This window comes from Anabrus simplex, chromosome 6, assembly GCF_040414725.1.
Source record: "Anabrus simplex isolate iqAnaSimp1 chromosome 6, ASM4041472v1, whole genome shotgun sequence".
NCBI classification, from domain to species: Eukaryota; Metazoa; Arthropoda; class Insecta; order Orthoptera; family Tettigoniidae; genus Anabrus; species Anabrus simplex.
This window is the reverse complement of record NC_090270.1, coordinates 149,175,622-149,247,710: the sequence shown is the minus strand read 5'-3', so window position 1 is coordinate 149,247,710 and position 72,089 is coordinate 149,175,622.

Below are 72,089 nucleotides of genomic sequence, written 5' to 3'. Positions count from 1 at the left end.
TGTGAGCTGTATAGTCTTTGGCTGTTCCGAGCTGAGAGTCGAAGACTTCAGGAAACTGCGCTAGGAGAGCGGTAACGTCAGAAGTAGGATGCAATGTAGATACGACGTTAATGTTGTCATGTATCTGGAAACCAAATAAGTTAAATAGATCCATGCCCATAATGTTTGATGCAGTGTAGTTGTTAACTACGAGAAGAGGAATGGCCTTCTGAATTCCTTTATAACTAGCCTGAAGCTTGATTTGACCTTTGATGTCAATTTTCTTCTTGTTAAATGTCACGAGCTGGATGTCAGCTGGAGAGCATGAAGGTGAACCTAAGTCGTGGAAGGTAGTCAGGTTTATAATAGAGACAGGTGATCCAGTATCTAATTGAAAATCGACAGATCGATCAGAGAATGAGAGAGGAATGATGATTGTGTGAGAATCCTTTGTGGGAAGAATAAGATTGATTTGATCAACTTCCATGTCTTGGCGGGGCTGTATATGCTTCCGGCGTGCTGCAGTAGGCTTAGCAGGGCGGAGCGAACTTTGACAGACAGTCTTAATGTGTCCAAGTTTATTACATCGTTCACAAGTAGCTTTGAAAAAACGACAGTCACGACGTTCATGATACTTGAAACAACCTCGGCAGGAAGGCAGGAGTTTCGAGGTGCTTTTAGAATTGGGCTTCCGTGTAGCATTACGAGAGGGAACCTGGCGAGAATGCTTGGTGGAGAGCGCCTTATCCGTACGGTTCACTGTAGCAGAGGACTTGCGGGCCTGAGGCGAGACTTGTGCAACTTCGTGTGGAGAAGCTATGGCTGCGGCAGTCTTGGTAGTAAGCTCATAAACCGTAGCAATACGCTGGACGTCTTCTAAAGAAGGGTTACTCTGCTTGACAGCGTCAAAACGTATTTTGTCTTCAGGAGTATGTAAAATTATCATGTCCCGAATGAGAGAATCAGTGTAGGAGGAACCACAACCGTCCTTGGAGCAGATGAACTGGCAGGGTTTAGCTAGACCACGCAATTCAGTTATCCATTCAGTATGTGTCTGATGGGGTTGCTTTCTACTCTGAAAAAATTTATAGCGAGCAGCCACTATGTGAGGAGCTTTGGCATAGTGTTCCGTGAGACGGGCCAAGAGCTGCGTGAAGGGTACCTCAGCTAAGTGTTCTTCCGGACTTAAGTTACGTAGTAATTCACACGTAGCATTGCCAACCGAACTAAGAAATAGTGCGCGGCGGCGTTGATCATCTGTGACAGAATGGCAGATGAAATGCTGTTGTAAACGGGCTAAATAAACTGACCATTCTTCCTTAGCCGGATCAAAAGCAGAGAACGGAGGAATAGCTGATGGCTGTGTAGAGACAGAAATAGCTTGAATAGCCTGAATTAATGCTGCCTGTTGTTGTTGCATAAACTGTTGTTGTTGCTGCTGTAATGCTTGGAAGACCGTAGCGAGTTGTTCCGCAGTAGCCATTGCGAGATGCGTGCAAGAAAGAGTAAGGTAAGCTGTGTGTCAGAACTGGTTGGAGTGTCGTTGGTGTTTAGCACGTCGCCGTAGAGTTGACAACTGGGCCTGTTGAATTGTAGTGTCGTGTTTACCTCGTTGCTATAGAGTTGGCGAATGGGGCTGATGACGTATAGTTTGTTGCTTTTTTACCTCGTTGCTATAGAGTTGGCAACTGGGGGTCGAAGAATGGTAGGTTGGTGCTTTTTTACCTCGTCGCCATAGAGTTGTGTTGTAACCAAGGTTGAAATTTACAGAACACAACTTTTATTTGCTTCACTTTATAATATTTACACAAATAACTGAAATTTATTTTGAAGCAAAAAGGAATATTGAATCTTGAGAAAAGTCTGTCTTTATACAATATGTACAGGTTTACAGTCTTTATATACACTTCTATCTTGAAAAGATAGTCTTTGTGAATTGACACGTTGATAGTCGAGAACTATCTGGCACACTAACATGAATGTCTTTGAGAGTCCTTGTTTGTTGAAGTGCCTGAATTCCTAAAAAGCAAGTTCAATTGATTGAAGAAATTCCACCTAGCGAAACTAAGGGAGCTTGCGTAAATTAGGGAATGACAATGGCTTGGAAAGAATTACGGAACATAGGCAGCGGAAATAGGTAAGGGAGCGGTGACCAGAGGTGAAACCTCGTACTGCCAGAAATTCAGTCCACCTGGTCGAAGCACATTTTCAAGAGGAGTAGCCTCCGTGCTCGACGTAGGGTGTATTCTGGAGCTGGACACCGGGGCGAGTGGGCGATTGAGCAGGCAGGGAGCTCCTATTTATAGTACACTCGATGGTCAGGCACGCGCACTGAGGGCTGCGCGTCGAAGCTAGCAGAATGATACACAGGCGCGCGTGCAGCTGGCTGGAGGAGCGAGAAAGGGAGCGCCGGACATACAACAGGTGGTACCAAAATATGAGTGGAATGGAATTGGATTAAAATTTTTGAAGTACTGAAGTAGAGTTGATGAATAAGATGAAAGGGAATTGTAATAAAGATGAAGTAATGTGTTTAGAAGGATTTGAAATCTATGAGTCATGAGGTTGATATTTTATAGTCGAGGGTGATAGAGGTTGTGAACAATATTTGGTCCGAAGAGTTTATTGTTTGTATAGAAGTATATTTGCTTTGCCAAAGTTTAGCCTTTTCAATAAATTTTGCATTCGTAAATGTTCTCATTCGGATTTTTATTTAATTATTTTATTTCTTCTCTTTATCCTTCCCGCTTGATTAATTTAAGGTTAGTTTATAATATCTGAAGATATCTCTGAGGGTAGTACCCAGTCAGCGACCCTGGGATGTCTCGAGCCGGCGCCACATTTCAAAGGCAGGAAGGGTAGAGGGTTGAGTACATTGTCATTAAAATAAGATGCGCCAAATTATTCAAGTACCTTATTTAGGGATGAAGTAACATTTACAAATTATGGCCAAGTAAATGACCAAAACATGCACTATTGGTCCGTAAACAATCCCAATTAACTTCGCCAGTTGGAATGTTAGCGTTCATAGAGTTTAACTGTTTGGAGTGGAATAGTAAACTTATTACTGCTACCTGCGCTGAAAAGTCTGCTGAAATGTTTGCACCAATGTTTCCATGGCAGACTGGAAGCTTGTACTGAAGCTAACGGTGGTCATGTTGAACTCAACCTTTTAAGGGTAATTGTTTTCATCCTTCAGAATCCAAATAATTTGTTTATTCACTTTTTCGTTAAGTTAGTGCTGATAGATTGTTCAGGCAAACGCTCCCTTCCCATTCCTTCACCTTACCTATCCCTTCGTCGCCATAAGACCATAAAAATGAATAAGGGGCCTATGACCTTCGATGTTAGGCCCCTTAAAACAACAAGCATCATCATCATCATCATCACCAAAATCAATCTCCGTCTATCTCCTACAAAATGCCTCCAAGTAAGCTCCAAACACTTTTTTATGAAATCCAGAAATACGTCATCTCTTCAGAAGCAGTATGTTTACACATCACAACCACCTTTCACTCATTGTTTTTAACACTAGCAGGATTTTAACAGAAGGAATTACCCTATTGAACCGGTTACGTCTCAAAACTCACGAGTTTCAAAACACACGGGCTAAAATTAGTTACAAATAGTATCAAAACTCACGATTACAAACTGGTAGCTAAAGTAAATATACTAACGAGTCTCAAAATTCACGACTCCAGACAGCAGGTGCTTGCCATGATCGCAGGAAGGATGAGGTGCCCGGAGACCCACGCTTCCCTTACGACAGGCAGGGGATGCTATGGATGTGATTCTGCCACCCCAACCCACAGGGGAAGAATAATTATTATATTAATTGTATTATTATTATTATTATTATTATTATTATTATTATTATTATTATTATTAATATTATTATTATTATTATTATTGTTCCGGGGTATCCGTGGAAAGCAGAGGTGAAAAAGGTGTTGGGGTGAATGGGTCTAACTACAATATCAAAATTAATTAAAACTCAAACTGAAGGTTATATTTTCAGTACTTCAAACTTAACAATTTTTCAGAACAATGAAACATCTTAAAACACATCAAAGAACAGACAAGATAAGTGATCTTAACAGATCCTGGGCTTTAAGCACTCGCTTTACATTTCCTGAGCTCCTAGCTCAAATTTACAAAAGAGCACAAATTATTCAGGGGCAGAAATCCCCTAATTCAAGAGCACTTGCTCTCCACAATCTAAATACCAAGCCTTCCAGAGGCACTCTTTACGATTACAAAACTTGTAAAAGAGCTAACAAGCTCTCAGTTTCTCAAGCTTACTCAAGGCGATATTGCATAAAAATCTGACAATCTCTGGCCTAACAAGGCAGTATTTACAAATATAAATATTATTACACAGAGGTATCTAGTACCCAACCTACAGGGCCTTAGTGAAGAAGAACGTGTTAAATAAGCGGCCCGAGTACAATTTGAATGGAGGCGACGACTGTGCTCCAAAAAAAAATGTAAAACCTGTAAGGCACTAGGCCGATGAAACAGCGCCTAATCCCAAACTACTGAGGTAGCACGGATGGATATAACTTTAATACATAGCAGAAACGAAAGGTTACAAAAACGTACGCACCTCAAACCAAGATGAAAGGGAGCTCGAGAGGGTACTTCACTCTCTATCCCCGATTTACAGTTAAAGATTTTATGAAGTTTTTACATTAGCCTGCAGAAAGTTATATTTTTAGAAAAGTAGCTTACATAGCTAACGATTCGAACCTTTCCCTCGGGTTAAACTGTGGATTTAGCAAGAAAGAAAGATGTTAAGTGGCCATTACCCTACCGACGAAAGAGGCCTCCCGCCTCCTGCTAAGCGCACACACTGTCAGATGGACGTTGATCAATTGGCCAAGAAACGAGAAAATCCGGAGTTTTTTGCTATTGTTTTACGTCGCACCGACACAGATGGGTCTTATGGCGACGATGGGAAAGGAAAAGTCTAGACTGGGAATGAAGCGGCCGTGGCCTTAATTGAGGTACAGCCCCAGCATTTTCATGGTGTGAAAATGGGAAACCACGGAAAACCATCTTCAGGGCTGCCGACAGCGGGGTTCGAACCCACTATCTCGCGAATACTGGATACTGGCCGCACTTTAGCGACTGCAGCTATCGAGCTCGGTAGCCGCAGTTTATAAACCCTCAGGGAAGGTTCGAGATCATTCACGATTAATCAACACACACCCTCTGAATGTTATTGGTAGATTTCAAAAGTAACACTCAGAATCGGAAAAGAAGCCTGTGATAGGTGGAAAATTAATGACAGAAATTAGTGATTGGTTGGATTCAAAACTGGCGGAAAGAAAAAGTAAATATTGCCAACCCAAAAATAAGTGAACATCACTTAGTTAAAAAAACCTAGAAATGCAAAACTTCTTTAAATTATAGGTTCTTTCACTTCGCACCAGGGTGCATGATCATAGTTTTTAGTGGTGTCATCTGTGGAAGAATGTCCAAGCTTCTTGATGAATGTCAAACAAAACAAGTAGAAATTCACTCAGGTTAGGAAACTGCACAATAACAAAATTACTCAATATTTAGGTGGAGACATCTTCTGATTAAAGTTCCAAGTTGGTGTAGATTCAGTTTCAGTGTTTCAGCAACAGAGGAGTTCATTTAGGCGCTACCTTTGAATGCGCGGCGTTGAGGTGTACCTCAGGGTACAATTATTATTATTATTATTATTATTATTATTATTATTATTATTATTATTATTATTATTATTATTATTATTATTATTATTATTATTAAAATATTTTGCTGTTGTCTTAAAGCTAATATAATGTATTCTTTACCTTTCACATAAATTTACAATAATGACGTGTGGCCTCTGTGGAGTTCTGATGCAGGTCTTTAGAGTTGACGCCGTATAGGTGACCTGCATGTCTGTGAGGATGAGGCCCTACCTAAGATGAAGTCTATTGCTGAAGACGGCACGAACACGCAGTTCCTGACCCATAGGAATTAACTAATGAAATTTAAGTCTCCGACCCGATCGGAAACAAAACTCGGGACCCCCTGGATCCCTTGGATCAAAGGCCAGGATGCTAAACATTAATGCATGCAGCAGTACGACATAAAATGAAATTAGGTACCGGTATATTGCCCGCTGCTAGTTAAAAGAAACTGTCAGTTGATAGTACTGGGTCTTAGTTCCATTATGCGGCCAGAAGGTGGCATTTACTTCTTTAAGGAATTTTATATAGAGATTTTAAAGATCAAGACAGTTAATTCACTTATTTACTTTCAAAACTTGGAGATTCATATGGACAAAAGGCGTATTTCTATTTTTTGTAAGAGTTCATCTATTCGCTCATTTCTTTAGATTGTCTACTACACACACTTAAACCGAAAAAAAAAAATATTCATGACGCGTCCGATTATACTGTGCGATTTATTTATATCTAAAAACTCATTCGATTATTTAAACTGATTATTCATTCAGTTATTTAAATAATCGGATGAAAGTTATTCGATTATTAAAAGTATTCCATTTTCCCATCACTAATAGGGTGGACATTTATCAATTCGCAGAAGAACTGGCCCTGCTCGTGAGTTTTGAGACGACACGATTGAACCTACCAGGCTACTGAACATTACTGGTTTATATGTTGAAATATTATATACACTGACTGACAGAGCAAATGCAACACCAAGGAGGAAAGGTTCGAAAGGGATGAAAGTTGGGGAAAAAACAGAGACGGCACGGACGAATAATTGATGTTTATTTCTAACCGATATGCAGGTTACACAATGCGCACGGCATCGACTCAGTAGGATGTAGGACCACCGCGAGCGGCGTTGCACGCAGAAACACGTCGAGGTACAGAGTCAATAAGAGTGCGGATGGTGTCCTAAGGGATGGTTCTCCATTCTCTGTCAAGCATTTGCCACAGTTGGTCGTCCGTACGAGGCTGGGGCAGAGTTTGCAAACGGCGTCCAATGAGATCCCACACGTGTTCGATTGGTGAGAGATCTGGAGAGTACGCTGGCCACGGAAGCATCTGTACACCTCGTAGAGCCTGTTGGGAGATGCGAGCAGTGTGTGGGCGGGCATTATCCTGCTGAAACAGAGCATTGGGCAGCCCCTGAAGGTACGGGAGTGCCACCGGCCGCAGCACATGCTGTACGTAGCGGTGGGCATTTAACGTGCCTTGAATACGCACTAGAGGTGACGTGGAATCATACGCAATAGCGCCCCAAACCATGATACCGCGTTGTCTAGCGGTAGGGTGCTCCACAGTTACTGCCGGATTTGACCTTTCTCCACGCCGACGCCACACTCGTCTGCGGTGACTATCACTGACAGAACAGAAGCGTGACTCATCGGAGAACACGACGTTCCGCCATTCCCTCATCCAAGTCGCTCTAGCCCCCGGCACCATACCAGGCGTGCACGTCTATGCTGTGGAGTCAATGGTAGTCTTCTGAGCGGACGCCGGGAGTGCAGGCCTCCTTCAACCAATCGACGGGAAATTGTTCTGGTCGATATTGGAACAGCCAGGGTGTCTTGCACATGCTGAAGAATGGCGGTTGACGTGGCGTGCGGGGCTGCCACCGCTTGGCGGCGGATGCGCCGATCCTCGCGTGCTGACGTCACTCGGGCTGCGCCTGGACCCCTCGCACGTGCCACATGTCCCTGCGCCAACCATCTTCGCCACAGGCGCTGCACCGTGGACACATCCCTATGGGTATCGGCTGCGATTTGACGAAGCGACCAACCTGCCCTTCTCAGCCCGATCACCATACCCCTCGTAAAGTCGTCTGTCTGCTGGAAATGCCTCCGTTGACGGCGGCCTGGCATTCTTAGCTATACACGTGTCCTGTGGCACACGACAACACGTTCTACAATGACTGTCGGCTGAGAAATCACGGTACGAAGTGGGCCATTCGCCAACGCCGTGTCCCATTTATCGTTCGCTACGTGCGCAGCACAGCGGCGCATTTCACATCATGAGCATACCTCAGTGACGTCAGTCTACCCTGCAATTGGCATAACGTTCTGACCACTCCTTCTTGGTGTTGTATTTGCTCTGTCAGTCAGTGTATAAACTATACATGATACACGTTATTAACACATACAGGATATCGGGTGACTGCAAAATTAGAACAACTCCTCTTGGAAGGAATACATAGTTCATTACTTACGTTAATCTTGTCATCAAAGTGATAATTATAAGCGGTCCATGATTCGATTGCAATTTCGACAGAAACAAAAACAAGGGAATATACAGGGTGTTAGGTGTATACCTGCAGATATTTCTTCTAGCAATAGAGAACGATGTGACGAACCACTATATATCAAACTTTTAGTAATTCTCGGAAGTTATTTTCGAGAGCAAAGAGATACGATGTTTTTAGAATAGGTAGTATGCCTTGTTCTTGTGAATGAATAGCTTCCCTTTGAGAACAGGCGAGTCACGCGCCATGCGTGCCAAACTGGTTTCTGTTTATGTTTACGTACAACAGCTGAACGCTACCACGAGATGTTACGTAACATCCTTGTCAAACTGGTTTTATGTTTAAGAGCAACTGAGCTACGATAACAGCTGAAGGTGGCTACTACAGTAGCGTATGCCTTGTTACGTTACATTCTCGCCAGACTGTTTCGTAGTTGTCAGTATTCAGTTTCCGTCTTAGGGGCTTCAGACAACCCTGGTCATCGGTTTCGGACCCTGGATGTACCGAATTCTCAGTGTTAATACTGGTTCATTTGCTGTTATGTCCTTTAAGGGATTGGGATACGTGTGGTCATCAGCCCCGTGGTCTAGTGAGTATGGAAATAACCTGAAAACCTGAATCGGTGAGGGACCTGTACGAGCGTGTGATATAATTATTGGTTGGTATAGGCGCGCCGGGACGTGAAATACAGTAGATCCCCGTTGTGCATTGCGTAAAGGTACAAGAAAGATGGCAGGTCCTTACGCCAACGAAAGCAGTTATGGGATGCCCAAATGAGTAGGATCGGAATTGAATTATCGAAACACATCGAACGTTTAGTTTCAAAGGAATATTGGACATGTTATACAACTACAGTAAATAAATTAAACGTACCTACATTTCGTGCCTCCTTCCGGGCTGAGTTGCTCAGACGGTTGAGGTGCAGGCCTTTTGATTCCAACTTTACAGGTTCGGACCTGGCCCAGTCCGGTAGTATTTGAAGGTGCTCAAATACTGTAGGTCAGCCTCGTGTCGGCAGATTTTCTGGTACATAAAAAGAACTCGTGCGGGACTAAATTCGGGCACCTCAGCGTCTCAGAAAACCGTAGAAGTAGTTAGTGGGACGTAAAGCACTTAACGTTATTATTATTATTATTATTATTATTATTATTATTATTATTATTATTAGGTCATTAAAAGCTTAAATACGTGGAAGAAAATAGTAAAATATGCGTGGTTTAAGAGGAAACAAGATGAAATGTATGTCACGTGAGTTAGCATCGTTCGCAGTAGTTACCTACAGATTACTATGCGTAAAACGAGAACCAGGTCAAGCTCGTGGGGATGAGTCAGCTGTAATCTCGTATTGTGTATAAACATCAAACATACACATCAATAAATATAAGAAACATAAACAAGGTTACACGTTAGAGACATGTAGCTATTAACCTGAACGCCAGGCCGACGGTCGCTTTCATGAGTACAGATGAGTTATCAAATTATACACAATCTACAGATGTCGAACTTATCTAAGAAGATTCCGCCACAACTATATTACATTTTACTATGATGGTGCTAATAACAAATCGCAGTAGCTATTGGCTTTACGTCGCACCTACACAGATAGGCCTTATGGCGACGATGGGACTGGAACGGGCTAGGACAGGGAAGGAAGTGGCCGTGGCCTTAATTAAGGTACAGCACCAGCATTTGCCTGATGTGAGAATGGGAAACCACGGAAAAACATCTTTTGGGCTGCCGAGAGTGGGGTTCGAACCCACTATCTCCCGAATAATGGATACTGGCCACACTGAAATGAAATGTCGTATGGCTTTTAGTGCCGGGAGTGTCCGAGGATAAGTTCGGCTCGCCAGATGCAGGTCTTTTGATTTGAGTCCCGTAGGCGACCTGCGCGTCGTGATGAGGATGAAATGATGATGAAGATGGCACATACACCCAGTTCCCGTGCCAGGAAATTTAACCAAATAAGGTTAAATTTCCGACCCTCCCGGGAATCGAACACGGTACCCCTGTGACCAAAGGCCAGCACGCTAACCATTTAGCCATGGAGCCGGACTTAAGCGACTGCAGCTATCGAGCTCGGTAAATCGCAGCAGATTACGCTCCAGCGTGTTGAGATGATGTCGGTAGAATACAATATACCTGTTAAGACATAAGGCTGCAGTAGAAGAAGAGGAAGAAGAAGGTAACGAGAGCCACATAGTCAAGCAGCACACAGCTGAACAAAGTGCACATTAGTGACACAGACATAAGAGTGGCGTGGTCGCGGGAACTACAGTCGCATTCGTAACACTCTGTTGTAGAAAAATAATGAACTAATATACAGTACGGGCTCCGTAATTCCAGGTGGACGGTAACAAGACTATCTCGAATAGAAAAGTACGGATTTACGAACGTACACGAAAACGCCTGTGAACAACATAATGTACCTATGTTAAACATTACAGTACAACAGTTTAAAAAACAAAAACATACAGATTGCATTAAAAGAAATGTTAAACTTTCTTTTGTAAATTAACAAAACACTCTAGGCAATCTTCTTAAGTTAAATGTTAACTTATAGTTCCTATTTCAGTAATGATGAATATAAAACGATTATTTTATTGAATATTTATACGTGACGACGACGACGATGATGATGATGATGATGATTGCTGCCTTAATGTCATCGGCCCTTAAAACGCAAAGTGTCCTCTGTTTTAACTCGTAGGGAATAAGAAATATAATATAAATTGCTGGAAGCCTTTCCCGATAGATTCATGAAGGGCGACCCGTGTTCTGTTCTGCCACACGATACACTAGCAACATATAATGGTATTCGTGGTATTCATACACTGGCATTATTCAAATACTACTACTGATGCTACTTCTACGAAGTAACTCGCGTACTAGTGCGGACGATAATTCGCATCTCTGACAGCTGTTATTCAGGTCAAGGTCAGACAGACCGGTTTCATGTAGGGGTGGGGAACCCGTCCAGCGACATCTCCGTCGCTAAGAACAGCAGACAACCGGCATGTGACAGGTCTAGTGCTTTTGTCGAACTGCTTACGTGGAATATTCTCCCACAGTGCGATTTCAATATCATGGTCTTTTGGGAGTCCAACTCGCCGTATGCAGAAACAACCCGTGTTGACGTGTACGTAAATAAAGTTTATTACGTCAACGAAAGAATGCATGGGATAGAATTTCAAAGTGAGTAGTATCGGAATTGAAATGTCAAAACACATCGAACGTTTTACTTCATAAAGTAAGGGACATGTTATAAACATAAATTAATTAAACGTACCTTCCTTTCGTGCTTCTAACCGAAGAGAACATGTTTAAATGTAAATGAGAACCTTCTAGCTTACTGCTGATTTTGCAGTGCCTATTCAACGTATCAAAATAAACGTTGCCAGGCTGAGTGGCTCAGACGGTTCAAGCACTGGTTTCATGAACTTAGCAGGCTCGATCCTGGCTCAGTCCGCTGGTATTTGAAGGTGCTCAAATACGACCGCTTCTGATCGGTAGATTTACGGGCACGTTAAAGAATACCAGTGGGCAAAATTCCGACACCGCGCGTCTCCATTGGCACGTGAAGATTTTTGATTATTATTATTATTATTATTATTATTATTATTATTATTATTATTATTATTATTGGGCGAGTTGGCCGTGCGATTAGCTTGCATCCGTCGAAAAGCAACTAACAATATTATTATACAAACTGTGTTAGTCTATTATTACTGACTATTATGAAAATAAAAGTTAATCGCCCCAGTCAAACTTCGTAGCTCGTAATCTGTCAGAAAACACTAAAGAAAATTGTGAACTTTTAACAGGTCCGAATTATTATTAATAATATAATTGCAGACATGTCTCAGAAATTACCGAAGCATGTACTTACAAATTGTTTTACGTCGCACCGACACAAATAGGTCTTACGGCGACAGTGGGAGAGAAAAGGGATACAAGTGGGAAGGAAGCGTTCGAAGTCTAATAAAGGTACAGTTCCAGCATTTCCCTGATGTGAAAATGGGAAACTACGGAAAACCATCTTCCCGGGTACCGACAGTGGAGTTCGAACCCACTATCACCAGAATACAAGCTCACAGCTGCGCGCCCCTAACCGCACGATCAACTTACTCTAAGCCCCATTGCCGGTCTGCGTAGCTCGGACGATAGAGCGCTGGTCTTCTGATCCCACCTTGGCAGGTTCGAAGGCGGCTCAGTTCGGTGGTATTTGAAGGTGCTGAAATACGCCAGTCTCGTGTCTGTGGATTTACTTGCATTTAAAAAAGTACTGCTTTACAAAATTCTGGCACTTCAACGTCTTCGAAAACCGTGAAAATTAGTTAGTGGAACGTAAAGATAGTAGTAGTAGTAGTAGTAGTAGTAGTAGTAGTAGTAGTAGTAGTAGTAGTAGGAACATTATTATTACGGACGTTTTAATTAAACGGGTCCGTTACATTACCTATCGGCACTTACTGTCCGGTAATTAGCCTTCTGTCCACCTCTGTGGTATAGTGGTTAGTGTGATTAGCTGCCAACCCCCGTAGGCCCGTGTTCCATTCCCAGCTCCGCCACGAAATTTGAAAAGTGGTACGAGGGCTGGAACGGGGTCCACTAAGCCTCGGGAGGTCAAATGGGTAGAGATGGTTCGATTCCCACCTCAGCCATCCTGAAAGTGGTTTCCCGTGGTTTCGTACTTCTCCAGGCAAATGCCGGGATGGTACCTAACTTAAGGCCACGGCCGCTTCCTTCCCTCTTCCTTGTCTATCCCTTCCAATCTCCCCATTCCCCCGCAAGGCCTACACAAGACCCCTGTTCAGCATAGAAGGTGAGGCCGCCTGGGCGTGGTACTGGTCATTCACCCCAGTTGTATCCCCCGACCCAATGTCTCACGCTCCAGGACACTGCCCTTCAGGCGGTAGAGGTGGGATCCCTCGCTGAGTCCGAGGGAAAACCAACCCTGGAAGGTAAACAGATTAGGAAAAAGAAGAATAAGCCTTCTATTAGAAATGCCCGGCGGCAATTCCATAGTAGACCGATCTCGATAGCTGCAGTTGCTTAACTGCGGCCAGTATCCAGTATTCGGGAGATAGCAGGTTCGAACCCCACTGTCGGCGGCCCTGAAGATGATTTTCCGTGTTTTCCCATTTTCACACCAGGCAAATGCTGGGGCTGTACCTTAATTAAGGCCGCGGCCGCTTCCTTACCACTCCTAGCCCTTTCCTGTCCCATCGTCGCCATAAGACCTATTTGTGTCGGTGCGACGTAAAGCATCTAGCAAAAGAAATCCACAGTAGCTATTGTTCCTTCGAGCAATGTTCACGCATGGTTGCAAGTACGGTTTTTGAAATCTGTCTCATTAATAACAATATGACTGAATACTTACAGCCTTTTCTTTCAGTGTCCACCGTCCTTTCATTGACCTGAAAAGTTTATGAATAAGCATAGACAACTCGCATTGTCTATTGTCAGAAATTCATCGTAGACTGTCGCAATACGCTCATTTTTCATTTACTTATTAACTATTTCCTTTCATTTTGTCAGGTTGGATCACTGAGTAATGCCATTGACGTCTTATAAATCACACACAACTACACAATACTTTATTCGCACGTATGTGCTGGTGCGTATCTTCGAGGTCACTGTAAGGATCCTGTGTACATTTCACACAGAGTACCCTAGACCGGTTTTCGAGTACAGCAAGTGGCCTGGCACGTGAGTCATCCTCGCCTACTTGCCAAGCCTTTAGGGGAAGTGCACAACAACATGTGTTGGCCTGCGATAAGAAACAGGTTCAACAAGCCCTAGACTCTGCTACTGTACTTCCACTACGCGTGGACAGAATGACGTAACCGGTATATCCTGCTACGGCCGTTCAAAACACATTAGGTCCTGAAATATTTGGCTCAGTTATGGGCAAACTAATAGGACAAGATAAAAAGTACATAGCATATATTGTGAGATGTCTTTCTCTTTGTCGACTAGCTTAATATCTGCACGTATACACCTAACAGCCTGTATATATATATATATATATATATATATATACACGGAATGTCCCAGGAATAATGGTCAATATTCAGGAATATGACAGGAAAGTGGATTTGAAGCAAAAAACTTAATATGGACATATGCGCTATTCCGAATGGTGAACGAGATAGAACACATTTAATGTACCTTTGTTTTCGGGCTAGTGGTGTGAACTTGTGTGTCTTACCCACCCAACCTCTTTTACGTTTTAAATGGGAACAGGTTTTCAGCATATAATACACGTGTTTGTGGGACACTGATACGTGCAGAAAGGCGCCGTGTGCTGTTAGTAGGACTACGCTGCACCATTTCAACAATGTGTTGCTGTTCCTGCACTGGTTATTGAACTAAAAATGGGAACTTGGAAGAATACCTTTTTCACGCAATGTGCTGAATACTCTGGTAAACACTCAACGGTAAGAAATTCGACGTGTCGAAAAGCGCCGACGGTATTTTCCTTGACAGCAGCAGGAACACTACCATCGCAGAAGCCGTAAACATACGTACACCATATCTGCATATTGTGTATTATTGTAGATGTATGGCATTTTATCCAACATGTGTACAAAATAGTTAACCGATGACTCTAATACACTCTCAATCCCTCGCACTACTTCACTCAACACACCATGGGCAAATGCTTGTTCAACGGATTAGTTTAATTCTGTTATGACAACTGTTAGATTGTGTAATTTAATGTTGTATTATTTCTATGCTATATTGGAATTCTAACATTGTGTTTAATTCTTTATTTATAATGGCCATTACCGGGCGAATTGGCCGTGCGGTTAGGGGAGATAGTGGGTTCGAACCCCACTGTCGGCAGCCCTGAAGTAGGATTTCCGTGGTTTCCCATTTTCACACCAGGCAAATATTCGGGCTGTACCCTAATTAATGCCATGGCCGCATCCTTCCCATTCCGAGACCTTTCCTGTCCCATCGTCGTCATAAGATCTATCTGTGTCGGTGCGGCGTAAAGCAAGTAGGGAAAAAATATAATGGCAAGAAATGTTTCATTCATTAATGGCATGAAGACATCCCGAGCCAAAAGGTTGAAAGCAAACACGTAGGTTGGGCTAGAATAAAATGTCAAAGAGGTTGGGTGGGTAAGACACTTACGTGCGCGCCACTATCTTAAAAACAAAATAGTGTACATGAGATGTCTATCTTGGAAACCATTCGGAAAAGGGCATATGTCCATATGTTCTGCTTGAAATGATCGCCCCTGTCATATCCCTGAATATTGACATAATGTTCAAAGGTTCAAAACAGGAATTGTTTATCAAAGCGATTTGAAAGAAAATATTTCCTCGCCTGTTCACATAGTTCACGAGAATCGTCGCCTCTGGTTTGCTGCAATTGTGGAGGTGTTAACGTCAATATCTGTTGGTCAGTTAGTGATGTGTACCGTTGTTCAATGCTGAATGATTTACCAAGGAGCAAAACATTGCAGTCAGGCAACGTGATTGGCCACCGACACGTCACTTTTTCTGTGCTCAGCGAGTTGTGTTGTGCAGTATAGTACAATAATGTTCGACCCATTCATCACCTCTGACGCTCCGTGACGAGATACCAACCACTGGTATTTGTTATCCCGTCTCATAACTCAGTGTGTCAGCGAGTGGGACATCTTTCACACCAGATATACTAGCGTACAGTCCTACTGCCGGAGAAATTTGAAACCAATTTATGTTGAAATAAAACGGGATTTTGATTGTTAACTGCAGAAGTAATCAATAAGACGCTATAAAATCAGACCCGTAGCTTCCTGATAAACGGAAGTCGAAATGTAGTGATGACATTCGGTTCACAGGGCCCAAGGTTCAATTCCGTGCTAGGCTTGCGATGTAGCGGCATCTAATTAGTTTCCCTGGCTCAGGTTTTTGTGTTTGCCTTAATATACTTCTTCATTTACATGGAGCACACTAGCAACCACCACAGAAACGCGTCATAGTATATATTTCTCTCCAGCCACAGTTGGCGTCAGGAAAGGCATCCAGGCATACATTTGGACTCAATAAGCATTTAGTGCCCTCCTCAATTATTGGCACCGGGCTGAGTGGCTCAGACGGTTGAGGCGCTGGCCTTCTGAGCCTAACTTTGCAGGTTCAATCCTGGTTGAGTCGGGTGATATTTGACGGTGCTCAAATACGTCAGCGTCGTGTCGGTAGATTCACTGGCACGTAAAGGAACTCTTGTGTGAGTAAATTTCGGCACCACGGCATCTTCGAAAACCGTAAAAGTAGTTAGTAGGACGTAAAGCCAAAAACAGTATATTATCGTGCTGATGATGATGATGATGTTTGTTGTTTTAAGTGGTCTAACATCGAAGGTCATCGGCCCAAGTATATTATCAAGTATTGGGATAAATCCATAAATATTATTATTATTATCTATATATTAAAAAATGTTGATGAAAACTAAAGTCAATCAGTCCGGTCATTCTATCCGGTCGATTTCCTTCATTATTTTTTTAACTGAAAGGTAATCGTGCACATATTTGTCATCAGGTACTATAAATCACTTAACTTCCGTCTTCCTCAAATTATTTGATTTTTTAAATTTTTTGTCTCTTTGAAACAATCATAACTTTCGCTTTAATTGAGATATGGAGTTCGTTTTGGCCTAGGAATACTCAGTGGATCATGCGCTTTCATTTTTAGCTATTAACTATTCAAATTGGTCGATTCTGAGGAAAGTTATGAGAGCACATTTAATTTGACGTCTCATTTCTTCAACACTCATTTCTCATTGAAGCAAACATATCCTCCGTTCTAATTGAGGTACGCGGTTCGTTATGGTCTAAAAACACTTAGTGGATCAAGCGCTTTCTTTTGAGATAATAACTACTTAAATTGGTAGATTCTGAGGAAAGTTATGAGTACATTTGTCTCCATGACGAAGATCTTTGAAGAACTTTTTAACAGTTCGGCGCGTAGTATTGTTCCAAGGAACGTTTAATTCAATTTCTTTGTGTGATGTATTTTCAAGTGTTTTGTTGACATAATATTACATTGTATTACCACAGCAGATCATGTGCTTTATTTCATTAACTCGAAACTTTGCTAATACATCCATGAGGTTAGTAACAAACAACACCATACTTTGTACATTGCGGGCGGAGCCAGCGGGAAACTGCTAGTTATTATTATTATTATTATTATTATTATTATTATTATTATTATTATTATCATTATACATGTACAACGTCCCTTCAATTGCCACGGATTTTAAAGGCACCAGGATGTAAACATTTCGTCATACAAGAATCCCTTAATATGTTGGATGTGAATGACATTAAGTTGTCGCATTTAAACACGCCCGTGATTGAATCCAGATCGGACGTAAAAAAATGATAAGAATTAACAACTGCAGTACTGACGTCAGCTTGAGCGTAGATTACAGGTATCTAAACAAGTAGAAGTATGAAAGCAGGTCTTAAATAACGTCACGTTATTTCTACAGTTTCATAACTCAATTCTCTAAATGTGGTAGGCGTGTATTTAACGCTTCTATTCGAGATATGATGCTTCGCTACAACGAAGACCAGGTAAGACATTGCCTGATACTGAGAGGAATAGCAATCAATATGCATGACTTGCTTTAGAGCTCAACCTTTACCCTCAATGTAGTGTCAAGGTTAGAAGACTACAGAGTTCACCTGCTGAACGAGGAGACGTGACCCACCGATCACTATAGGTCATCAAATGTGGGACAGGGTTGTCCATGGTATATGTTCCATAGTTTCTCCGCGCTACCATAAATGACACGTAATGCAGCTGGTTTCATCGTTTCACGCAATCTTATAAAAAAAACTGTTAATTAATATCAGCTCAACACCCCATGCTTTTATTTATCCTACCCAGAACACAATCCTATGATTTGATTTATACAAAGTCCAATCATAACATTTTAATAGTAATGCAGATCAAGTATGAATAGCAAAAACTTAACTGGACGAATGCACTATTCATAATCGGGCTGCAAAATTTCATTATGTTCGTGATGCGCACAAAATATTTTGGGAAAGTTCCGTACATTATATGAACAAGTTCGATTCCCTGTCAGTTCTGGGCTTTTAACCACATCTGACTCGTTGACTGGCCTTTCGTGTGCAGTAGCAGATTTGAAAATGGGGAGCTGCGATATGATTTAAGATATTATCAATAGCTGTCTTTGTTATGTTCACAATATTTATGTATTCGGTTTTGTCATCATCATTCTCAATATTTGCAGGAAATTTCAGAAAATTTTATTCGTAACGTTCTCATTAGTGAAGTCGCTTTCTGCTGATGAGTCGAGCCCGAAACCATGTCAATTATACAGGTGCAGTAGTAGGTTCTGTCGAAGGAATATTATCTATAAGTTCATCTTTGTTCCATTTGAGATTTATACAACTGTGAAACTATTAAATATATTTTCCTTAATTTAGAAATAATACATATCATTGATCTGCCTCAGTCTTATCCTTAGCTTTGATGATATGAAAGTGACTGAGATATTAGCGATGCTACCTCCTCTTCTGCTACTGCAAACCAACCTTCGGGTTCATAACTGGATGACGATGATGATGATGATGATGATGATGATGATGATGATGATGGTGATAATGAATATCTATGTTATTATTCCTCTGAAGAAAACGTACAGAACATAAAAGATCGGAAATTATATTCCATACAACTTTTAGTACGTGCCGGTTTTCGATGCAGCTAATATTAACGGAGAAGTTAAACATATCCTGTACCGGGCGAGTTGGCCGTGCGCGTAGAGGCGCGCGGCTGTGAGCTTGCATCCGGGAGATAGTAGGTTCGAATCCCACTATCGGCAGCCCTGAAATGGTTTTCCGTGGTTTCCCATTTTCACACCAGGCAAATGCTGGGGCTGTACCTTAATTAAGGCCACTGCCGCTTCCTTCCAACTCCTAGGCCTTTCCTATCCCATCGTCGCCATAAGACCTATCTGTGTCGGTGCGACGTAAAGCCCATAGCAAAAAAAGAAAACATATCCTGTGTTGGTCCGCAAAATGAGAGGGTTGGGACATAAATCAGAGCACCTTTTTTTTTCTCACATTTTCACAGTGGCTACCATGCAATGGTCATATGTCGTGGAAAGCATGACACTCGCTGTACATGGACACAGCACGCAATGGCGGTGTATTAGACAGGTGCCACGAACAGGGCGATAGGACAGCGGTAGTGAGTCAGACTCCGTGCAGAATGGATGTCACGAAGCAAGAACAGCGTTGGAAGTACTGGAACACCCGCCATGCTTACCGGACTTGTCTCCGTGCAATTTAGACCTCTTGTCCAAAGTTTAAGAACCATTGCGTGGGAGTCGGTTTGGGATACGAGAGGACTTTAATAACACTGTTAAACATGAGACTGCAAAATTCACACATGCCGAGGCGACTGGTACCGATATCTTTCGCATAATTTTTTTTTGCTAGGGGCTTTACGTCGCACCGACACAGATAGGTCTTATGGCGACGATGGGATAGGAAAGGCCTAGGAGTTGGAAGGAAGCGGCCGTGGCCTTACTTAAGGTACAGCCCCAGCATTTGCCTGGTGTGAAAATGGGAAACCACGGAAAACCATTTTCAGGACTGCCGATAGTGGGATTTGAACCTACTATCTCCCGGATGCAAGCTCACAGCCGCGCGCCTCTACGCGCATGGCCAACTCGCCCGGTTTTCGCATCATTGGCAACGAGTTGTGGATAATCTAGAAGACTAATTTGAAGTTATTGTACTCTCTGAGAATGAATATTATGGTGCACAAGGATCTCCTGGCTGATGGTTTTGTTGCTTTGTATCCTACACCTGGTAAACTTACTGCTCTTCATGATCCCTGCTCCCATCCATATATCTTCATTTGTTTGGTAGATTCCGCATCCAGTTCCAATGACTTGCGTCCTAACCCTCGTATTGCTACCCCTCTGTGCATTAATCTATACTAATATTATGAAGAGGAAAAAATTGTTTGTTTGTAACGAATAGACTCAAACTACTGAACCGATTTTAAAAATTTCTTCACCTATAGAAAGCTACATTGCGAGTGAGTAACATGGGCTGTATTTTATTTTCAAAACAATTCGAAGTGGGTGGCACGAGGGGGGGGGGAGAATATTTAAAAAAATAGGCTAATATAGGCAAAATATCGTATTTGTCGTATAAGGACGAGACAAAGCTCAATTTAATCCTCTTGACGCAATGAACAAAACTCGGTAAGCCCTACGGGCCCGAAAACAAAGTTTTGGGGCCCTAAAACCAACCGTTACGGAGATATTGGCACCACTCTACCCCTGCTGTAGGAATCGGATATAGTAATGAGGCCCCCATGAAGAAAAGAAAAAGAAGATACACTATAATTCCAAACATGACAAATAATTTTTGCGTACTTAAGTAAATACACCACTGATATAAATATCTAATGAAGTCAGGCACACTGATAGTATGAGTAACTAAAGCCAGTTCCTGATAACCCGTAAGAAGAGCGGGTACTTCTGCTAGTCAAATAATATATAGCTTAGTGCACACCTCGGCTATTTCTGAACCTAAGCACCGACTTGCGAGAGATTATGCTAAGCTGTTTTCCCGTGGTGTTACGTTGACAAACAAACAAACAAACAAACAAAAAAACAAACACAAATCGAACAGCAACTACTTCCGACTTTCTTATTGTTAACCTTAGATGAAAGCAAAGCACGAGGCGAAAGTTTGAAGTGTACAGACAAAAGCGATGTAGATATTATAGAGAGAGAAGCTATGATACACATGATAGTGATCGCATCATTCATATCTTCCGTAGCGGAGAACTCCACATCTTCTATGGGCTAGAAGCAGTCTTTGGCCTAGCCTTTTTTATTTTTAATCCAAACTTGACAGTAAAATCCTGGATGAAGAGGAAAGCTTACTTCTGGTTGAGCATACACGTATAAGGTCCACAACTATGAGCCGCAGAATCTGTAAATAAACATTTCTGTAACATTATACTGCGTTGTCCAGAGAGCGCTGCTGTTAATTAGAGTAATATAATTTAGATTAAGGCCCCTTCACTTGTTAATTCCCCCATTACAACAGCATTTCGTGTGCTATAAATCAGCTCTGTAATTTGTATTTATGTTGACTGAACATGGCTTTTCCATGCTGATCGTATGCAAATGTTAATACTAATGTTAGCCGCGACCACGTATTTACGACAGGAGGAACTTGTGGAAATGTATTTTATTTTTTTACCCAATAAATTAGCCCATTCTTAAAGACACTAATTTATGTTCATTGAGCATTAATGTATTAGGTGCTGTTGTTTTAGATCTGGAGTTTTAGGTACTGTACACGTTGTGCATGCCAAGCAAACCGTTTCTGTGATTCCTATGTGACAGTAGCGTCCATGCATCCATTAGTAAGCAGTCCGAACACTGGTCGGATACCACTAATATTCACCAGGACTACTGGTCTTACGATTTTCCGTCGTATTTTTCGCATCAGTATCCTTTATTGCTCATTTAAGAAGCAATTATTATATCTTCAGCGTCGAAATTTTTCTTCAGTCTGTGATCACTGGCTTACATTTCAATGGAGCATTGTGTATCCCAAATGTTCGACTCCTTGTCAGAATGGTCTGGATAGTATCATTCGGTTCAGAGGGCTCTATGTTCGATTCTCGACCGAACTGGGGATTTTAGGTGCGTTTGATTGGTTGAGCCACTGAGAACAATCCTCCTGTACCGATTTTCTGGGCTAAGTGTCTCAGACGATCGAGCACTGGCTTTCTGAGACTAAATTGGTGGGTTCGATCCCCACTCAGTCCGTTGGTATTTGAAGGTGCTCAAATACGACTGCATCTTATCAGCACATATACCGACAGGTACCTGTAGAAGAACACCTGTGGGAAAACATTCTTGCACCTCGGCGTCTCCAAAAGCCGTAAAAGTAGTTACTGGGACGTAATGCTAATAATATGAAACTCGGAACCGGATTTCACCCTTTCCCTACCTAGTCACCATCGTCATCACCATCATTGTCTGACACTTAGACGGGCAGGTCGCCTATGGGAGTCAAATAGAAATACCTGCACCAGAAGAGCTGAACGTGTCCTCGGACACTCCCGGCACTAAATGTCATGCGTAAAATAAATACAATAATAATAACAATAATAATAATAATAATAATAATAATAATAATAATAATAATAATAATAATAATAATAATAATAATAACTAGGCGTGCTGTCTTGAGGGTAACACCCTCTCATTAGCCAAGGTATTGGGGATTGTTTTGGAAAGGGTGTACAACAGAAGGATATAGATCAAGGGGGATGTTCAAGTTAATGAGTATTGCGAGGCAAGAGGCTTCTTAGTTAAAATAGAGTTACATATGTACCATTTCAAAATACTTGTCCCAAAGGTTGGTGACCACGTGTAACATTACGATTATACAGAAACTATATTTTAAAATATTAATTAATATTTGCCCCACTGCCGAAGGTGCCAATTGATATAACACTAGAAATTGACAAGAAGAATTACTCTATTCCTACTTGTACCATATCAGGTTGTTAATTATACAGTAATCTGGCGACTTCCAGCTAAATGCAAAACTGAAGACAAATAAATAAATAAATAAATAAATAAATAAATAAATAAATAAATAGCCGAAAGTGCAGGTAAATGAGCGCCAGAGGGCACCATAGGTTCCCTCAATTTAGAATATTAATAATTATAGGAATTTGTAATTTACGGTAGAGCGTAATAGATTATATCTCAGATGGTGTACGTATCCTGTTAATTGGGTCTTGTCTATTGCCACCTGCAAACGATAGAAAATTGTAGGAGTATGCACACGGGCTAACATAAATGACATTAACTGTTTAACTCTTTTCTCTTCACTAGTAGAAAAAATTAATCATACAAAATTTGAAGGTTCATGGTGTGGTTTACTGTAGTCACGTCTCAGTTCGTGAACCATGGGCAACGGCTGAGTGGCCTAGCAAATGGTCCTGAGAGTTGGGATACCAGTTGCTATGGATGGGAATGAATATTTAGGATATATTCTGAGTCATGACCATCTTTGTGTTCAAGTGGCTAGAAATGCACAGTCCACCGGTGTTCCCTAACCCGTTAGAGGATAGATCCTCACTGGGTCTATGTTTAAATAGAGTAGCATCCTACTGCACAGAATTTACTCAGATCAGAACATTGTAAGCAAGTCTCGGACCTATGGGAGTAACAAAGTTCCATTTCCATTTGACAGGTGGGGGACTCCTCTGAAACTACTTGGTGAACGAACTGGAGTTCGATGGGGAGCTCTCAATATTAATGGGGCTTATGGAAGATAGTACTTCGCAAAGAGGATGCGTTTGGATGTGTTAGGAGTTACTGATCTTCGGGTAAGGGGAGTTAACAGGGAACATAGGAGATTATAAAGTATTCTTAACAGGTGTTAAAAGGGGAACGGCAGAGTATGGGATAGGACTGTTCATCAGGAATAATATTGCACGCAACGTAGTTTCTGTTAGGCACATAAATGAGCAAATGATGTGGGAGATTTATCTGTTGGAGGAATTAGGATTAGAATATTGTCTCAGTCTATTCACCATGTGACAGTGCAGATGAGGATGAAGTTGACAAGTTTTATGAAGTACTGAGTGACATCGTAGTCAAGGCCAACAGCGAGACTGGGAAATATAACTAAAGGATACGGAGAGGTGATAGGTGAATGTGGGGAAAATACACAACCTAATAGGAATGGAAAGCATTTATAGGTCATCAGTACTAGTATGGAGTTAGCAGTTACGAATCCATTCTAAAAGCATAAGGCTGTTCACCGTTACACATGGGATGGTAATCGAACCAAATCTGTAATACCGGGCGAGTTGGTCGTGCGGTTAGGGGCGCGCAGCTGTGAGCTTGCATCCGGGAGGTAGTGGGTTCGAACCGCATTATCGGCAGCCCTGAATATGGTTTTCCGTGAATTCCCATTTTCACGCCAGGCAAATGTACCTTAATTAAGACCACGGCCGCTTCCTTCCTACTCTTAGGCCTTTCCTATCCCATCGTCGCCATAAGACCTATCTGTGTCGGCGTGACGTAAAACAAATTGTAGAATAATCCATAATAGACGATATCATAACCGACTTTGCATTCAGGAAGTCTGTTAGGAATCGGTGGGACCTCAACTTGGCATTTTCGATCCTTGCTTAGTCCGGTGGTATTTGAAGATACTCAAGTACATCAGCATCATATCGGTAATTTACCTGCACGTAAAAGAACTCCTGCAGGACTAAATTCTGGCACCTCGGCGTCTCAGAAAACCGTAAACGTAGTTAGTGGGAAGTAAAAACAATAACATTATTAGGAATATGTGGGTATTCCGCGGATTTTTCCTGAATCAGACCACTATCTAGTTTGTAGCGGACTAAGTACCTCTAAGCCTAGGATAGGGAAATACAAATCTGTTTGCAGACGAATAAAGGTATAAATCTCCAGGATGAGGAAATTAGAAGTACTGTACATGGATATGATTAGTAAAAAGTTCCAAACAATAGACAGTAAGCAGGTTCAGGGTATGGAAAAGTAATGGGTGGCATACAGGGATACTGTAGCAGAAACAGCAAGGGTATGCCTATGAACAACTGTGTGTAAAGGTTGTAAAACTTTAATATCTTTGTGTAATGATGAAGTGAGAGCAGTTTTTAAACGTGAAAAAAAAAGAAAAAAAAAAGCAAGCTCATTGCTACGCGACCATAATCAAGCGGCCAACTCACACGGTCACTCTTTGTATATTTCTGCATGTTGTTTGAGAAATAGAGATCCCTGTTAGAAGCTAGAGTAAGGAATAATTACAAACTTAGGGTTTATAATTCCAACTGTGCAGGAATTCCTTTTCCTTCTAAATGAATTGACATAATCATATAAAACATTCCATGACACTTGCAAGGTCTACCGAGCGACATTCCTTTAAGGTTCACACTCTTAGAGAGCTCAGCAGCGGGTGAGGCAGCTCATTTCCATTTCATCTGTGATTTCCCGGCCGCCTCGGGCCAAGCAGCTATCTCCCGAGAGAGCGACCACCATCAGCCGCCGACAGAGAGCGAACGTGCGGTAAAAAAAAAAGAGGGATACGTGTGAATGGTTGGTGTGTGGTAGTATACGTATGTAAAGGGGTGCTGGAAATGCGAGCAGTATATGTGTGTCACAAGAATAAAGAAGCAACTACAGCATCAGCACTCCCGTCTCATGGCTTCCGTAGACCGTATATTATGCTAGGCCTAAGCCCAGGTTTTTGAATTTCAAACCCAGAACATTTGCAACATCATACAGCAGCGGTGTGGAGTACGTGCTCTTACTAGTAATGTAATTCTACATACAGAACACAAGTGTTTACGAGCACATTGATGTACGTTATGATAACTATATCTGTTTCAGGTTTTAAAAATATATCACGACTTGGTTTATGTGTGAACAGCAAGGCAATCCTGCTAATCTGTTATTCATGCTGAATAGGTTCGTACATATGCGACTGTTCAGTGGACCGGTTCGTTAGCTGTCAAGCTATCGCACTGTTTAAAGAGGTATAAGGAACGAAATCTGTTTTCTAGGCAAAGATGTTAATTTCAAATTTGCCTAGTATAGCGATTCAAAAATTTGAACACCATGGAATAATGAAATCATTCATTCAACAATTCATATTGAACCCTTGAACTTACCATTCCATCGTTGGTCGGCCACGGCTGCTACAGTAGAACAATTTAGAACTCTTAAATCTTGGGTCGTTGCGGGAATAAATTCGGTCACGATCTTAACCAAACGATGGGGTTCAGAAGAGAGCCTAACTACTTGAAATGAGGAGCAAAAATGTGCTTACTAACTTTTATTAAACTGAAAGAGCACGATAACATCGTTAATTTAATATGCATTCTTGCCACAAAAATATAAAAAAAATTAATTATTGATTTTGAAAAGTTCCAAACACAGTCACATTACATAACGTCACTTCGTTTCTTCCAATGTCGAAGAGTTGCTTCGGAGAAGCTAATATGTTAGTGGACAGCGAAACTGAAAAACTGAAAAAGGGAAGACCTGAAAACCGGGCACCTGTTATTCCAAACGAGAACTGAGAGTTAATCCACACGATCCGTGGAAAATCTGACTTTCAACAATTAGAACGCCTGATTTTCTCTTAATTAAGGTTATCCACCAGTCAAATACCCTTCACGGATACGGAACATCCGCCGAATGGACCCTTAATCGAACCAAACTGACTATCAGTTGCTTTGGATAGGTTGCGAAATATTATGGGAAAGCATGGTGTTCACTACAAGTTAATGGCATCATTCACAATTGAAATAAAATTCCACCATGTATTTGTCATTCATGACACCCTTAAGTGATACGGTAATCCCGATGCTAAACGTGCATCACCCCAAACAGCTGTTCGGAAGGAACCAACAACAACATGATCCGGGAGGATCTTACGTTAAGTCGTTCTAAAGGAACAAAACTGCGAAATGCAGGAAACACTTACTAATCATGCATTTAGAAGAAATGCCAAACACTGAAGTTAATCAAAAGTGAAAAGTCACTTGAAAATATTATTATTGAACCGATTTTCAGGTTAGAAATGGGTTTATTATGCTTAATAAATTTACCAGTCCACGCTAAAATTTACTACAATTTTAAGGAATTCTTTCCCTTGACCACAATGCTACCAGTACAGATCTCTCTATTTACTGTCTGTCCCAACACACTACTGGTAAAGTGATTATTTACTTATTCTAACTAAGAATAAGAATAAAATTACGACAAGATGAAAATAATATAAAATACTGGCTGACGAATCGAAACCGCATTCGCAACTCAAGTCTCATTCTAAAACACTGAGTGTCAATATGCACACTATCAACGAAAACGGACGTCAAGACGAGGAAACAATAAAGTCCGTAAAAATAAATTAACATCTCGAAGTCATACAGCTTAACACGCACGAAGAAACACAGTAAAAATATTTAATCTAGATCGGGTCGATGTCCCACACTTGGACAGCCCTCAACTCGTCTGATAGCATTCCCGTTATCTCAATGAGAGCTTCGCATAGACCCTCTACAATAAATCATATCGTACCGTAACCGCTACCTTCCTCCAGGCCACTTCACAAAAGAAACAAAAGAAACACATCTTAACCGAGACTTGAGTGTGTACAGCTACCATCCCAGACCTATCGTCGGGCTCACTTGAAATCTGTACACCCTAAACCTAATCATTATGTACATGATGCCTTCCAAATTCTATCGTCGGGCGTGACCTAGGACGTCTCATCATCAATGACTCCAAGAATAAACACGTGACGTCCTAAATCTATCGTCGGGCGTCAAAGTGGGTCGTACTACGCCTCCCTTAACATATCAGGCGAAATGCAATTCTCAAACAACTCTGATATTTAACACTAGATTTCGTCAAACAAATACGCACGACGGAACCCACGTCTCTATTATCAAATGAATGCAAGTCGAAATACAGCAAGTGTCTACCTCTCGAAAAATACAGTAAGTGTCTAACTCCTTATAATATGTGAACTCAAAAATAAATAGACGTGACGATCGATTCTCCACCTCGACACAATCTCAGCCTGTGCACTGAAGTATTAGGGAAGCAAATGAAAATTCCCAACACACGTGTACCCTTTTAGTGGACGCCTTCAAAATAATAATCATCACCATCGCATTCGAAATTCTCAGATCGCCTATCATCAATTCCAACCATCTTATCCATGACCTCTCCAGTGAACAAATTAAATATAACCCAACCGTGTGTCCAAAGTACTCTTTGATCCTGGAGATCGTTCATTCTCTTATCATCCATGCGGGCTTTACGCAACATAGATCACTGGATGTGTACTACCCAGACTGTAACATTTACAAGAGTCGTTTTCACTTGGAATCTTTCTATAAATTTCACAATGCTTCACATCATAGTCATCTCAAATTCGGATTGATTGCGGAAAACAATACAGCCTGCCTCACACAGCCTGTTCCTAAATACTTCCTCTACAAAAATACAGCTTGTCTCAACACTCTTTCTCCTCGCTTTCCAGCGGTATTACTTCCGTCTATCTCGTCTCCACATACATATCAATTCATCGCACTCAATTCCTTTTCCTTCAAGATCCTTTTTCATACATCGATCCCCTGGTGAAAACGACAACCATTATTAAACACATCTCTTACTTTACTATTATTAAGACTTTCGGACCTCAAGAATCCAAGAGCACACATCGACCTTTCGCAATTCAAGTATACACGATGTCTCAAAATTTCCTTCCCATTAATGACTGTGACTCTAACAAATTTTATTGACATTATCTAAATATGCCTACGATCCTTGTAAAAATAACTGGTTAAATGTAATTTAACAGAGAGGAATTTCCTTATCCCGCGGTAAACATTATTATTATTATTATTATTATTATTATTATTATTATTATTATTATTATTATTGACCAACATTTCTGAATGCAACTGACACCTGAAATTACGATATTCGCCACGACAAATTTACACTTATAACGTTCACAAATCCGCACTTTGAATGATATCTCATCTCAACACAAAATTTTAAGCGTCGCATTTACCGTTCTTGACATGAAATTTACACACTGAAATTTTCACACGCTGACCAAAATTTACAACGCCTTTCGCCTGATAATTACGACTATCACCCGACAATCATCTGGAAATTTTGTTTAGGACAGACAGTAACTAACTAACTAACTACAACATAATATAAAATAGACAGACCTGCACATTGGTGACATTCTCAGCATTCTGATTACATCATCACCAGCAACCTCGTACTTAGCCACTCATTTTCACAGATAACATTTTCATTTTCAAAAACTCACTCATCCAAACACTACCCTTCACACACACGAGATTAAAATTACCATATAAATAATGCACTTTCTCTGTAACTTGCACCACGAACTTCCCTCGTTCTGCAGTCGACTATAACTGTCTGATGCGTTTCCCAGAGTGGTTTCTCTCCCCGTTGTTTCAATAAGAACAGGTGTTCGGCCGATAAGGGAGTAGAACTATTTTGAATCGCTTCCCCCAGACCTTCTTCACTTACAAGAGTACACGAAATGATAAAAATAAAATCTGCTGTGTATTTTTCAACCAGCCTACACCTTCCCAGTTCGTCTGCAAACGTTCAGAACTTCTCCAATCACTTTTTCTTCTTAACTAAATATATGGACCTTAGTCACGAACATGTATTGAATTATTGTCGGTCAATCTGGCGCGAAATTCTAATGACGACGGGCCCAAGCTCCCGCGGCTTCAAGTTCCAGATCGACACTCAAAAATCTACGGTGGGGGGTTTCTTTTATAATTTCCGGAAGGACGCTATCCCCTCTATGAGGCTTGGTTGTGAAATCTGCCAAATTTGCTTCTAATAGACCAATTTTGATAAGACTTGTCCCAGAACTCCGGACAGACTTGCACTTATGTTCGATGTTAATTTTATAATTTTTCTACACTCACAACAGGAGAAATAAATTGTTTCTGCCCGTGCGTTTCGCGCGTTTTCTTCCTTCCATGACCTTGGCACGTGTAGCTAGTTCGCTGGTCTCACGCTACCATGTACTTGGGCTTAACTGCACTTAAAATTTTCCCTGGTGTCTCTACCTTCACAGAGGGTGTATGAATAATTTTGCTTATTTATTTCATTATTTACTATGTTATCAAAATCCCTCATTCTGCAGAATTCCATGGATTAAAAGAATTGTCGGGCACTCGAGCCCCGCCGAGGTGTCCCGGCAATTCACGAGCTCGCCGGGAAGGAAGAACCTCCCCACGCAACCTCGGGCTCCTGGGAGCGCAAAATGGCTGCCCTCAAACATACAGTAGTTCCTGAATGCCAAATAAATATTTGAGAAGAAAAAAATTTTTCTCACCGTAGAATTATGGGTTCAATATAGTAATTCATTTAATTCAGTTCATTCATTCACTCATGAAACTCTCCCCGAAGTTGGTGGTTGGGGGATGACTGGGAGAGAGAGGATAAATATATATTTCTCTTTACTGGAACTCAGTCCCTTTACTCATCCATCAATCAATCATTCATTCTTGAAAATCGACAGCCTGTTTTCATCATTGTACCGGATCAGCAATGGAATGAATGAAGCCACCACCTAGCGCCGAGGATAAGAATTGTGCTGGCTGCCGAACCTGTCGCACTCCTCTGTGGCAATGATTAATGAATGACAGGGAAAACCGGAGTACCCGGAAAAATTCTGTCCCGCCTCCGCTTCGTCCAGCACAAATCTCACATGGAGTGATCGGGATTTGAACCACGAAACCCAGCGGTGAGAGGCCGGTGCGCTACCACCTGAGCTACGGAGGCTTCATTCATTCATACAGAATGGAATGTTCTCTCCTAAACGGCCGGGTTCCGCAGCGGTAGGCCGAGAGCATGCTTTCAATCAATCAATCAATCAATCAATCAATCAATCAATCAATCAATCAATCAATCAATCAATCAATCAATCAATCAATCAATCAATCAATCAATCAATCAATCAATCAATCAATCAATCAATCAATCAATCAATCAATCAATCAATCAATCAATCAATCAATCAATCAATCAATCAATCAATCAATCAATCAAATCAATCAATCAATCAATCAATCAATCAATAATGAATGTTTTCTCCCCAGTTGGTGACTACCCGTGACAGTGTGTGAAGAGTGTTTAGTCACTAATTCACGAACACAATTCAATAATGAAAACGTTCATTCCCAATTCACAAGTTCATGTAGTAATTCATTCATTCATTCAGTTCACTCAAAATGTATATTGTAATTGTAGGATAACTTTGTAAAGACTGCTCACCCAAAAGTAAGCACTAATCCAACTTAGGGAGGGTAAGCAACAGGTTTGTCCTACAGTGGTGGTCAAAATAATAGAGCCACCTGGCAAAGGTTTAGAATAAAGTGCAAATTTTTTACTAGACATGTTTGTACTATGATGGAAACAAAATTTTACGTTGTACAGGAACCATTACAACAGAGTCACATCGTACCACAGTCAGTTATATAGATAACACAACTGAAACTAATCAATAATATTCAAAATAATACCAGACCACAGTGTCAAAAAAATAGAGCCAATTGACACAAATATTTTGTACTTGATCTAAGTCTTATGAAATTTACAGAAACAGTCGTTTTTGCATAGGAGTGCATTAGTACTTCGTGGTGTAATCCTTATTTTTGAGGATTTCCCTGCACCTCTTACCCATAGAGTCGACTAAACGCCTGCATTCGGCGCTGCTGATCGCATACAAGGCTCTCTGGATTTCTTCCCAAAGTTTATCTAAAGACGTAGCTTTTGAGCGGTCAATTCTCTTGTCTACGATCTCCCATAAGTTCTCGATGGATGATGCGTCAGGGGATTGAGGTGGCCACTCTAATACTTCAATATGGTGATATTGAAAAAACTGCCTTATGATCCTTGCAGTATGCTTTGAATCGTTATCGTGCTGAAATTTCCATTTCAGCGGCATTTCCTCTTCAGCATAAGGCAGCATCACATTTGCTAAGATGTCGTTGTACATTTCTACGTTCATTATGCCGTTGATACAGTGTATTGGACCAAGGCCATACCATGAAAAACATCCCCATACCATAACACTTCCGCCACAGTATTTCACAGTTTTTAAAATGGGATTAAATTCCTGTCTCGCAATGCGCCCATTCAATTTTGCGGATCTCAGTCGTCTTTGAATCGTTGAAGTTGATGGTTGAACATCATTTTTGTCGCTAAACAAAATGGCTTTCAGTCGTGGTGGTGACAAAAATGGGTTTCTTTACTTCCCTAGTGATGAGTCTGTCTACGCGAGGAGTAGTTACACGAGGTCGTCCCCTGTTCCCCACCTGCGGCTTAGTTTGTTTTGCCAGTCTAATGGCGTTCTGGACTCGTTTTCGCGAAACGTGTAAATCTTTGGCTATTTGATTCATGGATATCCCACTTTTGAACATCCGGAACATTACTATACGACCATCATCACTTGTATGATCTGCTCTGCCCATCTAGAGGAATGTAAACAAAACCAAACGTCAGTTTGCATACAAAATAATATTGAGTGGAGGTTTGTTGACAAATAATATCACTAGCCCCCAAAACAACTGCAAAAAATCAATTTGAACGGGACTTCTGTAAAACGGCTCTATTATTTTGACCCATAAGATTCTTACCTTGATGCATCTTTTCGAACGTCTAGCTCAAACGCTTCCTTTGGCACGACTACAGACAGCAGCGACGTCTTCCCTGATATTGTCTAAATGGGACTGACAACACGGCACTCGTGGAGATTTTGCGAACTAATAGATATCCTAGTTCTTAATCTCGTCAATAGAGATGGCTCTATTATTTTGACCGCCGCTGTATACTATATATTACTCTATTAACGTCTAGGAAAAAATAAAGAAATAAAAGTTATAAAACCTACGATTTAGGAATTGTGTTGAAATAGTTAATTAGTTTAATTGTAATGCTTAATAATATTAAATTATATTATAGCAATGGAGAAATAGTAATAAGGAAAAGAATGCATGTATCAAAACATACAAATGATTACTCTCTCCGTAGTTTCAGGTGGTCCGAAACTGCGGGACGGTTTATTGTGTTCTGTTCTAAATTTGAGCATAATAATAATAATAATAATAATAATAATAATAATAACTTCATTGAACTATTTTAGCCTATTAGGTGGCATTTTTCAACTGCGTGTTAGTATCGAGGGACCGAGGGAGTTGGCTACGCGGTTTGTGTTACGTAACTGTGTTCTTACATTTACGAGATAGTGTGTTCGAAACGCAATCCGGGCAGCCCTGAAGATGATTTATCCCTGGTTTGCCATTTTCAAACCAGGAAAATGTTGGGACTGTACCTTAATTAAGGTCGCGCTCGCTTCCTTCCGAGTACTACCCTTATCCTATCCCATCGTCACCATACAAATATTTAAATAAAGCAGTATGATGGCGGAGGGCGTTGTATGTGGTATGTGAATTTGAGTAATATTGGAAAACTCACAAAAGGAAATTGTCATTAAACGAAGAAAATGAACTATTGAGGATTAAGATACCTCGGCCTGGTCGGGAATCGAACCGGAGAACCCGAAGACCGAAGGCCAAGATGCTGACCACTTACACATGGAACCGAACGATTTCAAGCATCAGAGAACCTTATACATTTCAACTGAAAGGAAAATGAATTAATAGTAACAATAATAGCATTACAGGTAATAATGCTAATGTAATTGGTTTTACTTGTCTCACTACCTTTACGATTTTCGGTGCCGGAATTTAATCCTGCAAGAGTTATGTTATGTGCCGGTAAACCTATTGTTACGAGACTTCAATGCGTCTTCAAATAAAACGAGACTGAACCGGAAACAAAACCACCAATTTGGTTTCCAAAAGCCTGCACTCGATCGTCTGAGCCACTCAGCCCGGTGAGATTTTGAGTTAATAATCAGCTTATCTGATTTCTAGTACCTACAAGAGCTTGTAAAAATTAAAAGTCTTATTTTATTTTGACTTAACCCCGTGTTTCATTTCTTTGTAACATAAAGTCAGTAGACAGTGTACTAGTTGATTAGAATTGTATGTACTAATCGTGATTGCGTGGTCGGTTATTGGGGCAATAGATTGAGGATTAAGAGCTCTTTACGAGAGAGTTTATACTTAAATCTGCCATTTGCGAGTGTGTCTTCACCTTGGGTCTTTCAATCGAATTATGCTAATTCGTTATCGAGTTAAATTATTTTGGGATGTACAGATGAAATTAATGATGTTCTTTCATGGTTGCCTTTATATTTAGGTGTAGATTTAGTTTGTTCGAACCGAGTCAAGTGGCTGCACGGATTAGGTTACGTACTTGGCAGATTTAATTTAGGAGATAATGGGTTCGAACCCCACTATATGGTGAATATGATTTCCCGTGGCTTCCCATTCTCACACCAGGCAAGTGCTGGGCCTGTAGCTTATTCAAGGCCATGGTTGATTCCTTCCAACTCCTAGCCCTTTCCTGCCCCATCGTCGCATTAATATTTACCTGCGTCGGTGCGACGTAAAGCAAGAAAAAAGGCCAGTTTCTTGATACAGGGTCGGGGGTGAATTGAGATGAATTTATATGACATGTTTTATGGCCGGGTGCCCTTCCCGGCGCCATGTGCATTTGAGGAGCTAATGATTATAAATGATGGTGAATGGAATAGGTTAAGGAGGTGAAAGGGATCGGCTATGGTTTATGCACAGGAACTGCTCCAGCATTTTCCTGGAAGTGAAAATGGGAAACCACAAGGAAAACATTCCCAGGGCAGCCAACGGTGTTGTTTGAATCCATGCGTCTTCCGAATGCAGAGCATGGCTCCATAAGTCCGTTAAATTTATTTTGATTTGATATACTTCAAGCTATTAGACTGCCTGCCAACTAGGTCACATTTCAAAATTCCTCAAATGAATATCCGTACTGTATAAAATGAAATAAATTTAAAGAGCATTCTCACAATGTTCATCACACAGATAAGTTACAGTTTCCAGTCTGCCTCATGCATTCGACTCTGCCTTGCTTCCTGCAGTTTGGTGAAGCAGTAGGGAAAAATAGCGCGATCCTGCTGGCGGCGCGTATACGCATGTGTGGCGTTTTCGGCTAATCAAGGTAAATTTGGTGTTTTCTGCATGATAAATTTTTCCATCACTGTTGTTAGAAAAAACAAGACGATTTCAAAGTGTTGGCAACACTGTACCAAGAAGTCGATCGCATCAACCAAAGAGAAAAAGCAGAGTGAGCAGAAGCAGAACTGGGGGGATAGTGGGAGAGGTTTTCCGTGGTAGGTACCAAACAACAAAGAAAAGATATCACCTTTCGATAGTTTTAGATGAACAAGTGTATTGGAACAGTAACTTTAGCAGAATACAGAATACACACAGACTAACATACGAGCAGAAATATATCCTAAACAAAGCCTGGATATACAAAACACCAAAGAGATATTTAAAGTTACCTTAAGAATTAAATTAACCGTTTCACAAATAATAAAGAGATAAAAGGGAACTGCTATGCAGGACTAAATTTAACAGTTTTCATTTGTTTCATAGGTGATCATCAACTCTTTGTAGAGGAATAGTTATAAATCTTTTGAATTAACAACTTTTTTTTTGGTTGATAACAATAATTGGAATATAATGTTTTATCACACTACACACAGATTAATAGAAGGATAATAGGTCCGAGAGAGATCCCGGACATTAATCACAAGAGCAATACCCAACATCCCCTTATCGGGAGGAAAGTAAAAGGGAAACTACCGCACAGGATTGTTGACTATTTTTAAATACATTTGTTAGATCACGATTTCAGATAATTAATATTCGCTGCAAACCTCACCAATATAAGGGAACTAGAACACAGGATTAGTTTATAATTTTCAAAAAAGAAGGAGTGACATACATAATCATCTCAGATGGTTTTCTTCGTAGGAAAACAGACATGAAAAAACTTTTGAAAGAACAACTATCCTTTTCCTACGAAGATCGTAATATTTGGCCACACTTAGAAAACCAAACACCTCCAGGGCGCTTTATTATAAAAACCAAACAAACCAAGTAAAAGAGAAAAGGGGAGGGAAAAGAGGAGGTTCAGAACAAAAAGGACATGTAAGGAAGAGAAAAAAAAGGAACTCCGACTGCGCGATACTGGAGAAAGCTCATCCTTCAATTAATTTCAGAATCATGAAAGCTTGAGAAAATTCTGATTGGCGATGTTTACCCTCAGTCCACATCAACAATTTGCAGAAAGTTAAAAAGAATGATTTTTAATAAATTCAAAGTGGTAAGAAGTTAGGCACGAGCCAATGCCTTGAAGATAAAAATATGTCATCACTCAACACGCCAAACTGGCAGAGTTAAAGTTTTCCAACCATTGTGTATGTGAAGTGTTTTAGCTCACCGAAGTCCGACGAGGTTAACTTCTCCAGCTGGACGGGAATGAAATGCGCACTGCACGGCGAGCCGTGCGAGGTCAGTGGCCCCTCCACACACACACACACACACACACACACACACACACACACACACACTTTACACAAGTTGATGCCAGTCTGCCTAAGACGGGCGAAGCAGTCCAATATATACACGCCCGGAAGCGAAGACCAGTCTATTCGAGAAGATTTAAGTGACGTGGCAGATGACGTAGTTAGTGTTAAGCAGACAGGAGGACGACAGTCAGTATGTCGAGAGATGCCGGAGCGCAAAGGCGGGTGAGCACAAAGCAAGGTTAATCCAATAATACATAGAGGTATAGATAATAATAATAATAATAATAATAATAATAATAATAATAATAATAATAATAATAATAATAGTGGTAGTAGTAGAAAGCATATAGTCCAGTAGAAACGTAGATTATGCAGAGTATATGGAGACGTAGATGCGACGATATTTCCAGAAGCTTGTATAAACGTAGATCGAGGGGTTATGGCAGGAGCACGTTACACATGGGATGGGATAGGGAAAGCAGTTGCTGTGGATTTGAATGTTTAAACATAAGTCACATCACCAGCAAACAAATAATTGGTCTGAAAATCGGAAACCATGAAAAACCATATTCAGGATTGCCGACAGTGCAATTCGAGCCCACCATCTCGCGAATTGTAGCTCACGACTTCGTAAAGCGTACCTTGTATCCAATTCGCTTGGTGTGCGCACTTAGTCTTCTACCCGTTTATAGTTCAAGTAACACTTTATTTCATTTCATTTTCATGGCATGAATTATCCTTTTTGTTGATTTTTCTTTCAAATAATGCAAACCAAACTATTAATCTACAGACGTAAGAGTTGTACCGTTCACGGGGGAGGGAGTGAGGAATGCACACCAACCTCTTACGTACTGTACGTGTCTTGTGTAGAGTTAGTGAGACGTCTTGGAGTATCTTATTGCGATATAAAGTTGGAGATACCAGAGAATTGATATTCCCAAGCCAATAGGAGGCAGAAGAGACCACAGATATTGACAAAGAGATGAAGAGTGGGGTGCCAAGCCAAGAGTCAGAACACCAGCCCGACTCAGGCTTGATAAAACTTATAATCTGTCCCCTCGGGCGGCCCATCCATTCTCTGGACACTTGGTGTCACGATACCACAAGCGAAATGCCACACAGAAAAGAAATACACTAGGAGCTGACGCATGAAAAATCACAATAAAAGACCCGTTGTTGTGTAGGTTTCTTGTAAAAATATGAAATATGGATTTTATATCGTAGCAGCTGGATATGTTAAAACCAAGTTCTGAGTTATCACTGGACTTCGTATTTTAAAGAAGTGTCTCTTTAGTTCCTTTGAACGGTACTGGGAAATAATAGTATATGTCTATTGTTCGTGTCATACGACGACTACTGAAAGCATTTTATATCCTAAAATAACCTAACATGTAGGTTAGTGACTACTTATGCTTGAACTCCTGAAATCTGAGCTTTGTTCGTGCTCTGAAAAATATTTTTTTATGCTGTTCGTAAGACTGAAACTCAGTTTTTCATCCATCTTTAAGACAACGTTTTCGATTCCATCTACATCTTATTCCTTAAATTCATTTGCCAGAACCGAAATAAATAGGATCTTCAACAGAAATTGTTCAACGTTCGGTACGGCTGCCATTGATCAAATGGGATTCACGGTGCTGCCACACCCACCATATTCTCCCAACTTGGCACCAAGTGATTATTGCCTGTTCGGGAATATGAAGAAACCTCTACGTGTTCGCCGTTTTTCGGATTTTGCAGAACTGGATTCAGCTGTCAAGGCATGTCTACGCACACTCCGAAAGAATGGTTTCAGGAAGGTCTGGATAGACTGACACATCGATGGCAAAACTGCATACAGTTACAAGAATATTTTGTTGAGAAGGTGGACGCTACAACTGATGTGTAATGTACTTCATTCGGGTAGAAAAATATAAAGTGTAAAACAATATAGTACGCCCTTTGTATTTTATCATTTTATGATCCTTGATTCAGTTTTAATGTTATTGTTTTTTAATTGGGTCAATTATGCCATACGCACGTCAGCTCTAATCAGTCGTGTTTATGTCTGAAACTCCCACCGCCATTCTAAAACTGGATAATACCTGGGTATTATAGATTTCCTAGACGCCACATCCAGGAGAGTAAGAAAGAGCTTCAATGTGATGTGGTATGGGACAGTTGCAGGTTAGCTATATAAGTTTGCTCTTGAATTATTCTGTTTTCCAGGGTATTTTGGACTACTTTTCAGAATGTTGTCTACTCTGTGAACTTCGCTGTATTGTTTAATTGTAGCACCGTAACTCATAGTATACGTAACGTGTAGGACAACCTATATTAGTGTGTACTATTATACGCTCTGAGGGCTATTGAATTGGATTCGATTTTTCAAGATATATTCACAATATTGTCTCCCTTTCGCTACTTAAATACATCTCCAACACAATATGCCCTATGTGGGTAGATTCAAATGTTCATATCCCCAATTTTAACAAAAGTGCATCTTTGATTTCTTCAATGTGAATTATTTATCAATGTTTCCAGAGAATTTTGAATAAACACACCACGGAACATTCGTCGCTGAGATTCTGGAAACGAGACTCATCGGCTGGTGTTATTTCCCACAAATCTAATGACACATTTGCTAGTTTTCATTGCGTACCACCAGCTGATTAATTTCCCTCGTTATCACGATGTATCGAAAGCGGCATGCTAGTTTTCAGAATGGTCTTCATAATCAGAAGCAGTACAACTGCGGATGTGGCGAACTCGTTACTTTATCATACACGAAACGTGAACAGTAGAATGTAACTAGCAACGTAGTTACGAATATTACATATTCACTACTTTGCGACGGCCAGTTTAAGCAAAATCTTTTATTAGTCAACGTGCAAGAGTGCGTTCTAGCCCCTCACTTACAGCTACAGATTCGACACTTTGCCATTCGATAAGTGACCCATACAAGCACTGAAAACTCTCAAAAAGGTACATTTTTACTTTTAACATTCGTTAAATTTGGTTACCGTGATTTGATCTATTAATTAATATATTAGTGTGATAAAGTAAGTGGATAACGTATTCTAACACTCTATCTGTCTCACTTTCAACAATTTTCGGTAAAACCACAATTCTAAGACGTACGATACCCATCCACACAATGGAGCTACTGCAGTGCAACTGCAATAGTTATACTCATTGCCTAGCTGAGTTACGTCAACTGATATCCGTCTTGCGTACTCCATAGTCGGTATACAGGAATCCCGTTTGCGACCTAGACAGGACTATGAGTGGATATCGTATTTATTTATTTATTTATTTATTTATTTATTTATTTATTTATTTATTTATTTATTTATTTATTTATTTATTTATTTATTTATTTATTTATTTGAAAGACCGAGCAGCTGTGGGTGGTGGGGCGATCGGGTGCGTTTGTACCCTAATCCGCTCTAACATCTTCATTGACGAAGTTACCATATAGCATTATGTATGGTTGGCTGAGCACTGAGATTTGTCCACAAAATACGACACCGAGATATCAAAAGGAAGGGAGAGATATCTATGAAGGAAGTAGTCGAGGCAGAAAAGTGTCTGATCAGATGTGTTCAAACAGAGAACAGACATGATCTAGAGCAGGGCCTCTCAAACGCCCAAAATCTCACGCGTGCAAATGGAGGCGCAAGAGCTCCGTGCACTGTGCATCGCTCCCGCTCCGCTCGACTCGGACCAACGCTTCGTCTCTGGGCTACTCGGTTAAGCTCGGCTCAACTCGTCTCGGATTTGGAACGCTACGAAGCAAGTGAGGAAGAGGGAGACAGGGAGAGCGAGCGAGACAGGCGTGGGGAAAGAGAGAGACAGCGCTATTGCTCCAAATCGAGGAGTGGGGGGCTGCACTCTGGTCAACCAAGCGCAGTCGTCTTTTGCACCGTGCACAGTGCATGCACCAAGCGCATACACCCTGAGAGGCCCTGATCTAGAGCAAAAGGTGAAACGTAAATCTTAAGTTTTGCAGGCAGTCAGGGGATATCTGAGGCTGCGAACAAAGCTAGCTTACGGTGATTATAAAGAAAATATCAAGTACCCCATTGTGCTGCCTTCAGATAACATCATCATTGAGAGAATGTTGATGGAAAGACATTGCCTGTCTAAACATGTGGAAATTCAAACTTTATTGATAATGCTTAGAAATGACTTCTGGATTGCAGGAGGAAGAAAATTGGTTAGGCGAATCACAATGAGCTGTGTCATATGTTAATGGTATAGGTATAATCCAACGGAGACGCAACTTGCTCCACCTCCTAAGGAGAGAGTTAACTGCACAGCAGTATTTCAAGTCACGTGGGTATATCTTGTCGGGTTATTCTACCTGAAAACTGGAGAGAAGGCGTGGCTCGGGTCATTCATCTGTGCCATCTTTTGATCAGTTCATATTCAATTTGTCAAGTCTCTGTCAACAAACGCGTTCCTGCAAACTCTACGAAGATTCTTAGCTTACAGAGGCAGGGTGCCGGTTATCTACTCAGACAACGGCGCAAATTTCGCAGGTGTTAACCACGCTTTGCAAGAGTTAAACTAGAAAGAAATAGTTTCAAGCTGTGTTGTAGAAGGAAAACCTAGAAGTTCAACCATTCCACTGCTGCATACTGGGGAGGGTGGTAGTAAAGGCTCATTGGAAAGGTAAAATAATTGTTTCGACGTATCTTGGGCAAAGCGTCAGTTACTTACGAAGAGTTAAGCACGATACTGTGTGACTGTGAAGCTATTATCAATTCACGACAATTGACATATGTATCAGATAATTTGCACGAACTGAAGCCACTGAAACCAGGTGACTTTCTTCATAAAATACCCAGTACTGACGTGCCGGATTTTGATGCCATCTATAGAAAAGGAATGGATTTTAGATGCCGTTATCTGCATAAACTTCGGCACGATCTTCGACAGAGATTGCGCAAGGAATACTTGGTTCTTCTCATTCAAAAGTGATATGGGACACTCAAGAACATGAACATAACATTGGAGACGTTGTGCTGATCGGAGCTGATGATATTAAACGACTTGACTAGCCACTAGGTGTTGTCCAGGAGGTTTACTCTGGTAAGGATGGCGTCGTCAGGGTTGTCAAACTGAGAACTGCTGCAGGCGAGAAAGCTGAGACCATTGCAAAGATTCTATCCCTTAGAGGCGTCCTCATGGGATGAATCTACTGCAATAGTAGAGAGAAATCGGCAGAATCTGTCTTGGAACTGCAGCCAGAGATGACTTCTCATGAACCACCTGATGATGTGGCATATCAACAGATGAAGTCTACCAGAAGTGGTAGAAGAGTAAAAATACCAAAACCTGGTAAGTTGGCCGTGCAGTTTGGAGCGCGCAGCTGTGAGCTCTCATCCGGGAGATAGTGGGTTCGAACCCCACTGTCGGCGGCTCTGAAGATGTTTTTTTCCGTGGTTTCCAATTTTCACACCAGGCAAATGCTGGGGCTCTACCTTAATTAAGGCCACGGCCGCTTCCTTAACATCCTTAGGCCTTTCCTATTCCATCGTCGCCATAAGACCTATCTGTGTCGGTGCGACGTAAAAAAAGCAAATAGCCGGGCTGAGTGGCTCAGACGGTTAAGGCGCTGGCCTTCTAACCCCAACTTGGCAGGTTCGATCCTGGCTTAGTCCGGTGGTATTTGAAGGTGCTCAAATACGACAGCCCCGTGTCGGTAGATTTACTGGCACGTTAAAGAACTCCTGCGGGACTAAATCCCGGCACCTCGGCGTCTCCGAAGACCTTAAAAAGTAGCTAGTGGGACGTAAAACAAATAACATGATTATTAAAAAAAGCAAATAATACCAAAGAAATAAGCATTGTGTGCAAGATCAGTGTGAAGTGAAAGATACTTGAATTTCTTAGGTAAAGGTAAACATTTTTTTCATTCTGTTGCAATTTTGTTAGTGTGAAGCAAGGATGTTAGGGAAATTTTGATTCCTGTACTCTTTAATATTATTAGTGATTGGTATGATCAAAACTCTACAACAGGTCTTGTTTTGGAAGAGGAAACAGAAGAAAATTATGAATGTTGCTGTGCCAGTTTGCTTTATTGGAGGTTTATTTTATTAAAATAATGTTACAAACATTCCTGTGTAAAGTCTTTCTTTATAGATTAAGCTCTCCGTTATATTACTATCAAGTACTGTATGTAACATCTGTAATGTCTTGGTGTAGTAGGAGTCACATACTACTTAATATACTGAATGTAAAACTATGCCATTCACAAGGAAATATGAAAAAAAAGTATCCAAACTATTATAAATAATACCAAAATTCAGGTACTATCTGGAGATTTTTCGACAATGCTTTGACATTCAATGATCATATCACACATGTAACTAACATGGCAAACAAGATTCTTTGCTTCTTGGTCGGAAATTAAATGTTATTTACTAATTTTGTAATTATAAAATGTTACGTATTGCCCTGGATAGAAGAAATAAGAAAACGCCTCAGTCGTCAGTAATATGAGAACCTAACCACAATAATAATATCAAAACGACTAAAGTCTTCCAAAACATATTTCTAATATATTTTAATTACAACAAATTTAGTATTTAATCTCCTCTTGCAACCAAAATGGGTAAAGAATATTGAAAAACATTGGTAACCCGTACTGGACAGAAAATACATAAAACTTCTAATCCATCCAACCCGGAACAATCTTAAACATTTTCCATGGAGATTGGTATACAGTGTGTGCATTCTGAATTCATTTTCAATTATGACTGCAATACAATATTAAACCCCATCTGTGGGAGAGAAACGTCACTACGGAAATTGTTTTTCGAAGCAATAAAGATTTCTGATTAGTGAATAAAGCAATTTATTATCCAATTTGCAAACACAAATCTCGATTACGTTAAACAATTTTTGTTTCGAGTCTATTTATCTTCATAGGTAAACCAATATTGTGAATATTGATCAGTCACTGTACAGTAGCTTATCAGATTTGTGAATTTTCCATAACAGAAGAAATACAATCTGAATTTCATATTTATCTATCCAATGTACTTGTATAATTTTATTAATGTTATTATGATGTCCGACTCGTTGGCTGAATGGTCAGCGTACTGGCCTTCGGTTCCGAGGGTCCCGCGTTCGATTCTGGGCAGGGTCGGAGATTTTAATTTTCATTGTTTAATTGATTAATTCCAATGGCCGGGGGGCTGGGTGATTGTGCTGTCCCCACCATCCCTGCAACTCACACACCACACATACTGTAACACTATTCTCCACCACAATAACACGTAGTTATCTACACATGGCAGATGCCGCTGACGCTCATCGGAGGGTCTGCCATACAAGGGCTGCACTCGGCTAGAAATAGCCACACGAAGAAATTATTTTTATTATTATTATTATTATTATTATTATTATTATTATTATTATTATTATGCTATTTGCTTTACGTCGCACTGACCATTACTGCAACGATGGGAGAGGAAAGGCCTAGAAAGTGGAAGGAAGCGGCCGTGGCCTTAATTAAGGTACAGCCTCGGCTTTTGCGTGGTGTGAAAATGGGAAACCACGGAAAACCATCTTCAGGGCTGCCGACAGTGGGACTCGAACCCACTATCTCCCGATTACTGGATACTGCCGGACTTAAGCGACTGCAGTTTCAATAAAATAATAATAATAATAATAATAATAATAATAATAATAATAATAATAATAATAATAATAATAATAATAAAAATAATAGAGTAATTTCAAGTCGACAGGAAAACCAGGGAATTGATTTAAAAAACTCTGACCAACACAAAATCAAACGTTAAGTTCTTGGGAGAAATTTCTGAACCGTTCGATATCAGAACTGATGTCCGACAGGGAGATTGATTATCCCCACTACTACTCAATTTAGTTTTGGAAAAAGTGATTCGTGAATGGAGAAAATAAACTAAAGGTATAAACTTTGGCAGACTTCTTAAAGACAAAATTCACCTTGATTGCTTAGCATTCGCAGATGACCTTGCGATCCTTTCGAACAACAGACAAGAAGCAATACACTCCATAGAAAAATTGCATGAAATAATTTCATTTGAAAAGACGCAGTTTATGGAAGGAACTAAATCAAGATTCGACAATCAACCATTAATCACCAAATGTGGAATTATTTCCCAAGTAGACAAATTCAAGTATCTAGGTGAAATTATTCAGCCAGCAGGGTTAAATCAGGAAGCTAACAAAGAAAGAACTGCTGAACTGCAAAGGGCTTGCAAAATCACATGGAACAGATACAACAAAAGATGTATATCAAAAAATGCAAAATTACGACACTATAATACAGTCATCAACCAGAGGCACTTTATACATCTGAAACACTGATCATTGGCGGCAGGTCACAAACGAAAAGCATTGAGAAACAAGAGAGGAAAATTCTCAGAAAAATCCTAGGACCAAAGTTCGAAAATAGAATTTGGATGAAAAAGAAACCACACGAGATTTTTCAATTCACAGAAAAAATCACAGATACCATCAGAAAGGGACGACTAAAATTCTACGGACACCTACACAGAATGGATAGCAACAGGCTGACAAAGAAAATTCTAAATCTAGCTCTAACCCTGAAAATCCGAAACAATTGGTTAGAAGAAATTCATGAAGAGCTACAAGAAATGGGTATTGAGGACGAAACCATTCAAGATAGAAGGAAATTTAGAAGCTAAGTAAACAAACATAAATTTGCAGAGAAACCAACAAGAAAAAATACAGGCTCGACATAAAAACGCAGAAAGGAACACAGTGAAAACATGAAGAGATATTGGGAAGAAAAGAAGAAGAAACATTGTGCAAAATAAGTTCAAACGCGGTCCACAGTTGGGCACAACGAATCAAAAAGTAATAATAATAATAATAATAATAATAATAATAATAATAATAATAATAATAATAATAAGGTGCGAGTGACTTTGCTGCGTGATACAGTTCGTGTAGCTGTTAAAACAGAATATTCTGGGGATGAAGGGTTCGAAATCCAAAGCTGTCAAACATAAAGAGGGTTGTCCGTACTTACCCTCTTTCACACTATCACACAAGACCACGTACGTTGCTTTCCAGGCCGGAAACCAGTTTGTTTGAGGTTGAATTTTGAGCAAGAAAATATTGTCATCAAGGTACTATACTCATATCCATAAAAAACACACCTAGAAAGACTAGAGATAAGAAGTTCATATTCGCAGAACATGTTCATTGTATGTTCTGCAGAAACGATTAGCATTTCAGTCACCTTAGTTCAGCATGTGTCTTGTTGCCTGGTAGGCACTGAGTCCTCCATGGGCGCTGATAACTTGTTCCATGTGTGACGGCATCGACGCGTATAAGGCGCGAATGGCGTCCTGGGGTATAGCCATTCATGGTGCATTCACCTGATTCCACACTTCATCTTTGGTGGTTGGGACTGGGTTACGGCGCCGCGCCCATCGTTTCACCAAATTCCACACATTTTCGATTCGCGAAAAGTCCAGTGATATGGTGGGCGAGGGTAATAGTCTGACATCCTGTGACAACAAGAAAGCACCTGTTCGTGCAGCAACATGTGGTCGGGTCGCGCATTGTCCTGCTGAAATTTGTCGTCTGGGGTGTCGTGCAGAAGGGTATGGCTACGTCTCAGGACGTCAGTCGCGTAGGTTAAGCTGGACACAGTGCCCTGGACACGCACCAACTGTGATTTGTGGTTGTACCCAATAGTAACCCACACGATAAGGCTTTGTGTTGGCGCTGTATGTCTTGTGCGAATGAAGTCAATGTGATACCTCTCTCCCTGTCTACGGTGAACCAAAATGCGGCCATCATTTTCAAACAAACAGAACTTGGATTCGTCCGGAAACACTACCTCCTGCCATTCCTGTCCCCAGTGACGTCGTTACATACACCATTGCAGTCTAGCTGGTTTATGCACGTAAGTCAACGATAGGGGGGAAGTGGTCGACGCGCCGGTAACCCCGACCGTAATAAACTACGACGGACTCTCACTCCTGATAGTGTACGATGTGTCACACTGTTTTACTGTTGCGCCAGAGCCTTGGAGGATGCAGATCTGTCCTGCAATGCCATTCGGATGAGGTATCAATCTTCTCGGGGGTGGTCTGGGTGGGTCGACCAGACCCATCTCGTCGTTTCTACGGCCTTCTGTGAACCAATATGTACACACCCGTTGCACTGCCGACACATTTCATCCCACAAGAGCAGCAAATTCCCGGATGGATGCATCACGTTCTCTCAAGCCAATAATGCGCCCTCTTTTAAACTCATTCAGTTGACGGTACGATTTTCGCATACATCTGCGAGGCATCCTGCACGTATGCTCTAGACACCCTGATCCATTATCTTCGATTTATAGCGACAACGAGGGCCGCAGGCACATCTTACTAGTCGATGATGGTGCGCCGATATATCGATGTGGACCTTGAACCTGAGGGCCGACATGGTTCAAACGCTAATCATTTCTTCAGAACTTACTAATACATATGTCGTGTGAATATGAACTTCCTATCTCTAGTCATTCAAGGTGTTCTGGTTGTTATGAACATGATTGAATTTCTGTAGTTTGCATAATGACCTGATAATGGAAAGCAAATTACAGTTAATGAAGATAATTGACTGTATCTTGATAAATTCGCTCATGACAAAGTCACTGGGTGGACCTCAAGATGTTTACCACTAGCTCCTGCACTTTAGAGGAAACTGTTTGGAATATAGTGGCCGATGATTACATATTAGACTCCTTAAATTATCATCATGTTTGCAATACAACAGTGATTGAGGATGATTTGCTATCGATTCAATTCTTTATCATGTGGTTAGCTCCGTGATGCAGAATGAAAATAAAAACATTTTTATGCTAGGATTCTGATTTTTTTAAATACCGGGAAATCTTTGTTTAATCCAGTTACGCGAAAAACTACATATATTGGTCTGCGTGGTTTCCTCCTCACCCGTAATGCTTATCTTTCTTGACCGGTTCCATTGTTTTTGATATCAGAAAGTTCACCAGTTGACCTCCTGTGGCTGAGCGAACTCCATTCTGACCCTCAGTTAAAAATTTGTATTCATGGATGGGCCACTAATCGACTCCCATGACTCCGAGTAAGGGGAAGTTACTTTAATCTTAAATTACGGGATTAACATAGTATACACTCGTATGAAAAAGTTACGTGAAGAACATGTTCATTTTATACTGCAGTCATCCCTCTAGGACAGTACAAGTTGGTAAAGTATTGTGGTTTCTCTTGTATCTGAGTGAAATCTGGTGAAATTCCTATGGGTATCTGCGGTGGGTTTTGAATCTATCATCTTAGAATGCAAAGCAATCCTCCACAGTATCTGACTATCAGCGCATTGTCCACTTTATTGACAAAGCTGATGCCGTCGAAAGTATTTTCAATATCCCGCCAGGGCTTGTGACCGAGTTCTCTTGCAGTATTGTAGGTGGACTGTTTGTTTGATAGTTAGCTATCGGCCACTAGCTCATCACACAGAGCAGTGAGCGCCCAGGTAATACTAGAGCTGTCCCCATAGAGCTTTAAGCTTAATATGAAATAGATTGGAATATCGTACGTATAGTTTCTGGCATTCAAAAATATTCCTATAATGTGAGCCTACCTTCCTTTCTAAATATCGATGTTCGATTTCATGACTTTGACTTACTCCTCATTATTCGTGGACGTTAAATTTGGACTGAGATTTAAAACATTTAACCGCATACCTTTCAAGACATCTGAACCATATTTTGAGGAGAAGTAGCTATAGGTCAGGTGACGTCGGAAGTCAGTTGAAAAATGGTCTGGTCGAATGTTCGAATTGTCTCAATAGTTTGTGTCATCAGCTGTAAACTTGCATGCAAAGACGAAATATTCACAGCCTGTTTCCACTTTCAACCTTCACTTTCACTTTTCACTTTCCAGAACCGAATGAATGAAGCCCCCATCCAGGGACAAGGATAAGAACTGTGTCACCTGCCAAAGCCTGTTGCAGTTCTCTGTGTCAATGGTTAATGACTGAAATATGAAATGAAATGGAATGATACTGTAGAGTTAATCGGAGAAAAAAGCTGTACCGCCTCTGCTGTCGAAAAACCTATGTCAACAGTTTTAAATCTGGATACTGAATAGTTCGTACCAGTTTAACAACAATTAGACTATCGGAAGCCTACCAGTGATCTCATGGCAATTAGTAATTTATTCTAGCTAAACTAGTTGCTGCGCGGTACGCGTTTTGCAGCTATAAGCTTGAATTGGAGAGGTGGTAGGTTCGAGCCACAGCTCCGGCGCCCCTGAGTATTTCATTTCTTTATTTTCATTAAGCTGATGATGGCACTGTACCTTAATAAGTGATACGACCATTTTCACCCCAATCCTAGCCCGTTCTTATTCCATCAAAATCCAGTTTTCTCATGTTCGCCTGTCATTTTTCAGCGGTTAGTTTCGCCGACGTGTTCTTACGAGTGGTGGTGCTCCTTATTTGTGAGCAGCCCACACGGTTGCTATTGTGTTGCGGGTCAGTATTAGATGTGCCCCTATGACTTCTTGGTTTTATTTACATTATATTTGGTGGTTTGAGCTGGATTTATTACCCTTTTAAGAGGAAACTAATTAAGTTAATATGCCTCAGTTCTAACAGGCACTATGTAATTAGAGTATCGTAACTAATGTAAGTTACTAGGTACAGTTTGTGTTATCATCGCGTGAGTAATACTAACGAGCAATAGTCTTAAGTGTTAACGTTCTTTTATAGGTCAATTTAATACGTGAATAGCTGATTAGAGGGTAGCATTTGCATTATATTGTGTAACATTTACAGTGAAGGGCGTTTAAGTAAACATGAATTAGCTCTTTTCATTTAAAAAATGCTATTTGTTCGGGGCGTCGACCTATAGAGATCTTTTGCCCTTATTTGCACCATGTGATACACCTGCGTGTAATTGGAATGGAGGAAGTGGTGTTGAATGTGAGGAAAGGTACGTTAAGGACGAAGACACAAACACCCAGTCCTCAGGCCAGGGGTATTAATCATTTACAATTAAAAGCCCCTCACCCGGTCGGGAATCGAACCTGGGGCCGCCGGGTGATAGACACGTGACCGCCTACTACATCGCGGGGTCGGACAAGAATTAGCTTACTAGTAGAGATGTTCGTACACTATTTAGCATAGTTAACTGAGTGGTGGATGTATTTACAATGGTATTTACAGAGTAGCAGGCACTCAGATAAGAAGTGCTAACTTATGGGTAGTCATTTTTAGAGCGCCTGCGGCAGTTAGACCAGCGTCACCGAAAATCTGCATGCGATGATGCGACGTTAAACGAGCAGGAAATGAAACATTTACTCCGCTATTTGATTAGTATGACGGTCGTAAATCTGGAGATTCATTCCTTCTGGATAAAGATGTCTGTGTTGCAAATACTTCATATCGCCCAACTGAAATTCACTCTAAACAGTGTTATACGCGAGGCATCCGAGAGACGAAAATGACGATTCTTTTTGAATATCGCGCAATGTATCATAGGGATGTCGGCCCCATGTTCTAGGGTGAGCGAGTCTGTCTGGAGGCAACGGATTTGATTCGCGCCATGACATGAATGTTCATCGGGATATTAGGGGTCCACACAGCCTATGTACCTACAAGTGAGGAGCCAATGACGGTGAGAATGCGACCCTGCTCTACAAAGTCAAGAATAACGGCCTAGAGGATTCACCACACTGACCAGGCGTCACCTCTCATTCTGCAGGCCTTCGGCAGAGTCTTTCAAGGTTATTGTGCCCTAATGTTTGAGTTCATAGAGACAGTCAAGAGGAGTGACACATATTCTTTTTTAATTACTTTCCACATGACTGCAATTATTATGAGCAGCATGAACTGGGATTAACACTAGTCAAAGTTCTGCCTGAGCCATTCAGCGCGGCAAATGACAATCCTGAAATTCCTTTGTTAAGAATACTATATATATCACTGAGTGAGTTGGTCGTACGGGTCGCATAACTGTGAGCTTGCATTCAGGAGGTGGCGAGTTCGGATTCCTTCGGTAGCCCTCAAGATGGATTTTCAGGGTTTCCCATTTTCACACCAGGCAAATGCTGAGGACGTACCTTAATTTGGGCCACGGCCGCTATCTTCCCAATCCTAGCCTTTTGACATTCTTCCGTCGCTGCAGTAATCGACTGTACACCAACGATTCTGGATAGCTAATTATTTAGATTCATTTTAAGGGAGGAGTAAGTCTTTGCGGGCCTATTGTCTAGAAAAGTGTTCCTGACCGTATAACAAGCAAATAAATGAATAGCTTGAAAATGGCTTAATGAAGAGCAGGTAATGGATGTTACATATAACGTGTATCGAGGGTGATAATATGATTGGAAGTGCTTGCCCTAACTAGTCAATAACCAACTCACTCAAGGGTTAATGGCCAAAGTTGGAGGAGCATGTTGTTAACGTGGTAAACACTTCAGTAGCCTATCCACAGCCCTAATAACAGGTAGCTCTCATACGGCAGAAATACTTTTGATATAAGTTAAGAACAAATTTACTCTATTAATATCTAAAAGGGATCACCAATCACCACTGATCTTCATCCAAGGCAGTCGCTAGGTAGCAGATTCCTTATCTGTTGTTTACTTAGTCATTTCTTAAATAATTTCAAAGAAAGCGGAAATTTATTAAACATATCCCATGGTAAATTATTCAAATCTCTAAGTCGTCTTCCTATGATGGAATATTTGCCCCAATTTGTCCTTATGAATTCCTATTTAATCTTCATATTGAGGCCTTTCCTACTTTCAAAAACACAACTCAAACTTATTCATCTACTGACGTCATACCACACCATTTCTTCTCTGACAACTTAGTCGAGCTGATCGTTTCCTTATTCCCGAGTCTTCCCAGTCCAAAGTTTGCAACATTTTTGTAACTCAGATTCTTTTTTTTACGTTTTGCTTTACATCGCACCGACACAGATAAGTCTTGTGGCGACGATGGGAAGGGAAAGGCCTATGACTGGGAAGGAAGTGATCGTGGCCGTAATTAATGCACATCCCAGCATTTGCTTCCTGTGAAAATAGGAAACTACGGAAAACCATCCTCATGGCTGCTGACAGTGGGGTTCGAACCCACTATCTCCTGAATCCAAGCTCACAGCTGCGTACTCCTATCTTAGTAGCTTTCACGTGGACCTCGATTCAGCCCATAGATACTAGAGAACTCCTCGACCTGGCCGGGAAACTAAACTGAAACCTCCGTGTATTAGGGAGGATCGTTATCCTAAGACCACGAGACTAACGAGGAATGTTATTTGAATACATAAATGAAGATAACTATGTGTTTATTTTCAACATGCAACCCATAAATGGGGTTCAGTACTGTTAGACTGGAAGATGAAATTTAGAGCAAGGTGAGATGCAATGAGTTACGCACCGTATGAGAGAGAGAGAGAGGGTTTGTGTGTAAATTTACCTCCAAGCAATGTGGTTTTGTTGACTAACATATTATTGGTTTGCTTACAGTATGTATGCTGAGTGAATTGAGGTATAAGGGATTATGTTTTGTGTGTCTGTGTGTATATTAATTTGTGTCTACATGTCTGTTTCCTGGTTCGGATAAGCAGTAGGGATGTAGGAATTTTGAAATGAAATGTCACGTCGCTCTGACTTGTACATCGTGAAAAGAAGTGGAACTCATAATTTTACATAAAACTGCAAGTATTTAGGAAGAAGAGGTTCAATGCTTCGAAGAGTGAAACCATAAGCAAGAGACAGACCCGAAAGGGGTGAAAGTGAAAGACTTCCTGGGTTGTTTAAGCCCAATAATGTTGGAATCGGGTGGGAACAAGAAACGACTCAAGCTGGACACGCAGCAAAGATGTAAGTAAGGAATCTGACACAAATGAAATACAGGGTGACCCGAAAGTCCGTTAACATTTAACGAGACAGAACCTCAAGGAATATTATTCATCTACTAACGACATACCACACCATCTCTTCCGACAAGTATGGCTTCTTTGCTGATAAAATGACAGTGGCGTGAGATATCGAAATATATTCCCTTAAGTACTTATCAGTATGACTTAATCTCTAACGCTCATATACCCAGATCACGTTGTTTCCGACCACGCTGTATATGGGAATGGTTCACAACTTATTTTAAATTAGACGGGTAAATGAACATGATACGACCATAGTAGCTGACGTAATTAAAAGATGGCCACCAAATTCAGGTATACCTTTCACAGTCGAAAGTCACTTTCTGGGCGGTGTACTTTTGCGTATAGATAACGCGCAGAAGGAAGTGAGATATCAGTTCATTTTTGAAGGGATCTGTCAGAAAGTACCAAGAAAATTAATGTGAAGGTAAATATTAAACATTGAAATTTAAAATTGACGAATTTTGGCATAGGGCCTAATATGCGACTAATAAGCGGGTAAAACCCTATAGAAGGCCTATGTAGCAGGAAAGTATACTCAAGAGGGAATGAAATAAGACAAAAATTACGTCTGTGGAACTAATGAGACGCCTAGCAGGCAGTGCTGATCTCCGGTAAAAGCAAACGACAAGCAAAAATATATCGTGAATTAAACATCTCTTTCTTCTTACATCATTCAACATTGTTCAATAAAATGTTGATAATTGCCACCAATTATTCAAATACAATTTTACACGAACAAATAAAACAATATGAAAATGTCAACTTGTTTTTATTTGAAGCTACAACACACCCGGGAGATGTTTCATATATGTAGCTCTACAGGCTGTACTTTGTACAACCTTCCATAAGGCGCTATTCATCACAACATGTTAGGGAAAAAACCCTTTTTTTTAATTTTACAATCTGCTTGGCGTGGCACCGACACGAACAGGTCTTATAACGACGATGGTATAGGAATGGGTATGGAGTGTAAAGGAAGCGACCGTGGCTTTAGTTAAGGTACAGCCCCAGCATTTCCTGGTATGAATGTGGGAACCCGTGGAAAATCATATGCAGGGCTGCCCACAATTGAGCTCGAACCCACTATCTACCGAATTCAAGATGATAACTACTGTACGTTACCCAAACCACGCAGCCACTTCCTCGGTGAAAGTACTTCTCCTTTAATTTTAACTCATTCCACACAGTAAGCCGACTACACTTCTAAAGCACATGGTTATTTACCATAATGTACTGTTTCCGTAATTAGTATTACACACACGAATGTATGTGCTAACACTTCCAATCATTATTTCAATCATGTAATCATTACAAATGAATTTTCATTATCGGAAAATAAAACTTATCTCAGCAGCTGACGTTGAACGATGTAAACACTGGTGGGCTCATTTTGTTTGCATTTCTCTGTGTTTTGACTGAACAAAGTGAAGTGACAATACCATGCCCCCAGTTCAACTTACGGCAAGTGTAGCTCCAGGGCTAAATGGTTAGCGTGTTGGCCTTTGGTCCAAAGGGTTCCAAGTTCGATTCCCGGCCGCTTCAGAGATTTTAACCTTCATTGGTTGATTCCGATTGCTTGCGGGTAGGGTCCCATCCTCACAGACGCACACATCGCCTATGGGCGTTAACTCGAAAGACCTGCACCAGACCACACGCCATTATTATTACTTCCTGCAAGTATAGTGGTTTAAATCCCGGACAGATGGCGAGAATGGGATTTACTCAGTCCCATGAGACCAATGAAGGAGCTGCTTAATATGAGAAGTAGTGGAACCGGTCATTGAAGCGAAGGAATACTGTACGACATAAGATACCGTCACGCTGACCAGATGTCACTCTAATATCTGTTGACCATCTGCCAGAGCAGCAGTCGTTTGGTAGGCCAAGGCCTTTAATACTGCATGTTCTGCGAATTCTTTATCTTCTCGTTAATTTTGGGGTCAGAATTTGTAGAAATAATTGTGAATTATTTACCTTACGCACTGAATAGGAGAACATTGATTCGTGTTTAATGCTTCAGAAGTGGCGAGTATATGAAGAGTTCCTTTTACTACGCAAGTTAATTTACTCCCGGTGCAGAATGGTGTCTGCTGGAGTAGAAATTGAAAGGTGGCCAGTAACATATGCAGAACGAAGTTGAGGTCGTCAGCTATTTCTGTCCCCAGTCTCGTTAGAAAGATTTATGGCGTGAGTGAACTCTTGGACGACCACCCATGGGTCAGGGGGTTTCACTTTTCACCCCTGTCATCACACCCCTTGTGACATGAATAAATGATGATGGGACAAGAGAAAGCGAGACGGGACATTTTAAAATATGAGACAGGACGAGATTAATAAATTCTTGTATTGCCTCGGTAAGTAAAATATCACCGTCTACACCATACAAGTGTCAAAACTAAATTAATGTCCTTTTATCACAAAACGGAAGGTTTTCAGATTGTCTTTCTCTGTGGGAGTTCAAATGCGGAAGGAAAACATTCTGTCATGGCACAAAAGTAATACGCTGGACCGATTATTTGCAACTCTTTCTTTTCTCCGATTTTCCTACAACATGGTTGGGTCGCGAGGGCAAAGTTTATCGCTCATGTAGACTGGCCCTGTTTGACGGACGGACTGGTGTCTACCCCTGTATAAAGGGATACATTCACTGTTGCTTATAAGTATGGTGGTAATGTGTTTTGTCTGTCTGAAGAAGAAAACACAAACAACCAGTCTCCAAGTTAGCGGAATTAACCAGACGGGATTAAAATCTCCGACTCCGCCGGGAATCGAACTATGACATCTGGTCTGGGCTAGAACAAAATTTCTCACATTCATTTAACTGGCTATGACAATATACAGAGATAATCAAAAGTATTCGGACACCGCAAACTTCTTTTTTTTTTTAATGCCTTTTGTTCGGAGCATCGACCTAGAAAGATCTTTTGCCCCTACTTGCACCATATGTTTTGAACCTCCGTGTATTTAAAAATTGTGGAAGTTTAAAGTGTTGAATGTGAGGAAAGGAACGTTAAGGATGACACAAGCACCCAGTCCCCAGGCCAGGGATATTCAACATTTACAATTGAAAACCCCTGACCCGACCGGGAATCGAACCCGGGGCCACCGGGTGACAGGCGGACGCGTTGCCACCTACACCGTGGGGCCGTACCCGCAAGCTTCCTAGGCCGTTTACTTGTAGAGTGACATACATATTCAAGCTTAAATACACAATCGCACGAAATATCGGGCACTTATACCTTTATACTGACGAAAGTAAAGAAAACATAAATTAGAACATTAGAAACAACAACGGTGGCCCCGGGTTCAATTCTCGGTCGGCTCAGGGGCTTTCAATTGTAAATGATTAATATCCCTGGCCTGGGGACTGGATGTTTGTGTCATTCTTAACGTTCCTTTGCTCACATTCAACACATTAAACTTTCACGCGTCAAATGTACTCGGATGATGAGTGCTCCAGTCAAGAAAGCACATACTATATCTTACAGCACTGTTATTTCAGTAATTTGTTGATATTTTTAACTTCTATTATAGCTTTTAGTCTGCGTTGCCTGGAATTCACGTAAAGTGCACTTACTGTCGGAGGTATTAGTTCCCATTCAGCCTGCAAAACTTGTTTGAGATCATCTTTGCTTTTAATATCTCTTCTTCTTCTTCTTCTTCTTCTTCTTCGGAGGGTCCGTATGTGCTCATTGGGACTAATGTTAGCGGATTGGAGTGGAGTGTATAGGTGCTTGAGTGTGTTACACAACAGCCACAGTCTGATATTACGAGCGATATGCGTGGGGGTCATTAACTTGCATGAAGTTCCAGTCGTCAGTCATCCGTATTTTCTCCACAATGGCTGGTAGTTCTTGATTAAGGATATTCCAGTATATCCTTTGGTCCATTACACAATTAATAACGTGCAACTTCCTCAATGTTTAACATTTGGAAAGATGTTCAGAGACTCTAGTTCAGCGTTCGGTTTCCTATATACCTTCGGCTTTCCATCTAAACCAAAAACGTTGAATATACTCTCATCAGCCCATACCACTGTCTTACAAAATTCTAAAGCAAATAATTTAAAATCAAATTCCAGTTAATTTTTACTGTTACCTTCATTTGCCCTAGACCTCTTCCGACCGACTCTGCCATGGTATCCTTCACGATTACAAACACGCCGCACGGTACCCGCAGAAACTGACACCGGTTCTTTAGTTCAGCTGCAATCTGCGGAGCACTGACATGGGGATTTTTCATTATAATATCGGTGGATAACACGCTTATCCTATGGTGTGAAGATTTACACTCGTCCCGTTCTTGACCTTTTCGGACGGCTTATATCGCAAGCAGTTGATGAGATCTTTTAAAAATCCGGCTTACCTCATTCAATAATTTTGATTTATTATGTATTCCTGTAATGAATTTTATTTCATACTGTGTAGTGTCCTTACCTTTAAGGTCCATTGCATGTTTCCTTGTTTCTGCTGTTGATTTAAGCTATCCACCTGCTGCAATGTGTCATACTGATACTCCTGAGACTCGATACGGTTCTGAAGCACCTAAATAACGGTATTACAGTCAATAATAATAATCTTATTGGCTTTACGTCCCACTAACTACTTTTACGGTTTTCGGAGACGCCGAGGTGCCAGAATTTAGTCCCGCATGACTTATTTGACGTGCCAATAAATCTACCGAAACGAAGCTGACGTATTTGAGTACATTCAAATACCATCGGACTGAACCGGGGTTGAACCTGCCAAGATGGGATCAGAAGGCCAGCGCCTCAACTGCTTGAGCCACTCAGCCGGGTGCATAACATTCATTCGTTTCTATTTTGTTAGTACCTGTCCGAATACTTTTGCAGCAGAGGACAGATCACCCTTTCCAATTGGTGTTTGGCATAAAAGACAAGAAAGGGACTAGTAAACAAATACCGCTTGTTTTTGGATGCAAGCTCACCAGTAATACATCTGGCATGACCAATTTCACTTCTTGTCCATAGGAGTGGAAATATTACCTTTTACATCGAAAAGGCCGAAGTGTTCGAAAACTTTTGATTCTCACTGTATACATGACGGATGCATGCGTTATGTATCTAATGCCATTCTTTATGCAGCCAGCCGTCTTGCTTCATCAGTCCAAAGTCGTAAATTTCCTTAAGTAAGACGTGTAGTGACTTCACAAAGATTGTTCTGTTCGGTACCACATACACACCTGAATCAGCATCTTTCCGTTAGTAGTACGTGAGGGATGATCTGGCAGTAAATCTAGATGCCTTATCAATGAAGATCCAAAATTTTGAGCCATATGTTGACCTCGAATAGATGCACATCGAAGACAAACGCGCCTTGCGTATCTTGACTCCACTGCATCGAGTCTTGCCGTTCAAACCCATCCTACCTGTATAAAGGATTTCACAGCCTTTCTGAATACCATGAAACAAAAATTTCCAGGGCAATGAACATGACAGTGCTCGATGATCCCAAGCATAAATCCTAAACCTACAATAATTCATTCGCTGTTGTGGAAACCGTGAATGTAACTTCCTTCCGCTGGAGGCCAGAGGGATTTTAAATCACGAAAGCTTTAAAGAATTGTGCTCCAAAAATTTCTGTGTGCTTTTATAACGAAAGCACTTCTTCTTCTTCTTCCTCTTCTTCTTCTTCTTCTTCTTCTTCTTCTTCTTCTTCTTCTTATTATTATTATAATGATAATAATAATAATAATAATAATAATCATCTTGACTTCAATGCACCGAGTCCTTGCCTTTCAGTCCCATCCTACCTGTATGAACGATTTCACAGCCTTTCTGAATACCATGAAACATACCATGATATTATTCTTATCATATGATCGTTGCTGGCCTTTCTTCTTCTTTTCTTCTTTTCCTGCCGCTTTTTCCCACACCTGTGCGGTCGCGGGTGCGAACTGCGTCGCACATGTGGATTTGGCCCTGTTTTTACGGCCGGATGCCCTTCCTGACGCCAACCCCCTATGGAGGAATGTAAGCACTATTGCGTGTTTCTGTGGTGGTTGGTGGTGTAGTGTGTTGGCTGAATATGATGAGGAGAATGTTGGGACGGACATATACACCCAGTCCCCGAGCCAGAAGAATTAATCAGAAGCGATTAAAATCCCCGACCCGGCCGGGAATCGAACCCGGGACCCTCTGAACCGAAGGCCAGTACGCTGACCATTCAGCCAACGAGTCGGACCGTTGCTGGCCTTTGTAATGACAGAAAATGTCACGGAGTCTGTTTGCATCTTTCCACGTACATTCAGCTTTCATCTAGCGTGAAAAAATTGCAAATAATTGTCCACCAGGTTGTTTTAATATAACTTGCTGGCATTGGTGAACCTTCCTTGATGTGTTGCTCTTTCAAGACATGTTCACGATCTTTGTATCGCTGTTCTAACGCCATATTTTGAAGATTTTTATCTTGTACACCGTAATTTTACGGGTTACTGCTTTCTTCACCGGCACCCACAGAACGCATATGTTCTGAAAAACTCATAGGATAGGCTAATCAAAGAACAGACAATGCCTGTCTTATATTCTTCGGACACACCTCACGAAGACACGGTGCCGTTCAAAACAGGACAAATTGGAAGGAAAGCTGCTGCAGGATAGATGTCCCAGTAGACGGGATGGAAAACGGGTGGCACTGAGCCGGCGAGATTAACGTTTAGGCTCCAGTAACTCATGACATGCCACTTCATTCTGTCAAGGGTGTGTGAATTGAAGAGAAAGAGACCAAAAAGCTTCTTTGTGTTTATAAAATCAAAATGGCAAAGAAAAGTGTTAATACTGAAGTAAAGACTTACTAAGTAAACTTAAATGTTGCTGAACGGATTTTTCTTTAACAATTTGCTTTTACATCGCGCCAAAAGATACAGGGTGTATCATAATTAATAGCACTAATTGAAACAGCTGTATGTACACGTTACATGAAGCAGAACAATCTTAGTAAACATGGGTCCGCAAACGAGCCGCTTGCGAAATAATTTACAATTTATGGTTATCAACCACTGCTGTCTTCATTGTTTCATCCTAGTTGGGAAGGGGTACTAATACAACATTAAGAAAAGTTATTAGAGACTTCGGCGGTAGAAGTGCAGTTGCTTTTAATGAACTCGTGGGCGCATTGAGTTTCGAATTCTTTCAAACACGCCTGGATCATTTTGAAATTCTTGACAAGCATTTACAAGCTACTGCTCCAACTATTCAACCATGCTAACCGGAGTGTCGAACACTGAACATTTAAGGTGGCCCCAAACACAAAATTTCAAAGGGTTTAGATCAGGTGATCTTGGAGGCCACGGTAAGTCCTCCTCGCTCAATCCATCTTTGGCTATCTCAGAATAACAGCAAAATATGTCGGTGCTCCATCATGCATGTACCACATCCTCTGGCGTTTGTCCAAGGGAACATCCTCGAGCAATCTTGGAAGATGATCCTGCAGATACCGAAGGTAATTTCATCCATTGTGTTTCTTTGAGAAAGTGTACGACCCAATAAGACGATGACCTATGCCTCAAACCAAACATCCAATGAGAAACGTCGCTGATGTGGTGATTCATGTACAACATGTGAGTTTAAGCCTCGATTATTCCAAACGTGAGAGCTCGGGTCAGTTGTTTGAGGAGCGTTGAGGATTGCCTGCATCCGGGTAGAAGGACGGCGCTTTGAAAATTTCCTTTAACTACGAGTAAGGGCTCCGTAGAGTCGTTGTAACATGTAACTGTAACATACTGTTGTTCGAGTCAGCAGTCCATAGACTGGTTTGATGCAACCCTCCATACTAAGATATACTAAGACTGCTTTTTTGTTATTTAAAAATAGCTGCACTTCTACTAAAGTTTCCTAACTAGGATGACGTTTACACACGAACCAGTCAGTGGTGGCTGGTAACCACAAATTTTAAATTATCTCTCAAAAGGCTCGTTTGTGGACCTATGTTTACTAAGACTTTCTTGCTTCCAGTATTGTGCACCTACAGCTATTTCAATTTGCGCTAAGAATTATGATACACCCTGTATAGGTCGCGATGATGCGTTAGTAAAGGGCTAGGATTAGTAAGGAAGCGACCGCGGCCGTAATTAACGTACATAGCCCGTATATGCCTGGTGTGAAAATGGGATATCTCGGAAAACCATCTTCAGGGTTGCCAACAGTGCTGTTCGAATCCATCATCTCCCGAATGCAAACTGATAGCTACGTGACCCAAGCCGCGCATCCATTTGCTGGGTGAACAGATTTAGAAACGCCCTTGGACTTCCATTTTATTTTCTCTAGCTGTGAATGATGGGCGTCCTTTAAGCAGAAATATATTTATCGTAAGTTGACGAAAACTTATGATTACGTAGTTATTCTGGTCAAGTTTCCTTACTTTGCAAAAAATGTAGGGTGGTTCAACAAGGAAGGAAGCAAGCAAGCTTCTAGTTTCACGTTACTATTCGTATCGTGATCATAGCCACTGGGGTCTCCAGATTTACATGAACTACAGGAAAGTCCGTTTTCATTTCAAAAATCTCGTATGTAATTGCTGGGGTTCGAACCACGTCCACATTGGTGAGAAGCGAAGAAATTTCATTACTCGGCTATCACGCCACGAATCAATGCCAATGAATTAGGATATGTGTACCGTAGATATAATCAGAAATGGCGTATTTACGTGCGAGTCTATTGCGGATGCAGAATCAAATATCGGGAATTAATATAACTAGGTGATACACGGCAGCAGTAGACACAATTCTGTTTTCAGTTCTCATACCAGACGATATCGTTGTTGATTCACATGTTGTGCATTGTGAGGGATATTACTCTTCATACTTATTGTAGACTATGTACATATTCACCCTATAATACGTCTACACCAGTACATTAAAAAAATTGTATTCGAACTAATATTCAGTTATTAGTAGAGTTCGGATTATTAGGTACTGATAGGTTAGAATGCAAACTTACTTAAGCCAGTAATAAGTATACCCTACACTGTACAACAGTTATACTATGAGGTTTGCATAGATATTAGGGTACAGCCTATATAACTCCTTGAATTTACTCTACTCTTCCTACATTATGGTACAACGGGTTGCATGACACTTCCTACAAACCAAATTACTTTGCATTCTAACCTGTTACCACCTAAAAATCCGAGGTATAGTTGTTAGTTAGAAAATTGATTATGAGGTCAATAGTAACCTATTTTGTACATCCGTGTTGAAAGATCTTCTGAGAGCTACGAGAGTTATGCCTAATATATACTTTTTCAATAATTCATGATTCATTTAAAATATCCTGATTGTTTAATCACATTCATCCCCTTTCTGACTTGTAGTTGCTTCTTCTTCACAGTATGCTGTTCGCATTGGTAAAAGAAATGGTAAAGCCTCTTTTGAGAGCGGCTTCTTTTCTGTTGTTACTGAAGCAAGATAACAAGACAGTATTGAGTATGAGGTCAATAATACTGTGTTTAGTACATCAGTGCTGGAGGATGTCCTAAATAACTTTATTGTGAAATCTATTCTCTACTGACGGAAGTTTTGTTTCTGGCTGCCGCCGCTTCTCGAGTAAGGCGACCAATTGATAAAAAAGCATGATCTATTATGTTTGGCCCATGTACCAATACTTTTATTAACACTGGGTGTCATTAGATGCTACCTATAAAGTGTCCGGCTCCATGGCTAAATAGTTAGAGTGCTGGCGTTTGGTCACAGGGGACCCGGGTTCGATTTCCGGCAGGGTCGGGATATTTAACCATCATTGGTTAATTTCGCTGGCACGGGGGCTGGGTATATGTGTTGTCTTAATCATCATTTCATCCTCATCACGACGCGCAGGTCGCCTACGGGGTCAAATCCAAAGACCTGCACTTCGCGAGCCGAACATGTCCTCGGACACTCCCGGCACTAAAAGCCATCCGCCATTTCATTTCACCTATAAAGTCACATAAAAATCTGCAAGTTTGGTCTACGGAAGTTTGGAAATTTCTTAATTTGTATTTATGTTGAAATTTCACCTAAAACAGTATGAAACCTAGTTATCAGGTCTAAGTCTGCTCCGGTTTACCTTGAAGCTGTCTCTCGATCACATTCATCACCACTGTGGACTGTTATTCATAACAGCTTTCAGTCTGCAACTTCTGTGTATTTACAAAATGTCCCCAAAATTGTCTGTTTCTAATTAAATCTATGACCTCGTATAGTTCCATACCGCTCATCATGTAATCATTAGAGAATGGACTGAACCATCAACGCCTCAGTCTCCCCTACTTCTCTTGCCCTCCATGATTGAGTCCATTAATCCCCTACGTAACCTATCCTCCTCCATTCGCCTCACACGACACCACCACCGAAGCTGGTTTATGCGTACCGCTTCACATAACGAATTCATTGCTAACATAGATTTATCTGCTCATTCCGAATACCCTCCTACCATTGTTCATACCTCTTTGTACTAGAGATCATTTTCACTCGTCTCATGTCTGTTACTTTTAACGGATGTTCTCCAGATGTACGTTTTCGTCTCGATATAAATATTATCCACACATATTTAAGTTTTCATTTAAAACATAGTATGTGCCTGGGTTCTAAATCCACTACAAGTTACTCCACTTGACAACTCACTAAAAACTCGCATAGCGAACAAAGTTGATCCCTTTCAGGTAAACTTACAAAACAGAGACCTGCAGTGCATTTAACAGCTCATTTCCGACTGGTACTTCAACTAAACAGTGTAAGGCAAAGCAGATAATTGATATATGACGGTACACATATTTAACTTTAAGAAAACAGTACCGGGCGAGTTAGCGGTGCGGTTAGAGGCGCGCGGCTGTGAGATAGTGGGTTCGAATTGCACTATCGGCAGCCCTGAGTATGGTTTTCCGTGGTTTTCCATTTCCACGCTAGGCAAATGCTGGGGCTGGGGCTGTACCTTAATTAAGGCCACAGCCGCTTCCTTCCAACTCCTAGGCATTTCCTATCCCATTGTCACCATAAGACCTAAAGCCACTAGCAAAAAAAAAAATAGGAAACTGTATCCGATTTATCTTCATTGAACACTTTTTATTTCAACCTTTGGCCATTTTTTTGTACACAATACCCTATGTGGGTCAGCCACCCTAAATACACTTTACCATTGCATGGTGCCTCATACTTACACCAGGCAATTGTCTTAATTAAGACCATAGCCGTAGCCCTTTCTGATCTCAGCATCTCGGTAAACTTGTATGTGTTAAAACCGGAAAAATATAAATATAAATTGGATTCTTACCTGTCACGTTTCAATTCATAGAGGCCCAACTTGGCAGGTTCAATCCTGGCTCAGTCCGGTGGTATTTGAAGGTGTTCAAATACGTCAGCCTCGTGTCGGTAGATTTACTGGCACGTAAAAGAACTCCTGCGGGACTAAATTCAGGCACCTCGACGTCTCCGAAAACCGTAAAAGAGTAGTTAGTGGGACGTAAAGCAATAACATTATTAATTCATAGAGGGCAAAGTATTTTGTAGCTACAAAATATAGTTTATTATCCAGTTATTATCTTATCCTCTAATATTTAGAGACTATTGAATACAAACAATATATTTCTCAAGCACACTTGGCTTTAAGAAGCTAGTTTTACACGGTAAAAACATCATAGTCACCATCTCTTCATGTAAGACTGCGCTTTGCTGACGAAGCATTTTAGAATCTCTGGCCCGGTCGCTGGCTGTAATGACCCATTCTGCGTTATCACATCATTGTAGGTTATCTCCGAGTGGCTGCCTTTTACTACACTCTAATGACGACTCCTAAAGTAGTCGACGGTATACGTTTTCCACTTGGAGGACTCTTTTGATTATCACCTGCTGGCTGGGATCTGTGTTCCTCCTCTGAAATCTTGTCCTCGTAGAGGAAATTGTGTGGAAACGCCGTAATGATGTGAGCAGTACTGTTGTCTTTCTGAAGCCGCTTCTTCATCGTATCAGAGCGTTCTACAACTAACAGCCCGCAACCCATCTGTGGCCCGTTGTACAAGGTGTACCTAAACGAAGCATACAAAACTGATGATGAAGAAAATGTATTACCCATTTAAGGAATCATTGCCGCTTTTATGTGAACCCGCTAGTGATGTGTTTACATTTCCAATTACCTGCAATTGGTTCGTGAGGGCTACGGTGTTGATATGAAAGTCAGACATGAAATGTGACGTGTACGTGTTGGGAGCGGAAGCACGCAGGTATGGGACTAGGAGGGGGCTACAAAGGAAGTCAGCATGGGGTAAAGTTAATTCTCTATTTTCCGGTACATACACTGTAAGTTTATTCATTTCAAATGCAGCCAATCTTAAAAATGCCCAATTTCAGTAAGTGTTAAAAATACAATTAGCAGCAACTTTCTCACTCCCTTTAATATTATCCAAATCTCACTTCCGTTCCAGGAAAAATATTTTTTTTTTCCTTCAATGTACTGAGTAATTTGTGAACTGTTGGATTTCTTTTTTTTTTCTTCATAATGTTACAAAAAATGAATTGCGTACTTTCCAATTTATCAAGATTGATTATCTTGGGATGTGTTGGTCGCTTCTCGGATAATATTTCGGATAGTCGTCTCACTTTTGGCCACAGCTCATACTACCCGTTCAGTTGCTTTATTGAGATGAAATATCAAAACTCTCTCCTTATAATGTTTACAAAGTTTTAGGTCGTTACAACCTGCTCTGAGGATGTGTTTCCCTTAGATGGTGTCTCCATCGTTCAATAGACAGTGAATTGAGAAACTACGTAGCACTAACACCGTTAGGAAAAGCGAAGTCGTGCCCACAGGAAATCATTAAGGATCGCAAACTGTGTGAAACACATCATGGTAAGAAAACGTACTAGTTGGCAGGGTGAAATTTTTGGCTGTGTGGGACAGGAATACATACACTGTACTCATGTGGCCTTTCTCGTGATCAGGTTGCAGATAAGAGGATACTTTCTCCACCATTGCTATTGTGCAACACTCCGAGCAAGAGCAATCGAAGTAAAAAAGAATGTTTTCACAGATCTCCACCGGCAATGATTCATGGAACGGGTAGTACACAGGAATATAATTCTATACTCTACAGATAATACATTCGTAAACGGGACAACTGTTCGTCCGTGAATTGGTTCGCCCCAGCCCGAAAATAGCTGTGGATGTTGTGGTGAAATTGGTTGTACGTTTAGGAGCATCCATTACTTAAATCGAAAACTCTGCACTACGAAGATAGATAAACGTGGAGCATGCAGTAAAAAGTAATGTTGAGCAAGTTCGCAGAAGAAAGTTTGACCTTGCCGCATAAAGGTTCTATCGCTCTCGAACGATTGCAGATGGAACAAAAAACTGTAAAAGAATTAGACCTTAAATAGATCTACAAAAACGTAACCGAAAGCATAAGTTTATATCCATCAGATAGCTCACAGTAAGTTGTTCTATGTTCTACAACTTTCAGTTTAGTGGGAAATAAAATCTTTACATGATTATTGTGGAAACCTCTGATATTTCATACACACTCCATACAGATTTCATACCTTATTCACTTAATAATAGAAACTTAGGCTAGGCATTATTTGTCTATAGAGAGAATTACAAATTCAGTGAATATTTTCAGAAGCTTATGAGGAAAATCACCTTACAAGCTGTCAACATCAAACTTATAACAGGTTGTTGCATATAAAAGATCGAATTAGTGAAATTTTTAAATAATTGAAAGTGTATGACTAAGAACATTTTAAAATTGAATTTAGCACCGTTACATGCATTACACTACTTTTTATGGGATATACTGTACGTACAATCATGCCCGTATCACAGAAGTTCAACCATGTGGGCGTAAGAAATTCCTTGAAGTCGTTTTTCACGCCCAATTATGGTTTTACAAACAAAATACAGTAAATTCGGGGAACTCAATTACAAAAGCATCGGTGTTTCACCCCAGTGTGGCTTGCGCTCATCAGCAGGAAAGAGCACACATCCATGACACCAGTCGGCTGGCACACCGCTAGCGATACCAATGCAAGCTATCCGGTGTCAAACACAAGTGCATAACCGATATACTACGGGAGATATTTATATACGTTAGTTATACATGTCCTGCTGGGCTAGCGTAACCAATTGTCCAAACGCTTAAGGAAGTGATAGTCGACTAATGAGCCGGATGTAAACCCTAAACTTCCCTAACACAAAAACTCACCAAACAAATCCCAAGGCGTTGCAGCTTTGACAGACCTTGATCTACCAAACTACCGCTGCTCAGCCCAAAGGCCTGTAGATTACAAGGTGATGCGTAATCAGCGCGTTATTCTTGGCTTTCTAGACCGGGGCCGCTATAGCTATCATTGTTAGATAGCTCGACAGTTCTTGTCACGTAGGTTGAGTGGACCTCGAACCAGCCCACAGATCAAGGGAAGTAAGACTGACTTAGCTGGAAATCGAACCTGGGCTTCCGTGTAAGAGTCCTTTTTGCTAGTGGCTTTACGTCGCACCGACACAGATAGGTCTTTTGGCGACGATGGAATAGGAACGGGCTAGGAGTTGGAAGGAAGCGGTCGTGGCCTTAATTATGGTACAGCCCCAGCATTTGCCTGGTGTGAAAATGGGGAAGCACCGAAAATCATCTTCATGTCTGCCGACTTTGGGGCTCGCACCCATCATCTTCCGGAAGCAAGCTCATAGCTGTGCGCCCCTAACCGCACGGTCAACTCGCCCGGTCGTTTAAGAGTCAGCCACGTTATTCCCAGACCGTGTGGCTGACACCTACAATAAACTCCGTGATATATTTGTCACATATTTATTAGAATAGAAATTTAAGACTTCCTTCTCGTAAGCATGTAAAAGCGAAATGCCATGAAGACTCTCTGAGGAGTGGAAGATAAGGGCTTCCACCATCCATAACCTCGGCTCTTGGTGGGACAGAGGTGGTTAGCTAACGCCCGACCGTCTTTGTCCCCAGGAATTAACCAGTTACTAATTTTTGGTGAAGTCTGGCTGAACCTCAGGGCCATGTGCACTTCCAGAGTGGAAATTTTGTTTCTTAAATTTTTCGACTTCCTGACGGAATATCGAACCCACATCATTACGAGTATTTTACTGCCTCGACCTGGCAGCCCCTTCATAAGCATGCACATTCATTAAATTATATATTTTGAAGGTAAATTTTGCTCGAAACAGACTTTCAACTTATTAGGTCGTGTTACGTACGTATAGTAGGACAACGTGTTGAAGAGATGTTAACTACAGAACAAAAATCGCTAACCGGAGACTAGCGGGATCCGAACACACAACCTCCCCATTTCGCGTCGGTTGCTTTACGATTGAGCTATGGTGGCCATGGTCAAATTTGTTTTGTTAGAAAGGATCTAAGTTAAAGGTCTGGCACTACTACCATCAAACTGTAGAGTGCGTGCAACTCGCCCGTTGTGAGCCAAGTCAATGAATATTGCATTTTCACGAAATCGAAATCGACTTTCAACCTATTAGGTCGTGTTATGTGCATAGAGTACGTGTTGAAGAGATGTTACGTACAGAACAGAAATGGCCAACTGAGCACCAGTGGGATCCGAACCCACAACCTAGGTCACCGTAGCTCAATGGTAGGGCAACCGACTCCAAATCGGGATGTTGTGGGTTCGCATTTCACTTCTGTCCAGTCGGCCATTTTTGTTCTGTACTTAACATCTCTTCAGCACGTACTCTATGCCGATTTCGATTACAATGCGTTCGTGCAAAATTCAATACTCATTAAATTTTACTCAAATATGTTTATATAAAAAGCCCTGAAGTAAAAGTATCGAAATAAAAGACACACTGAGTGTAATACGGTCATAGACCATTGCATTAACCATTGCAAATATTGCAATTTTTATTTCGTTCTCGATTATTGCCTACTTATGTTTATCGAACATCAGAAAGTCATTAACAAAAAATGCATCATCTTTGGTAAGTGCTAAGGGCAATGGGTGTGCCAAATCACCTCATATATCTGATTAGTTAATTACAGGACCATTGACTGTACTTCATACTCTGTCGACCTCTAGAACGTTGAGTTAGACAGGTCGCCTCAACTCTTTAACATATACTATACGGAGAGAAAATTACAACGGAAGGAAACAAGGTGTTTCAGCTAATAGCCAAAAAATTAAAAAATGCATATTGTTTATAACACAGCTTTGTCAACAAACAGACAAAAAGAATGAAATGAAAAGGCGTATGGCTTTTAGTGCCGGGAGTGTCCAAGGACATGTTCGGCTAGCCAGGTGCAGATCTTTTTTGATTTGACGCCCGTAGGTGACCTGAGCGTCGTGATCAAGATGAAATGATTATGAAGACTACACATACACCCAGCCCCCATGCCAGCGGAATTAACCAATGAGGGTTAAAATTCCCGACCCTGCCGTGAATCGAACCCAGGACACCTGTAACAAAAAGGCCAGCACCATTTAGCCATCGAGGAGGACAGTAAAAAGGAATAATTTGAACTGATTTAATTAATTGAAAAGGATAGTTACGAACTCGATTTAGAACTGAGCACCTCAAAAATGAAAATAATGATACTGGACAGGCAGAAAAACAATCGCCAGAAATAAAATGGATAGATCGGTTTGATATTTTTAATGAATAGCCTACATTTAACTTGGATCTCTGATAACAATAACAAATTCTGGGTCATAAGGAGAAGAGAGAAATCGGTGATGTAACCTGGCTAACGTGACAATGACAAAATTAAAAAGATATTGCAAGGAGAGTTTCTAACCGAGTGAGATTAACCGAGCAGTTAGGGTCGCGTAGTTGTTTGGCTGCATTCGGGAGATAGTGAGTTTCGAATCCCACTGTCAGCAACCTGAAGATGGATTTCCGTAGTTTCTCATTTTCACACAAGAAAAAATCTGTGACTGAAAATTAAAATGTGTTGCAGAAGTATGTAGAGAATTCCATGAAGCGATCACTGTAAGGTTAGCTCCATTTTGAAAATGGCCTAAAATTAAAAGGAAAATCCCAGGCCATTTTTGGCTTCGTCAGCTGAAATATATTGGCCCTTTAATTAATAGATGATCAAAAAATATGGAAAATTCATCATCCAGGACGAATTCTAGAGGCTGAGGCCATGAGAAAGATTTCCAAGAAGATGGATTAGCCAAATTATTAGTACACGTGGACGACCAATGCATGATCTAATCAAGCGTGTTAGTGACAATTTATTGTAGAGAAAAATGATCTACGATATGACAATCGGCATCAAAACTTTTGGAGGAGGTCGGGATTGGAGAGGGAGAGAAATATGACTACATCACTTTTCTCATAGCACATGTCGGGTCGTAGCACGTTGATGACAATTAACTGAGAATCGAGTTTGTAAAATATTCCATTGGTTCTACTTACGATCCTGTGACAAGTGTATATCAATGGGCAGTAATAGAAGATGTAATCAATCGAACCCCCTTTAATTTCTAATTTTTTAATGTTTTCGCCCAATGTTAAAAAGTTTGTTGTGACACATGAAGCAGTTGAAAGAAAATAAATTGTACAAACGAGAGTAAACTGTGGTTATACGATAGAAAATACTTTTCCTGAAAAACATTTCTCTAACGTCATACATTTGCTCTGGGTATTGAAGTATTAAGTATGGTAGGGTAAAGCGTCCCTCTTTAATTTGACGCATATTATTGCGCGTTGTCTCTAAGAGGTTGATCACTATTGACTAATCTAAGCCACGTAATGTGTTATTTCTGATACATTTAATCCAGAAGGAAAAGATAATTCTCAATACTAATAGTTTCATCTTATTCGACAAGGAATGTTGAATAATATCAGTGGTACACCAACAGTCACCATTATCTGACTCACATAAACGTTCCATTTTGGCATGTGTTTTGCACATTAATCAGTATCCTGTGATTGTGCAAACTGGGGGTTTTTATCATCTTTTATCAGTTTGTCGTCACATGCCACTTCTAGACCATACCACGAAATAGAACCCATATGGTGCCATGTTTTGTATCGTTCAGCCCCATTGACGTAGGTCAATTACCGGAGGTTGATTTAACTCATATGCCGGTGTTGTGGTGTAATGCTTAGTAGTACATTTTCTTCATTTGTGTGTATAATTCATTGTTTTTCATGTTCATTATGATTCTACGTGATCTTTATTAATTAATTTCTTGCGGTGCGATTATTTCTACTGCTGATTTATTGATATTAGTGTTGTTGATTTCTGCTATTTGCTTCTAAATGCTACTGAGTGTGCATATGCAGGAAACATGAACTGCACTGCCCGATAGAGAAGCACTATCTGGCAGATTTTTTAAAATATTAATATTATTTCATCTTGAAGTCCTGTCCTTCAGTTAATACAATTATATTCCGCTCATTAAGACTACGAGTACTAGAATTTTAAGAATACTTCGTTTGTTGCCACAGGCGAGATATTATCGATTTCCAAATCTTGAAGTGACCCTTTTATAATCGAAAATTAACCTACAAATCCGTAGTGGCTCTACTCGTACATGTAGTACCATGATAAGATACATTTACTATTTATTTTCTAGTGAAGTTCAAAGGTTTGTAAACGACTTTGATCATCACTGTCAGTACTGGTTTGTATGCAGTCAGTTCCCCAGACGTTTCCTCCACGCTTTTGAAGTGGACCTACTTCACCTAAAGTCCACATGAAGTAATCAATGGAACAAACAATCAGTGAATGATCCTTCGAGTGAACGACATTGTGTTCTGAAAGGTCTTTGTTGGCGATTCATTCGATAATTGCTTGGTCTCCACTGAATCAAGAGTAGGTTTGGTACAGATCAAAAAATAGAACTCAAATATATGTCAATTATTACATCATTTATATATAAAGAAGAAGAGGAAGAATTTACTCTTTCCTAATGAACTCTTCGTTCAGTGTTTTTCGATGAAGAAAAATAAAAAGGAAACATGAGTAGAGGTAGAGCTAATGCAATGACGTACACAATGGAAGAGGTAAATATTAGTAAACATGGTAACTTTTCGTTACTTAAACTCTGTAAATATAAATATGTTACTGTTTACGAGGACCGGAACGATCTGCTTTTCTGAGTAAAATTTACTATATGATTATACCTATAGTACAGCTGCCTCTGTGGATCAGTGGTAGAGTGTCGGTCTCCCGATCCCAAGATAGTGGGTTCAAAACTGGAAGAGGTATTCGGAATTTTGAAGGGCAGAAAGAAGTCCATTTGACACTCCATGTCGTACGATGCCGGTGTGTAAAAGATCTCTGGTGACACATTTGGTGTTTACCCAAAAAAAAAATCATTGAAATGAAATAAAATGGCGTGTGGCTTTTAGTGCCGGAAGTGTCCGAGGAAATGTTCGGCTCGCCAGGTGTAGGTCTTTTGAATTGACGCCCGTAGGTGACCTGTGCATCGTGATGAGGATGGAATGATGATGAAGACGACACATGCACACAGCCCTCGTGCCAGATGAATTAACCAATGCTGATTAAAATTCCCGACCCTGCCGCAAATCGAACCCGGGACCTCAGCGGCGGAAGGCCAGCACGATTACCATTTATCCATGGAGCCATACACAAAATTCATTAAAGCTCAGCCATAGACGCCCAAGAGAGTTTCGATTTACTCGGTCTGCCATCTAGTTGGCCTAGAGTGAAACAGAACGTCAAAATTGACGAGCAGACAGCCAGATGGCGTCAAATTGAAATGAGGCCATTCGATTAGTGTTATTATTATTATTATTATTATTATTATTAATAATTTTATTAACTATTGTACAAGAACTTCTGCGGTTATTAGTTATTATTTCAGAGTTGTCATTAACATGCATTGTGCGTTAACAGACCAACATTCGATGGAGTA